Below are 72,089 nucleotides of genomic sequence, written 5' to 3' on the forward strand. Positions count from 1 at the left end.
GAGACCTCAATTTCACGCTTGTAGGCGCATATATATCACCTTCAAACCGTTTTGAACCTGAAAGACTACGTGCACTGTTAACAGCCACACCTGGGCCATGGATCATCACCGGAGATTTCAACGCTCACCACCCACTATGGGGAAGTCAGAAGACAGACAGTCGCGGAAGGCAAGTATTCTCCTTTGCTCTGGAGCAGCAGCTGCTTTGTGTGAACGACGGAAGCCCAACGTTTCTACAGGGAATGACATACAGCACTTGCCTTGACTTAACATTTGTGTCACGAAGCCTAAATAGAAAGGTGAAGTGGTTCGCAGACTATGAAGCTCATGGGAGCGACCACATACCAACTTATTTGAAGATCAAGGGCCTGGAAAAATTGCCAACTACGACACTTCGACTCGCATCGACTGGACAAAGTTCAGGCTACTGACGGAAAAGAGGTGTCAAGAAAATAAAGCGCCTCCTCTTGACACCCTCGAGGATATGATTAGAGGTGCTACTCAAGAAGCGACCTATCATATTCAACATACTTCAGAATATTGTCAACATCAAGCGGAATTGGAACGACTCATAGCGATCCGTCGTCGCACAGAAAGAAGGTATAGGCGCACTAAGTCCATTCACGACTTGAGAGAGGCAAGGCGTCTACAGGGAAAAATTCAGCGGTGAATCATTTCCCTTCAATCCTTTCGCTGGAAACATCTGTGCTAATTTTTGGATCCACACAAGCCTTTGACGCAGACATGGAGGATTGTCCGTGGCCTACGAACATCACCACATAAACATCGCCCCTTCAAGTGTCTTTCTCTCCACCACGGCCGCACTGAAATTGAAGTAGGAGAAGATTTCTGCATGAACGTTGCTGGTCATGTGTCCGCGTGCACCACGCGCCACATAGAAAACGCTCCAGTTTCCAGAAATTAAAAAATGGACACTTTTTTCTCTCTAGAGGAACTACAAGCGGCCTTGACGGCATGCAAACGATCTTCATCGCCTGGTCCGGATGGGATCACGTACATGGCTCTTTGCAACCTCGGAGAAGCAGCTCGACGGTCCCTTCTATCCGTGTACAACGACTCGTGGAGCAGCGGATTTATGCCTCATTCATGGAAATCCAGCCGCCTCGTCCCTGTGCTTAAACCAGGTAAATCTCCTCTGCACTTGACCTCTTATCGCCCCATCGCGCTTACCAGCTGTTTCGGGAAAGTGATGGAGAGGATGATTTTGACTCACCTAGAGGGGTACATGGAGTACCATGAGGTATACCCTCATGCTATGACGGGCTTTCGGCGTGGACGCTCCGCAATTGATAACGTTATAGACCTGGTCTCATCTGTTCAGCATCAAAAAAGACTGAAACGTTTATCTGCGGCGTTGTTCTTGGACGTGAAAGGTGCATATGATAACGTATCACATGAAGCGATTCTGGATGTCATGGAAAATGTTGGATTAGGGGGTCGGGTTTACAAATGAATCCACAGCTATCTGAAAGGCAGAACTTTCTTTGTACAGACGGATAATAGCACAACAATGCGCCATTGCACCGTCGTGGTGTGCCGCAAGGCGGTGTTCTCAGCCCCACACTTTTCAATCTAGCGCTACTCGGCCTGGTTGACGCACTTCCAGAATCTGTCCATCTATTAATATATGCAGATGACTTCTGCGTCTGAGCGTCAGGCGTAACACGCCTTCATTTGCGTGCCCGGCTTCAGAGAGCGGCTACAATAGCGACAAAGTACCTGGAAGAAAGGGGATTAGAGCTGTCGTCAGATAAATGCTCGCTTATAGCATTCACGCATAAGGCTACGAGCCCATATGTTATTAAAATAAACGGACACACAATCAATTACGTGAAGACCCACTGATTCCTCGGAGTCATAGTTGATCGCGACCTCTCCTGGAGCCCTCACATCGCCCACATGAAAACTAAACTCACCATGATCACCCACGTACTGAGGTTTCTTGTTGGAAAAACGTGGGGCGCATCGGTACGAGCAATGCTCCAAATCTACACGGTTCTGTTCCTCGGTTATATGCGATACAGCTTACCCGTGCTTTGCGGGATCCGAAGAACAAATTTGCGCGTCCTCCAGTCGATCCAAGCCCAAGCCCTGAGAATATGCCTTGGTCTCCCGAGATGCGCGTCTACAGCAGCGACAGTCATCATTGCGCGTGATTATCCAGTCAACGCATACATCCGCGTAGACGCTTTCAGAACGCACATAAGACATTTCGCTCGGCTTCCATCTCATCACCTCGCCTCACTTCGAACTTTCAGGCCCCACTCAGCGTTCAGCGCAACTGTAGCTCAGCATTGCGCAGTGCTTCCATTGCACTTCACGCATGCAGCACAGCCGCTGATACTATTATGGTGCCTACACCCACTCAAAGCCCTTCTTACAATTCCTGGCACAATTCCTGGCATCCAAAATAAAAAAAAAAGTCGTCGCATCTAGCCCTGAAACAGGCCACATTACTTTTCCTGCAAGAGAAGCACAACGGACGCCTTCACATTTACACGGATGGGTCGGTGTCTTCAGTAAGCTCTGCAGGGGCGGTGGTTATTCCCGCAAGGCACATCACAATTAAATTCATGACATCACATTTGACGTCGTCAACAGCTGCAGAACTTGCGGCCATACGTGCAGCTCTGGAGTTTAGTGAAAGAACCTTCGGGAATTTGGTCTATCTTCTCGGACTCGAAAGCATCTCTTCAATGTCTTATGTCACCCTTTCGCCATGGACCTAATAAACAGTTAGTAGCTGTAATAAGGCTTCTTCATCACCAAGCAATCGAAAAACCGCACAGCATAGTGTATAAGTGGATACCAGGTCATTGCGGTATATATGTCAATGACCGCGCAGATGACGCCGCTAGATCTGCACACGATGGTACCCAATACACAGCCATACCGTTCTCAAGAACCAACACAGCTACAAGACTTCGTTCGCTTGCACGTGACCTCACACTGGTACAGTGAAACTCAACAGACTTCACAAACGCGCGCCTGCATAACTTGGATCCCAATCTGCAGCTTCGTCTTCCCCCAAGGATATCTCGAGCGGAGGAGACTCTTCTATGCCGCCTGTGGCTTGGAGTGGCGTTCACGAACGCATACTCTTATCTCATTGGGATGGCCAGCTCTCCTACATGCACTTACTGCAGTTGCGAAGAAACCATCGCGCACCTTCTGTGTGAGTGCACCCATTTCAACGCGAAAAGACAAGAACTCACTTCAGCTCTGGATAGACTAGACGATCGGCCTTTGTCGGCACAAAGGATTCTGGATCATTGGCCGAGCCCATCCTCAGCCCACAAGGCTTTGAAAGCTTTGCTGCGCTTTTTGCGGACAACTGGCCTCCGAGACAGACTTTAGTGTCTTATACTCTTTGATGTTGCCTTTCCTCTGTCGCAATTTTTTTATAATTTCTCTCTCTTCGCAACATTTTTTTAACATCTTTCATTCCCCTCACCCCTTTTCCCCGCACAGGGTAGCCAGCCGGTCTAAGAACTGGCTAACCTCCCTGTCTTTCCGCTTAAACCTTCCTCCTCCTCCTTGCCTACGTTTACACCTTACTGGGTAACCGTTAGTCCTCACAGTTGCACCTTGCCGGACGAACGGTTGATCCACTCAAATAGTCCTATCGGATGAACTTTTATCCTCAATTCAAACAATTTTTTTATTATTTTCCGCCAGGCCTAATACTTTTCTCGCCTGTTTTCCTGCACAGTGAGCAACAAATTGCGCAGAAAAGAACACGCGCAAAAGTAGTTAGCCATCTATGTGTAACTGCTTTCGCTGGCGGCAGACACCAAACACGGCACTGCACCCGGAGTGTCTGCCGCCAGCGAACTTCGAACGGAAAAGCGAGCGTACGCTTGGCCGCCGCCGCGAACAACGCCGAGCTAGTTTAGAGCTAGCGCCGAAAAAATCGACGGTAAAGCGGCCCTTTCACACAAACTCGAGCGAGTGCAGCGCGCAAACACGAGTCCACCGCCACGGCCAGCGGACGGTGCCGAGCTTCTGCGGCCGACTGGCGTGAAAACTAACTGTAAAGGTGACCAATCTTCAGTGAGTTCCCACACTAGCGAAAGCTTCACCAGCCCGTGCTGGTGCACTTCAGCGCGCGACATACTACAACCAAGCTCTTTACGGGAATCCGTAAAGTGTTTTCGACGACTCCCAACACAGTGATGAGGTCTATGCCCAATATCGTCTGCCCGAAGGTCATCGCGGCGGCAAAGACAGGCGAGCACTCGATGAGAGAGCGTACGGGAGGCCGACGGCAATGGTGGATAATTTCCAAGTGGTCGAAAAACACACGCGAATGGCAGACGCCGAAGCTGACCTTCGCGATGCATTTCGTGCGTGCCATATACAACACGACCAAGCCCATTGCCAGCAAGCGCGATCCATATCGCACACGCGACAAGTAGAGTAGAATAAATAATGATAACCTACTTGCCTTAGAATCCACTGCTGTTTTCTGCCCTGAGTTGGAATGAAGTATATATCCGATTGGCCTGGTCATCTCGGCCGCCATATTGGCCTTCCCAACTATTGCTATCGTGTGTTGGTCGTGACTATATTAAAATCAGAGATATACAGCGTGGCGTGGTGACGTGTCGAGACCTGCTCCCGACTTTATGGGTGCAGCGAAACGCAAAAGCAGCAGCCCCGCTAATCCAGGCGTACACACAAGCACCACGTCGTAATTCTTAGATCGTGGAATCCAGGCGGCCATGGTCGAGCACTCCGAGCGCGACGCGACGTGGACCATCGCCAGCGAAATTCGGGGAAAGTCTGAGCCAGCAGAGGAGGAGAGGGAGGCCTGGTCACCTTGGCAACGCTTTTCGCACTGCCTGCAATTCCCGGGTGGTTCATACCTTTGGAGCATAATTGGAGACTAAGCGGTTTCGCGCGGCACGCTTCCCTCTGTGTTTGCTCCTCAACGGTCTCTCCGTTCATCGCGCTCGCCTATTGTGCTCCGTTTCTCCTTTTTCGGGTAATTTTGTCTTAGAGTGGAGCAATCTGCCAGTAGCCTGTGCGAAGATATATCGAAGAGGAATATTAGGCACTGTGTAAGCAATCGAGGGCCTCATCTATGTGTGGTAGAGGATATACATATTTCTCGATTATATGGTTGAGATGGCGGTAGTCAACACGTAATCTCCAGCTATTGTCCTTATTTTTAACAAGTATAAGGGGTGAGGGCCAGGTTCTAGATGAGGGTTCGATTATGCTATTATGGAGCATTTTATCCACTTCCCATTGTATAATAGCACGCTTCGGGGCTAACACGCTGTAGAGCCGTCGGCGAATGGGTTGAGCGTCACTGGTATCGATACGATGGGTTGCAACAGATGTCTGGCCTAAAATACGGTCGCCGAAGTCAACGATGTCCTGATAAAAAGCGAGGACGCGATGGAGAGCAGAGACTTAATCAGAGGTAAGCTTGTCGGATATCATTGGCGTGAAGAGGTCGGAACAGGAACGCGGAGGGAGTGACGTTCGTGAAAAATCGGGTGGCGAAGCAGCGGTTAGGGCGGAAACTGTGCAGTTGACCAGTGATGTCAGACGTGCAAGTGACTCGCCACGAGGAATAACTTGCGAGGAGAAGCCAAAATCGAGGACGGGAAATTAAATTCGGTTGTCCTTAACGGTATCAACATGTGTGGGAGCGCGACATTACCCGTCATAGCCACGTCAAAAATTGGGGCAGCAAACATAATCACCATCGGTTAATTGAGGGAATGGCGAGAGCTGGACTTTCATTGTGGCTCGCGGTGGAAGTTGAATGAAGTCGACATAGCACAGACGAATGGGCTAGTAGGGAGGGAGGGATGATATCTGAGAAGGAGGGGAGTTCGAGTGGAAGAAGACCTTCGGAACAGCAAATTAGCGCAGCGTGCGAGGTCAGAAAGTCGAGTGTAAGGATGAGGTCGTGAGTGAAATTTTCCAGTAAAGCAAACAACAGAAGTTTGACGCTCAGAAATCGTTAATCGCGCAGTGCACATTCCAAGCACAGCAGGAGTACTCGCATCCGCTGTACGATTGGTAGGCGCAATTGCGGACGTCAAAACTTTCTGCAGATGGCGGCGGGGGTCTGAGCTCATCGCTGATATTTGTGCGAGAGCAGTTACACGTAAACCATCGACGAGAATTGCAAGAAGATTGCACCGCTGGTCGGGAGTAATCATAGGGTTTGCAGTCCGAGTTGTGTATAGAGCGTCACCTCGGGGACTTCACCGGCTAGTTTTCCGAGCCACGGTCGTAGAGAGAGCGAGAGCGGCGAGGTTGGGGTGAGCGGGACTGACGACGCAGGGGATATGGTGAGCGGCTGGTCCGATGTCCTGGAATATGCTCTGCACTTGTCTCAGCATGGTAGGACAGGGCATAAGGCACACGTTGGGAGCGGGGTCCCCGATGGACCTTTCCAGATAGAGTTACTGTATATTGCTGCGAACGTAATAACAGACAGTGACGAAACGACGTCTTGCTTGCCCTCAGACCAGGACGCAAAAGCTTTCTTCTTTCTTCACTTCCAAGGGATTCGACCTACAGTTGATGGCTCATACCCATTACCTGTGACATTACTCCCTCTCCTCGAAAAGCATCGGCTCGATGCTGGTAATGAGCGTTGAGAAAAAAATGAGAAAGAAAAGATGCTACCATGGAACCCAACAACTCCGTCGTAAGCAAAAAATATTGGGCTGGAGTCATAGAAGTACTCAATAAAGAAAAGAGTAAGTACACAAGACAATAAAAAAAGCCAAAGTGACAAAAAAATAGTCATTGCATGGTAAGTTAGTCCACGTTCGATGGATGACGCGAGAAATATGGCTTGATTCTTGACACGTGCACCACATCACTTTGTGGAAACCGACGGGAACGTCTTGAGGTGCTCTCAGGGAGAACTTGATACGTAACGTCACTGAGTCGGTGCAGAACTTTGTAAGGGCCGAAGTAGTGCCGAAGCAACTTCTCAAAGTGACCACGCTGTCGGATGGGAGTCCACACCCAAACTCCATCGCCTAGTTGGAAGGTAACCTCTCGGTGCATAAGGTTGTAGCGGTGTGCGTCGGCAGTTTGGCGAGCCTGAATACGGCATCAGGCGAGTTGACGGGCCTCCTCGGCGCGTTGAGCGAACAATGCAGCGTCCGTGTTGAACATGCTTAAGTTTTTGGGAAGGAGCATTGCGTCGAGCATTGTAGTGACCTCTCGACCATGAACTAAGCGAAATGGGGTGAAACCTGTACTCTCTTGGACTGCTGTATTGTTAACAAAAGTTACGTAAGGGAGTATATCAACCTAGTTCTTGTGATCAACGGCCACATACATTGACAGCATATCTGCAATGGTCTTGTTCAACCGTTCAGTGAGTCCATTTGTTTGGAGGTGATAACCCGTGGTTTTTCGATGTTCTGTACCACTTAGTCTCAGCACTTCTTGAAGCATCTCTGCGGTGAAAGCTGTACCACGATCAGTAATTATCACAGCTGGCACTCCGTGACGAAGTACGATGCTGGTGACATAAAACTGTGCGATTTCGGCTGCGGTAGCTTTGGGCAATTACGTGTGTTTGCGTCCTGACTTGTGAATGATTGTAACGTCAAATTCTCGCAGCCGAAGGCTCCAGCGTGCTAGACGACCGGAAGGGTTTTTGATGTTGGCGAGCCAGCATAAAGAATGGTGGTCGCTAACTACCCTGAATGGTCGACCGTATTAATAAGGGCGAAACTTTGTTATAGGCCAAACAACGGCTAAGCATTCTTTTTCTGTTGCAGAGTAGTTTTTCTCTACAGATAAAAGTGTTCGACTTGCATAAGCAATCACGCCCTCTACGCCATTTCGCCATCTAACCAGTGCAGCTCCAAGTCCAACGTTGCTGGCATCTGCGTGTAGCTCTGTGGCAGCGTTATCGTCAAAGTGACCGAGTACAGGTGGGGCTTGGAGATGGTTTCGTAGCGTGACAAAGGAATGATGCTGATCATGACCCCAAACAAACGGTACGCCGTCTTTAGTAAGTTCATTTAGCAGTTCAGCGATTTAAGAAAAGCCTTCCACGAAGCGTCTGTAATATGCGCAGTGTCCCAAAAATCGGTGGAGGTCGCGCTTGTTCGTTAGGACAGGAAATGCGGTAACAGCTTTCGTTTTTTCAGGGTCTGGGTGTATACCGGCGTGGCTGACGACGTGACCAAGAAGTTTCAGCTCCTCGAATGCAAAGTGGCATTTCTCAGGTTTGAGAGAAAGTCCAGCTGTTCGAATCGCCTGAAGAACTGCCTGTAAGCGCTGGACGTGCTGCTCAAACGTGTCCTAGAAGACGACCACATCGTCAAGGTAGACAAGACACGATTGCCATTTTAGCCCAGAAAGAACCGTGTCCATAATTCTTTGAAAAGTAGCTGGTGCCGAGCATAAGCCGAATGAAAGGACCTTGAACTCGTATAGTCCGTCAGGAGTAATGAAGGTGGTCTTTTCGCGGTCGCGCTCATCAACAGATATTTGCCAATAGCCGCTGCGTAGATCCATGGAACAAAAGTAACGAGCATTGCGAATGCGGTCCAGCGAGTCGTCTATTCGTGGTAAAGGATACACGTCTTTCTTCGTGATCTTAAACTTTCGGCAGTCGACGCAAAATCGCAGAGTGCCATCTTTTTTTTTTACTAACACAACAGGGGACGCCCAGGGACTGATCGATGGCTCGATGACATTGTCTTTGAGCACCGGCTGGACCTGTTGGCGTATAACGTCTTGTTCTTTTTGCGAGACTCTGTAGGCATGCTGTCGAATGGGTCTCTCGGTAGGCTCGGTGATGATACGATGCTTGGCAAGCGGTGTTTGGTTAACTTTCGAAGTCGTAGCGAAGCAGTCCCGAAATGAGCCGAGTAGCTTCAAAAGACGTTCCCGTTGTGCAGACGGTAGACCCTGGTTTACGTCGAGAGTGCTTGCAAATGTCATGGCGGAATCGTTGCACGACGAAAGCGCAGATAATGTTGAGGGACCAGGGACGTCGGCAACATCCTCAAGGTATGCGATCGCAGTGTGTTTGGTAAGATGGCTATACTCCTCACTGAAATTCGTGACTAATAGGCAAGCCTGCTTTCTACTGGGCAGAACAGTACCTCGGGCAACGCAGATTTGTTGTGCAAAAAGTAGGGACAAATTTCCCTCTGTCATTACAGCATCGGGGACGTCTTGATCACATTCAACGTTGATAAAAAGGCTGCTGCGGGGAGGCAGAGTAACAGATTCGGAGGATACACGTAGGGCAGCCTTAGATGAGTGGGCGTTTACCGGTTCAGGATGAAACGGGTCCTCGAACGACACCTGCAAGTCTCGTAGGTCAATAATTGCGCCGTTTGCGCGAAGAAAGTCCAGCCCCAGAATGAGTGGACGGGAGCACACAGGTAATACGAGGAAAGACCTTGTGAACGTCGAAGCACGGACTCGAACACGAGCTGTGCACAATCCAGTCGGCGTGAAAAGGTGGCCCCCTGCCGTGCGCAACGGCGGTCCTTGCCAAGGGGTAATTACCTTCCTCAGTTGGGATGCTAGGGCGCTGCTCATAACCGAATATTCGGCGGCGGTGTCGACGAGGGCAGTGACGACGTGATTATCGACGTGTACGGTGATGTCGGCGGAAACAGTCTTATGACTTTTGGAAACGACTCGAAAGTCAGAACGGTCTTCGTCGGGTCTCTGCGTCGAAGGAGGCCTTTTGACAGTTCGTTGGGACGCGGCTTCACCCCCAGGAGCCGCGGTTTCTAGTTTCCCCTGTGGGGACTCGGTGACCGGCCTCTGAAAGGAACATAAGATGATGAGTAAATGCTAGGTGACGTGGGGCGGCGAGGTGATGATGATCGTGATTGGGGGCGTTGACCAAGGCGAGGAGCTTGCTGGCCCGTAAGGTACGCTTCGATGTCGCGGGGACGCTCACCGTAACGCGGGCACCGAGCATCAGGGTGAAAGCCACGAAGACCAAGTTGGCGGTACTGGCAGTTACGGTATACGTGACCCGCTTCGCCACAGTGGTAGCAGAGTGGACGGTTATCGGACGTACGCCACACGCTGGCCTTTGTGGCGTTCTGCCGTGATCCAGACGGACGATAAGTTGGTGCACTCGAAAACCTTGAGGCGGGTGGCAGAGTCGAAGAGGTGCCCTGAAATCGATGGCTTGCCTGATCCATTCTCCCCATGGTGGGATCAGGGCCATGTGGTGCAGGAGATTGCAGAGCCGCCTTATAAGTCAGCACAGGGGCCTCAGGCCTTGTTGGTGCGAGTGGGGTGACCACCTGTCGGATCTCATTTCGGATTAAGTCTGCGAGAGCACTTACGGGTGGTTGGGGTCCCGCTGCTTGGAGTTGGCGCAGCTCGTCCCGCACGACGCTTCTGATGAACTCAGCGAGGGCATGCCTCTCGCTGTCAGGCCTGATAAAGCATGCAGCAGGGTTCAAATCGTGGCGTTCATACTGTGACGACCAATACTGGAGAGTACGCTTCATTGTGGTTGCCTCATTTATGAACTCTGCCACAGTCATCCGTGGATTGTGCACGAGTCCTGCGGAGAGCTGCTCTTTTACCCCACGCATTAAATGCCGCACCTTCTTTTCCTCGGACATTGCAGGGTCAGCACGCTTCAAGAGTCGAAGCATGTCCTTGACAAACATCGTAACTCTCTAGTTGGGTCGTTGGTTCTGAGACGAGATAGCCTGCTCCGCTTTCTCTTTTTTTTTCAGTGCTGCGGTACGCATCACGAGACTGTCGGCTGAACTCATGCCAAGTTGCAAAAGAACCCTCGTGGTTCTCGTACCACGTCTCGGCAGAGTCTTCTAACGCAAAGTAAACTCTCCACAGCTTGCGAGCTTCATCCCATTCGTTGATGTTGGCAACTCGATTGAAGTGGTCAAGCCAGTCGTCAACATCTCCATAATTGTCTCCATCAATTGAGCGTGGTGTTTGCGGCGCATGAAAAACATGCGGGAGAAAAGAATAGGCATCGTTGCTTTGACTCGCCTGGTTGTTAGTTGAAGTTGCCATCTCGTCTTGAGAGAGGGGACCGTACTTGGGAGATAGTCCTCGCAGGCGGAGACTGCTTCTTGCCGTGGGAGCTGTGGCTGTCTCCAAGTAGCTCGGTGTGTCGGCTGAAAATCTGCAGCCGAAGTGCATTTACCCAGCACCTCCACCAGTGCCGCGAACGTAATAACAGACAGCGACGAAACGACGTCTTGCTTGCCCTCAGACCAGGACGCAAAAGCCCTCTTCTTTCTTCACTTCCAATAGATTCCACCTACAGTTGATGGCTCATACCCATTACCTGTAACGATATGCTACCTTTACTAAAGGTAGTATATACAGCAACCCTAAAAAAGTTCTATTTGGGCTCTGTGAAGGCACTCGATCAGCAGTGACAGATTTAAAACTTGGTGATAATCATATGCATTGTAGTCTGCCAAAATTTGTATGGTTCAGCTAAAGAAGCAAATTTGCGCTTAAACAAGCCGTCAACTGACTTGACCTCACGAAGGCTGATTAAGTCTAAAAATTGATAGCATCAAGTCGCTAACGCTCGACCAATGCCACCTAGAACAACATTTTCAGGCCTCTCACTGCCTCCGTGACGCCACTCTTTTTGACACAGTGATCACGCGTACGGGAGTCTGTGAATACGTTGCCACCCACTTCACGGATGTGAATTTATTAAAAGAAAAAAGCATTCGGAGCGCGTTCTACAAGCGTAACAGCTTTTTTCCGGCTTTTATGTTCATAAAAGCGCTGATTTAAGTAATGTATTGCGCTTTAAAGGCTTTGGCAATTAATATCTAAGCCATCTATTATTCTAAGAAAAAGTCAGCAAAGATCGTGCGCTAACGAACCTGTGGTCGATTGATAAGAGCAGCATTTCATGGCCCAAGAGAGTGACTAAATAAATAGGGTAAATTTTATTTATTCTTTATTCTTTATTTACACTACATATACACACACGCGCGCGCGCACACACACGCGCACATAGACACACTATTTGAAGATGCACAGAAACAGTTCCTATATACTCATTTTGTAAGTTTCTGCAGTTTTCTTGCTTGAGTTCACCCTATCGTACTTTTCGGAACATCTTTCTTCATAAAGACGCAGTTACTGAGGAGAGTGGTCACTGCTGCCGCAAGTATGTTGTTCAGCGAAATTTCAATGTGATTACCATTGACACAGACATTTAAACTTTGCGCTTCACAAAAACGTTCCTGTAACAGACACAAAAAGAAGCATATCGTCTTTTGATGTGGCCCCTCTCGCGCTGGGTGTGTAGTCACTCATATAACTTGGGGCACTGAGAAAAATTTTTCAGCACTGCGTAAGCCGTGTAGCCACCATGGGAGCTTCAACTGTTTTGCCGGTTCTTGGATGGGCATATTTGCAAGTGGTTAATAAATATTCTGGCTTGAAGTGGATCATCACTCCATCGCGCGGATTCACTGCCATACGCTATGCGAATATCCAGTGCACAATGCGCATCAGATATTGACGCTGCAGTTCGCAAACACTGAGAAAAAAAACACGCTCTTCTGAAAACACCAACAAGCACACCAGCACGCCAAAAAAGCATTCGTGAGGCTTGGTGATTCTCTAGTGGCTAAGGTACTCGGATGCTAACCCGCAGGGCGCGGGTTCGAATCCCGGATGCGGCGGCTGCATTGCCGATGGAGGCGGAAATGTTGTAGGCCCGTCTGCTCAGATTTGTGTGCACGTTAAAGAACCCCAGGTGGTCTAAATTTCCGGAGCCCTCCACTACGGCGTCTCTCATAATCATATAGTGGTTTTGGGACGTTAAACTCCACATATCAATCAGGCTTGGTGATTCACCGCCGTCGAGTGGCATGAGTCTGCGTAAGCACGTCAGTGCACCGAAACACGACGTTCAAATGGAGTGACGTTATAGCTCGCCGCAGGAACAGTGAGCAGGCCTGAAATCATCTAGGTGGCATTGGCTCGGCGCACCATTGCCCCTCTTCTGCATGCAACACCTATGCTTTAATGCAATCTACCATTGGTCGAACACGCAGTGGCAGATACGACCACTCTGCCACTGCGTGTTCCTCTCTATATTTCGTGCTATAGCTTCACTTTTGCTCTCCTTCTTTACACCTAGCTTTGCCTTCTCCCTATTGCTACGGTTTCTCGGGTAGACGAAACTCTCTACACTAGGTGCGCCTGTATACCTCAGAGCTTCACTCTCGCAGCTGGGAGCAGACGATAGATCTCCGAGGATCCACCTCGGTTTTGAACAGCTATTTTGTGAAAAGACCTGCGCGGAACACGAATCACAGCCACGAGTCAAGAAATTGTGACACTGAGCAACGCCAGTGCATGAAACTTTCAAGAGGAACGACAACATACAGGGGCCTCGTCGGGTGAGAAGTCAACCGATGTAACAGTGCGTTAGAGAAGCATACTAAAGAACGGGTGCTTCAAAGCTTCTGACACGTTACAATTAACTCAGCCATACATCTTGATCATATTCCACAGCACCTACATTAGTGTAAAATTTCGCTGATTCCAATTTCACAGGACCGGGAGACGTAATATAACTCACTGAATGCCAAAATACTGAAAGTATTAGGCAAACAATAAGGAATTGCTTGTTGCATGTACACTTTCATTGTTTTACTACGTAAATGCTGTAAATATTCTGCAGAAGAGCAGTGTAAAAGCAACAACTTTTGTCGTTATCGCATTTCATTCACAATGCGACCGCGACGCCACACTGTCCTGTTCTTTTTTCTTTTAAGCCTGAAACGATCTGTGCAAGCCTACCTTATACTGCGTACTGTCACCATTTTAACACCGTTGCACGCATGCAGCACTAGTTCTGTCGCAGATGAAATGCCGGACACTGATTCATCACGCTGTGCGAAATTAGATTTATGCCAGTGTGCCAACCGCACCTTAAAAATCTTAAGCATCAACCACTTCCGCCATGTTTAAGTTTTGCGACATTGCACGTGCATTGCATCAAGTTGAAGCGAAGCTTCTGAATGCCAGTTCCACATGTGAAACAAAGCGAGGTGGCAAACTGCATGATAAAAACAGCAGTCCACATTCCGCGAAATTGTTTCTATAGCCTGCGAACGCCGTTTTATGTTCTTTTGCCTCGCACATTTGCGGCGTTTTGCACTGCGCGCCTTCCTAGGATCGCTTAAATTTGCCCATATTGCGAGTTTCTTGTCTTCAAACAGTGAGTTTGCTGGCCGGAACAAAAGGACACGTCGAATGTATCCCATTTTCCGCATTGACGAGCTTCTATTGCATTTGTAAATACATGGGTGCACACAATACCTTATACAAAGGGCTAGTGGGCAATTTGTTAAAGCGTAAAGTGTTCGCTTATCACGGCTTTGTAGGTACTTGGCAACTACATTTGTCTAGGCACACCGAGAAAGTTTACGCGCGCCTGCTCTCGAGCAAGCCATGGTGGTTGTGGTGATGATGATGAGTGCATACCTTAGCTTCGTAGTCCAGCTGAGGCGAGTTCACGACAAGCCTGCAGGAGTCGCACAGAAGCGGCGCCATAGAGAAGATGTGTCCGGAGTGAAGCGAGCCCATCGATGCAGCTCCTGGATTTTCAGCGACGCCCGACAGAAGCACGGCCATGAAGTACACAAAGGCGATCAGTTTCTGACCGGTATTCTTTTGCGTCTTCGGCTTCACTGGCGCCCAATAAGTGGATCTCTGCAACGGGATGTCGAGTTGCTTGAACCAGTTGCGGCAGGTCCACAACAGTCGATCAACGAACCCACCGTCGAACTCAGCCTGTGGTATTATACAAACAATAAAGACGCGGAGAAGTAAACAAGTGCATATGCAATCAGTGGATGGTAAATAAAAGTCGTTCTTTACGCGAAAGCGTAATAAACTACCATATAACAAATTGGCTCAATTTAGAAGTCAACGACCAAAAACGGTATATCCCGCTGGCCAAGGACGCTACAGGAGCCAAATATTCCAGCCTCTGTATATATCTGAGTGGTCTAGCATGGACCAACCGAATCTCGCAATTAGTTTCTTTCCCATTTCCGTCAGTACAGTAAAACGTTCATGGATTTCAGCAAGACATGTACGACTAACGAATGTTATCGCACCTGCTCCTTGCTGTTATTATTTATTTTTCATATTTGCTCAGTGAAGCGCAGCTGAGAGTTGAGTACCTGCCCTGTGTTCCTTTTGTCTGTGTCGTGTCGCATCGCGCTCATCCGTTTCGAATTATATTGATAGAGGGGCTCAGAATAAAACTTGCAAGGCTTCCGAGAAACACGCGGCACAGCCACAGCGAAAGCTGGACGAGCGCCCTTTCTGGAGTCTGTTGTCGACTCTCTTGTTGCAACTAACACAAGTTCTTCTGGGATGTAGCCACTACACGACAAATAAATTTTGTGATACAGGAAAGCACGCTATAAGAAATTATTCGTCATTGTGCGGCGAAACGTGATGCCACGGCACATCTGTAAGGCATTATGATCACTTCATTCGTGCTTTGGTCGAAGACGATAAAGAATTACAGCTGCGCCCTTGGCAATAGGCTCGAAGAACTCAACGACTGACTCGCGAGCCAATTTACATTGTGTCACATGATGCTGTCACTTTCACGCGATTCCATGCTCGACTTGACGCTTACATAGCACAGGCATTGCTCTGGTTTAAAATACTCCGCTACCACCCAGAGGGTTCTTGTTCAAATAAGATACAATTCTAGATTTGTTTTCTTATTTCGCCCGATAGCGCTGACCAACGCCGGCGGCTACGGCTGACAACTACGACGTCAATGTCAACTCTTATCACGTAGCAGATTTCGCTATAAGTGCGACTAACCGCGTCAATAAGACAGCACAAGCCCTCACCCACCTATTTACATCAAGCCGAATTAACGGTGACCAGACACACAGTTTAATTATTACGATCACTTTCGCTAGTTCCAGACTACATGTGTATGCATTACAGTTATTATGCATGACAAAAATGTAACAAATGCCCACGTGTGAAACAGCAACAGGCTTTACTGCGGTCGTGAATGAAACGATCTATACAAATGTTCCTGCAGAATATGGCGACAAAAAAGAAAAAGAGCAGGGCAGCATATCACTTAGTATACGTCGGGGGTTAGAGTGATGAAGGAACATTATGTGTTTACAGAGTTAATAAGATATTTTCGAAGCTCCAAAAGTGCAATGCAAAAAGTTACATAAAACAAACATTATAAATATCCTGCGTGTGAACAACGCTGACGACACATGTGGTACGCGATGTTCTTGATCAACTTTGGGACACTGCTATGAGCACTGGATGGTATCGACTTTAGAATAGCATTAGCAGGCGTTGCGGATGTAGCGGGATCCACATGTGAGCCTTATATTAGCGTTGTCCCCCCCCCCCCCACCCAACCCAAAGTACACCATAGCCACGACACCCGAGTTTTGCAGGCCGCACGCGCCGCACGCGATTTTGAATTTTCTGCGAGCGGACTGCAAGCGCGAACGGCAGCTCACGTTACCATTTACGCGCAGTAGCAGCGACCGTGGTATTGTGGCGGAGATCTGACGAGGACGAAAGGAGCCAACTCGAAGATGTGATGCAACTCTTCTTTTGGCCTAACTTGTGGCCAGGAAACTGAAGCTCAGATCACAGCAACACCCGGACACTGATAGCGGCGAAAAGAGCTTGATAATGATGATATGTGGGGTTTAACGTCCCAAAACCACCACATGTATATGAGAGACGCCGTAGTAGTGGGCTCCGGAAATTTAGACCACCTGGGGTTCTTTAACGTGCACCCAGATCTGAGCACACGGGCCTACAACATTTTCGCCTCCATCGGAAATGCAGCCGCAGCAGCCGGGATACGAACCCGCGGTGAACAGAGCGTTGGCCATCGATCAAATGACAAGCGGTGAAGCGCATCAGCAGGTATACAGATGCCGTCGAATATTCCAGTCTCATCCCTGGGGAAGCGCAAGGTCCGTAATAATCTCGAGCAGCACCTCCACCGTCCCGGGGTCGCGATGTGAACGAAGGGAGCAGACTCGATGCTGAAATGAAATTGTTTATTCTGCCAAACTTTTAGCCAGTAAACTGGAGGTCAGATCGCAGCAACACACTGGTACTGATAGCGGCGAATAGAGCATAAGCTGTCGATCAACTGACAAGCAGTGAAGCGGGTCGGAATTTATGCAGATGCTGTTGAATATTCAAGCCTTATCACTGGGAGTCATGGAATAATCTCGAGTGTGTGCGTCTTGCCCCGCCGCGGTGGTCTAGTGGCTAAGGTACTCGGCTGCTGACCCGCAGGTCGCGGGTTCGATTCCCGGCTGCGGCGGCTGCATTTCCGATGGAGGCGGAAATGTTTAGGCCCGTGTGCTCAGATTTGGGCGCACGTTAAAGAACCCCAGGTGGTCAAAATTTCCGGAACCCTCCACTACGGCGTCTCTCATAATCATATAGTGGTTTTGGGACGTTAAACCCCACAAATCAATCAATCAATCAATCAATGCGTCTTGCGTACAATCTTAACAGAAAGATCTACAATGATCGCGAACCTTCTCGAACAGCAAGGGGCAGTTTGCGCTGAGCATTCCTGACAGGCTTTGTGGGCGGAAACAGAACGAAACAAAAGTGAAGTTAACAAATGGTTATGGCAATATTGTGTGTCACTCACACAATGACGTTGTAATAACTGCCTTGAGGAGTCTATCGAAACTCCGTTTCGGCCATTTTATACACGTTGTCCGAATTGCAAGAACCACGTAGCTTGTTCTTCAGTCGGGGCATAGCCCATTATTTTCAGTACAGGGCCGGTTATTGACTTCTCGAAGCCAATGACCCATGGACTGGTATTATCTGTCTCGCTGGAGAGTCAAATGGTCATTTCAGCTCCTGGCGATGGAGCGAATGGCGATTTCAGTGCAAGACCATTGTCAATGGCGATCATTTTTAAGTTATATAGCCATGGTGCGGCTTCGTTGTGTGAGAAGCGGTGGAATTAGACGGTACCAAGAGTGTACGAATCCCAAGTGCTCCGGTGGTTCTTGTGAAAGTTGCGTCAAGAGGGAGCATGTCAGAAAACAAGATGCGCTTCATGGTGATTTGGACGAATTTTTCGACGGCCCGAGTAATAAACTCTTAAATCCTTACATGAATGGGCTTTTCTATTTGAGCGATATTTGGTGTTCTAGTCGTCCCTCAATTTCTTTGGGTGTCGTTGGGGCGAGGGGATGTGAATGGGCCTTGATAAGCGGAGATCCTGCTGACTGAGCTCTACCCTTTTATAGGATGCTTCACCACTTACCCGAGGCAGGCTTCGCGGCACAGGACGTCAGCGTTAAGCTTTATAGATGTGCTATACCAATACTAGAACCAGTTAGCGGCATGTTCGCTTGTCGAACTACAAGCACGAAGGTGGTGCCCTCAGCGGCTTCTTACATTGCAGCTGGTATTGCTATGGGCTCAGTGTAAGAACACTGGCGTGTTGGTTTGGGCACAGGGTCTAGGAAAACTTTGTTTCGCGGAAGAGCGGTGCTTATGCTTTTGTGTGTTCCCTTCCTCGCGTTGCCTTTTGGCAGCTTGTTTGCAGTTTTGTTCTGTTTTTTTTGTTTACTTCTCGTTTTTTCTGGGGGGCGGGGGGGGGGCAGTTGACGGCTGTGAACAGGTACGAACTACCACAGCTGCGGTATTCAGTTCTGTGTTCGGACATTGCGTACCGTCTTCCTCCTGCCGCAGACCACATGTTGGGTATATATAGCTGCTGAAATATTGGGGCATTGCTCCTTGTGATGCCCTATCTTCTGGCATATGTCACAAACAGCCACTCATGCACAATACAGAAAAACACAGATCGTAAATGACTGCAAGCCTACCTTATAGGGTAAGCTGTTACCTTTAAATGGAGCCATTTCAGTGCCTTTGTCACCAAGTGGGCGTGCCTGCAGGATTTTGCCCTAGCACAAGTGTAATGATTTCATTACTTGCTCAGAAGTCGTGTCTCAAGAATTGTGAATGATGCCTCTGATTTAATTGCGATTAGCGACTTCGTGTGCTAGAAAGGAGACTTCCTTTCCTCCCAATGGCGGACACGCTACCTCCAGAAGGGCATAGCAGACCTCCGGTCCAGTCGCGTCTACTGCGAGCTGGTTGCTCTGGCCAAAATAGCGAATCTTGAACTGTGGTTGTGGGTCTTCCTCAGAGAGGTAGAGATAAGCCGAAATGCGTTCAGTTATTACTCTATCTAATCGTATGAACTGCTCACCTATGATGTGGCAAGGTTGCTTAGGCCGAAGGATGACGGTGTGCTGATAAATGCGTGGAGCACCTGAGCTTGGCGTCACCACGACCACTGCATGGTTCTCCATAGGCGACTGTATGGTATCCAACCACACTCTTCGTTTCCGTAACAAGTAGAAGCAAGGAGCGTGTGACGTGAACTCCATGTGGGACTGATCCCTGGCCATTCTAGTGTGCTGTCGTTCGGGCGTCTGCAAAAACGAACCTCGCGCAGGTTTCTCTCCATTCTTTGTGGTAGAAATTATGCGAGCTTGATGAAAGGCATTGTCAGACATGCGTTCAGTAGTATTCTGTTCCTCGAACTCCCGGACAGGGGCGAAAGGGTTGGTGTCTGGCAGCAGCAGCACCCTTGAAGGCGTGGTAACGGCAGCGGAACTTTTCGTAGAATTAGGCAGTGTCACTGAGGCAGTCAGGTCATCGAAGCATGTAGGTCCATATGCTCAGGCAGTGGCACATCGGTTGGGAGCACGCAGGGCTCCGAACAGTCTATGAAAGTTTGAAACCTTGACAGTGGTGGTACTAGCAGCAATGGTAGCCGGCGGCTAGCCGGGTCGCATGTTATTGGTGGCGGTGCCGCCGAAGAGCTCAAAAAACGGCCTCCCAGTATCAGCTGCAGGCAGTAGGTAACGAGCGAAAGAGCATCTATAGCGCAGCAACAGCTGCGGCGATGGCTTGGCAGCGAAGCGCCGACCGCATCGTCGGAGCGCATCGACGACATCGTCGAAGCGCGCTCGAAACATGTCCGCTGACGTCGGAAGCTGCCCCGGTAATCCGAGCTCATGATTGTGAAAGCCTCCTCACACTTCTTGTATAAGTACTTTCCTGGACAGCTGCCGGCTCTTCAAATTTACATCTCGTCTCGAATGTTTTACGTCGGAACAGGTGGCTGGTGATGGTCGTAATGCTCTTCTCTTTTTTTTTTCGCTCTTCCGTAGCTTTCTTCATCAACGCATGTGTAATCTTCTGGCAAGTGTCTTAACATGGGTCACAGCATGTGACGCAAAGAAGGGCGTCTATCCTGAGGACTGATTTGAGCTGGGGCGGCTGCCCATATACAATAGTGCATATGGCGGCACGCCATTAGACGTCCGCAGTGCTCGGTTAACGATGATCCCTACTGTACGAAGGTTGACGTCCTTGTCGGACTGTTCTCGACTTTATATTTGAACCGAGTCTTGCTTGAAAACTTCGTTTAGTGCGGTCAGTTAAGTCGTTTGCCTGGAGATGGAACGAGGGCGCATAACGGTGCTGCAGCTTAACGTGGGAAAGATGCTTTTAAAGGTACCATATGCAAAATTTTTGGCACCACCGGGTCGAAACGGCCTTACCTGTCTCCAAAGCTTTCTATAGAACGAACCAAAAGAGCTTTGGGTCTTTATCGCTCAACCAACCACTTTCTGCAGTGAAGCGTGGTGGAAGTTGCGATATCCCAGTCGAACCCGGTCGACCAACGTCAACTCGTCGCTTGAGCGCGGCAAGTGGTCCAGGCCAGAAGACTCCCAAATTAAGGGACCCTCCTACTTGCACTGACAAGCCTTTACACAATAAATGCTTTCGTTTTCTCCACAGGTTCTGCAACATCACATAGGTGACAATAAGAGATGAAAAGATGTCTTTGCTGCTTAACCAGGCATTTACATGTACGGTTTCTGTATGCCCTTTGTACTAAAGTGCCTTCAATATTGGTGAAATAGCCATTTTCGTCACAAGATGAAGCCTACCGTATTGCAGGTTAGAATCGAAAATATTGTGTTCTGCTTTCCAAATAGCAGAGGGTAAATGCTTAAAAACGACATTTTGCTGCTAAGGACATTTGAAGAACCTATTGTACGTTCCATACAGTAAGTATACTCTTTATCTTCATGTCACTGTGACAGTTAAATGCCATTTTATAAAATATTTTGCACTGCTTTCGCACTATTTTTCACAGTCGTGTTGTTCAAGGACAATACGTTGCTATCGTCGATGTACTACTGGGTTGTGCGTAGACACACATGTAAAAAGCATATTTTAATAATGCATGCATATTTTCTTCTTTAGTTGCGGGGCGATTTCAAGGGAATTTTTCTTTGATACATTCTAATGATGTCATTGAAAGAAATATATTTGCATGCGGGTTTGTTTTCTCTGCATCGCCATTCGTGTTTGAATACGAATATATTTATGCCCCATCAACGACATATGCAAAAAAGATTGTGCAATAGTCAGCGTTCATATGTTGTCTCGCATATTTTTGTTCCGTCTCAGTGCTCACTTTCAAAAAACTTATCACGTTGGTACGGCTGCCGTTACTTCCAAAAGAACAGGGTGCTATTTACTTATTTTTTTGTGTTCTTGGTTTTATTTAATGCTATTTTAACTACTACACCTTTTCTTGAAAACATCAAACCATGAATACCCTATGAACTGTATATGTTTTCTTTTTATTTGCGGCTAATTTACTTAGCACTACCCTCATCCGCATCAATATGAACAAATGAATAAAATGCTTCTCCTGCAGACTAAGAGTAGTCGACTTAGTGTACGTATAATAAATTGGCACCATCTACCTCCTGCTAGGTGCTAAGGATGCTTAACAGGCAGTGACCATGAATGGTATTGCCTTCTTTTACGGCTTGTGAATGATAATTCGTGAAAGCTAATGATAACTGACGGGCTACCCTATCGTAAAAACCAGTATCACTGGCCCAGCACTATACCTGATTAGTGGACCAGTGTCCAGTGTGGGGCTGACACTGGGACACTGCCACGTTGCACTAGGCGCGCTGGCACTGCACACTAGGACACCCATTATGGGCCGAAATCTGGCTTTTAAATTGTGTTTAAAATTTGTGGTCATGCGCACATCGTAATTAAGGCTGAAATACGCACGCAGTGAAAAAAGAAAAAAAGCAAAAACAAAAAAACTGAGTGAGCCGAATTTATTACTTTAACACATCTCAAAGTTTGAGCCAGACACGCTGCCCACTACTCCACACCTAAAACACGAGATTTCTTCGTCCTAAAAGTAATTCAGGTATTCTACGTTTTGAATTTGTTGTTTACATACGCATGCTTCGTCTCTTCGTGCTCGTGCCAAGCTTGCGATTGGTAGCTCATACTTTGCGGATTGCCTTGAATCACATTCATCTAGAACGTTTTGCCGCAAAGCTTGTTAGCGTAGCTGCAGATGTGGTACGGCAATCGTAGTGACAAGCTATGTGGTTAGTCATACCTATGTATAAAACAGCGTTCATCTGAACTGCTCACTGAACACTGTGGATTTCACCTCTCGATAGTTTGGAAGTATTTTTTGCCCGACTTGTTTACGTTCCGCGAACGACAGCCACAGCAGTTCACTCAAGCCGAAACGAGGCTTAGAGCCATACTTCTTGCGCCACGATTGCTGTGAAGATCGTTTATATTCAGTTAGAAAGAGTCTAATAATTGTTACAATGTAGTTTTTATCATACCTGATCCTCAAACGGTCATATTTCCACCTTCGATTACACAAATCGGAAGCTAAAAACAGCAAGATTGGTCAACACATTGGATAACTGTGGCCGGGGACGTGCGCCTTTCTACGGTACGAGCCGCAACGACTCACTGCCAGAGTAGGTTGGTCTTGATTATCAAACTGATACTACTGTCATTTTGTGCTGCGAATTCTCAGTTCTATTCATGCCATTTAAGAAATACATTGACAAAACTCAATCAAACTTCAAGGAAAGCGCACCCGCGCCAGGGGGGGGGGGGGCATCGATGCGTGGGCTGGAATCTTTTTTCCCGAAATTCTAGCATGCCCCCCCCCCTTTGCCCCCCACCACCAGGAACAAGCATAGGTAAAACACGATGCATAAGTTCGGTGCTCCCTGCCCCCTGCAGGAACAAAGTTGTCGTTTCTACCCCAAGCAAAATCCTGGCAGCGCCTCTGACCCACTCGATCAACATATGAATGCTTTAGCGTACTCGCATTCATTGCCTAAGGAAACTGAAGCTATGTGTAGCACATAGATGGGAATACCATCATATTCGGTAAATTTTACGCTGGTCATGGCGCGATTGAACATGAAGTCTTACAGAAAGGGCGCCGATCGCGCCTAGTTTCTGCGGTACAGACTGTACAGCGTGACCAGTGCCTCGCAGCGCGCTGTAGTACACTGGGACACACTGTACAGCGTTTTCAGCGTCAGCCAGCATGCTGAAATCCACTGAAGGAGGCTGGAAATGTTCTTTTTGATAATGTAGGAAAAAACAAGGCACAATATCTCTGTTTTACGACTAATATCTAATAATAATAATAATAATAATAATAATAATAATAATAATAATAATAATAATAATAATAATAATACCTTTTATTTCTTCAAATAAAACAGTACATGTGACTAGGCCTGCCAAAGCCAATTGGTGGCTTGAGTGGCAGAGCCTGGCAGACAGCAATACAAACCGGACGCGTTACAAGATTGTATTTCATGGCCTAAGAGGGATGATAGGACAAAAAACAACGTGCATATAAGACTAGAAACAACAGGGCATACAAGCAATAGTTACAAACATTATACAATAGTTACAGCAATTGAAAGTGAAAAGGTGTAAAGGAAAAAAAGATCAAAGTATTCTGTTTTTCTCAAACAAGACATTTCAAGGGTTGCTGCCTGCAAAATCTCTTGCAAATTCTGTGAGTTTGAACCGCAGAGATGTGAGGGCTAACGCTGTCTTTCGCACATGAAAGACTACTTGCCAAACCTAATACGATTACCTTAATTATTCACCTAATCGAAAATATTGTTGACGCTTTCACCGCGCCAAATCGCAAATGCGAGACACTTATGGTTATAGTGGTAAACCTTTTGCCTCGTTGTCTCTCTCGGAGGCATTGGTTTGATATACGTAAAATTTTCAATGACCACTCGAAAAGAAAATATTCGTCTACCTATCTGTCCGTCTCTCCTTTCCGTATGACCATCGTTGTTATGTAAAAAAATAAGCGCGAAGAAATTACATAGTTCATTCCATGCACCAACGATGACTTTAAGACAAACGCGTTCTTTTTCAACACGACAATGTTTTACGCCGGGGTTCACCATGCACGGCTCCACTGACGTATTTCCGTCACGGATATTACGTTGCTAAATATATAGCAACAGATTGTAATTACAAAAACGTTTATTTGATGTCCTGCAGAAGATAATTGGGGAATGGTATTCTGCAGGCGCTGCGTTAGAGTGCTTCGAGCGTGTGGCGGAGGCGAACGAGCGCATTTAGGCACGTTAGACACAAGTGCCATCTGGCAGTTATTTTTGAAAACGAAGGCGGGTAGCGCGCGGAGAAAGATGCGCGCCAGTTTCGGAGGTGATAAGGTGTAGAACACAAAGCGACGGGCAGGTGCCACCACCGTGACGTCGTAGCAAAGCGTCGGAAACACCTTTTTGAGCATCGCGTTGCACTGTCAGCGCAGCGCGATTAAACTCTACATTCCTTAGAGTTACTTATGTGTGCCTCTTCTCGTATAAAGGCAGACATAGAAAACATCGAAGCGTTGTTGTGGCGCCTCAAATATGCGCAATAATTGCTTTTTAGTTGACAATCGCACAGCTGTGAACACTAAACCGTGAGCAATATTGGTGGGCGCTGTGGATGGGGTTGGCCATGTGATGCCGTTGAAGATATCAATCAATCAATCAATCAATCAAATTTTATTTTCGCTTCAGACAATACAGCGCATTGTCACTGCGAAAATAGGGGAACAGAGAAAAAAGCTGCGCTTGCGCAGCTGGACTAAGCTCTGGTCACCCGTACAACAGTAGTGACAGGGCAAAACACCTAACAAGTCTATATGGCCACAGTATACACAATTCGATTACCAAAAGTAGTTATGTAGACTACTGTGTTCTAATGAAAAAAACATCAATGTATGTTTTAAGTTACAATCACTTTAGTAAAACCAGCTACTGTAAGTATACAGACATGAGTAGTTCTAATACATTTACATAAACAGATCTAGTAAGGTTTTGTTAGTAAAGTTAAGAACTTCAACATTTCTTTGTTCTAGTTCATTTAGTGTGGTTGCGAGTACATAATCAAGTTTTTCTTTCCCATAATGGGTACGCGAGAAAGGAGCGTGGTATGGTAGGTGATACCTGAAAGGATAGGAAATTGTATTTGCTCAAAGATTTGCAATTTCTTCGAATAGCTGTGTTCTTCTTAATATGGCATTTTTGTATGTTCTCAGTAGTTTATGCTTGTATATGTTGTGAATCTTCATAATTTTATGTTTGTGGAATAAAGGTTCTGTGTGTTCTAGAAACGAGACGTTTTCTATTGAACGAAGTGCTTTTTTCTGGACCAAGAATATTTGCTGTAAGTTTGACAATGTTGTGTTTCCGCACATTAGCGTGCAATTATATAAGTGAGAGTTGAAGAGCGCGAAATATAACATTCTTTTAATGCTAACAGGAAAAGTATGACGGTTTCGGCTTAATACACCGGCTGCTCTGCTTAATTATGGCAATAAGGTTCTGACATGTTCATTCCAGGACATAATTTCTGAAAAAATTACACCAAGAATCTTAATATGTTTCTCGACTTTGATTTCAAATGGCCCAAGAGTTATGTAATCGTCGATGCTTCTTAAAATGCCCGGGGCACGGAACAACACACATTTATTTTTCGATTCGTTTAAAGTAAGCCTATTGAACTTGCACCAGATCTGTAAGTTATGACAGAATGTATCACCCTTTCGTGTTATGGTCTCCAAGTCTCTTCCCTCAAGAAGTACCGAGCAATCGTCGGCATATATAATATATTTACAATCCTCATAGATTCTCACAATATCATTAATATAGAAAAGGAAGAGGATCGGTCCTAGTATGCTACCCTTGAGGAACCCCATATTCAATAGGCCTAAGATCTGATTTACATTTATTTAGTTCAACGTATTGGTAGCGCATTTTCAAATAAGATTTAATAAGTTATAACACTGTCCCACGTAACCCATATAGTTCTAACTTTTCAAATAAAATTGAGTGGTTTACCCGATCGAAAGCGTTACTAAAATCTAGAAATATACCCAGTGTCATGACCTTATTTTCAAAGTTGGGTAATATTTCCTCTTTTTGAACAAGAAGTGCTGTCTCAGTGCAACGTCCCTTTCTTAAGCCAAATTTGTGATCTGTTATTAGGTTGTATTTTGTTATAAATTTCTCAATACGACAACTTATTACTTTCTCAAGTCGCTTTGAAAAGATAGGCAATATTGGCACAGGACGATAGTTGTTTAAGCCATTTTTGTCTTCATTCTTGTAAATCACTGAACCTCTAGCCACCTGCATGCTGTCTGGAAAAAGCCCAGTAGAAATAGCGACGTTATATATGTGTGTAAGCACTGGCGCAATTAAGTCTATAACGTATTTGATTGGTTTTATTTCTAAATCATCCACATCGCAGCTACGACTGTTCCTAAGCTTCTGATACAGCATTGTCACTTCAGGTACAGATGTTGGCTGCAAGTACATTGTGTGGAATAGTCTCGGGATACGATTAGCAGCTTCGTGACAGTAGGTGCTACTTCCTATTTCAACAAAAAAAAATTGTTGAAAAGGTTGGCGAGTTTGGTCCCGCCAATCGTTTTGTCATTTATGACGAGGTTGTCGATCGTATAATCCTTGGTATTCTGGTTTAGTACCTCGTTCATTTTTTTCCACACTTTGTTACCACTACGCAAGCAATCGTTGTCAAATACACGCGTATAATATTCGTTGTTTCAATATTTTAATGTCTTTATTCAACTTATTTCGAAATTTCTTAACCTCTTTTAATTCTTCCGTTTTACGAGACTCAAGAAAGTTGGCAAAGAGCTTATTCTTATGTTTAATAAGCTTGATTTATTCATGTGTGATCCACGGTTAGTGCACCCTTTTTTGTTTATGGTATGTCCGTGATGAGAACGACTAAAAAATAATGTTTTTTGAAAATTTTTATAAATAAGTCGTAACACTTATTGCTGTCTTGAAGAAGAAATACTTCCCTCCAATCTGTTTTAGAAATCTTATCCCGAAACACCTGTAGCGCTTGAGACGATATATCCCTGTACACGAGCTGAGGCCAATCCCTTTGTTGCAATAAACTGTTACGGTTAAGCATGCAAAATGTAGGTAGTTGATCACTGACGTCACTGTTGATAAGACCAAAGAGAATGCCATCAGTGTTTCGGTTAGTAATGAACAAATCTAGCACAGTTGCTGATGAAAGAGGAACGCTTGTAGGTGTTGATATAAGATTTTGAAAACCGTTGCTTTGTAATACAAGTAAAAATCATTCGCCGCACTGAAGCCTTTTGCAATGTCAATGTTTATATCACCGCCTGTTGTTAGTAACCATCTGTTTTCATTGGCACATGAAAGCAAAAAAAACGAGAAACTTCAAGAACGCCGAGATGTAGCCATTCGTGGTCTGTACAGAACAGCGAACACATTGCTATTTTTCTTAATACAAATGGCTTTGATATCGCAAGTAACAGTGCTAAACTCTGGTAGAATTTCAAAACCTGGTATAGCAACCTGAATAGAAACTTCACCACCCCTCCATTTTTTTGTTTTGAAAGAAATGATCGTAAGACGGTAAAACAAAGTGATCCGAATTTTCATTGTACCAAGTCTCAGTGAACATAAGTGCATCGAAACTAATACTGCAGTATTCTAAAACTGCGTGGATTTCATCAAATTTATATTGCATGGATCTAACATTTAGATGTAAAACCTTAAAAAGCTTCTCTGAGTTGTCAGATATAATACCACGCATGTCCGCAGGTAGCACGAAGTTAGCATCCATGTTTCTACAATCTGGACAATCGAAGTGTTCGCGCAGGGGGCGCGCATCCTTATCCTCTGGCGGTAATCTTGTCCAAATCGCTCTCGCGTTTTATTGCCACGATGGATCAAGTCTCATCGCGACGGGCAAAATGGCACCGTTTTTTATCCAGACAAACTTCCAGCCATGTTCGCGCTTGCGCGCTATTGCCATTATCGTTAGGGCCGACAGACAGACAGACAGACAGACAGATCAAACCTTTTTCGTCGAAGGTCTCCAAGAAAGACTATCATCTTTAAAACGAGCAGGGAAGAATCTGTCGCCCAGCGTCGAACAAGCAACCTCTCGATTTGCAGCGCGTGCCTCCATCTTCTGCGTCACGTTGTGTACGTTGGTGAGGCTGCTAATGAACTTATATTCACCACTCAACGTTGGGCAGTCGTCAGAGTTGTGAAACTTCAGCACGTTTTCGTTATAACTTGCGAGCTGGTAGCGTTGGGTGCGCTCTCAGGGTCGTCGATTTCACGGAGTGCAAGCGTGGTCTCTCCTGCACACGCTTATCAGGCTCGTCATTCGGAGAGAACGAAGGCCGCTTCGCTTGCTCCCACGGCCGCGTTTACGAAAGGAACGCGCCGGCGCACTGCTATCACACGACGACATAGTTTCCTAAACTTAACTAGAGGGTACACTGGCGCTTCGATCGTTCAGCGGCCATGGAAATTACGGGTATGCCATGGATTTGCCCAGTCTTCGTGTTTGTGGGCAGCGAGCACACTGCTGACCAACAGTATTTAGTAACGTTACTTATGACATCATTCATTGCTGCGTTTTGGTTTTGTTTCGAAGGAAAGAACAAACCGTTTTTAACTTCGTGACCCGATTTGAAGTGGTAAGCTTGCAAGGTTAAAGTGTTGAAGCGTAAGTACCGCACATATTTCTATTGCTGTTTCGTGACAAAGCAGTTTCAAACCACGCCAAGCCACAACGAACGTAAAGTATGAAGACTAGGCAAATCAATGTCATATCCGAAATTCCCATGCTCGCTGACGTGCTACGCGTTACAGCTCCCATGGACACTATACAGCCAGAGTTCCCTCTAGTGTATATTTAGGAAACTCTATGCACGACAAAGTAAGAGCTCTGACAAATGTTAGCGCTTGTCCTGGGTACTGGTTAGCACTCGTTTCATGCGTCTTTCTTTCTGCTTGAACAGCGCGCTTTGAGCATCGAACGGTGACAGTTGCTAGACCGCGCTCGTCTTGTGTACGCTGATTTCATGCGTCCTTTCTGCAGCAAGTTTCAAGCTACTTGCCGTTCTTCACATCACTTAGCAATTATTTGCCGTTTCTTAAACAATGTACGATACATTTTCGACTAGCTCTGTGAACACACGTTTCACTTTCGTGTTTTACGGATTTCTCGAAGAGGAATTAGCCATGTTTTTTGTTTTTTTTCTTCTGGGACGATATTATACGTGTGTATGGAAAGTTTGTTACAGCATACGTAACTGCGTTCTACGTACGCGATCGCATGCATTGCTAGCTCTATGCACATCACAGAGTTTCGCAGTGTCTGCGGCATCAGCCAACGTTAACCGAACGATGACATCATGTGATGACTAAGGTCACGTCCCAAGTTTTTGTTTTGCGGATTTGTTACATCATGCTGTTGTGTTGTCTTGAATGTGTCTTGTTTTGTCCATGTCCTTATTCCGTGTTACCATCAATTATCTGAGTCCAGCGCATTCATCTGCAAATTCAAGAATAAAATAAAAATAAAAGGGGGGCGAGTGGAGCGGGAATAGCAGTTTCACCCACCTGCCGATGTTCTACTCTTGATCACATGCTTTATCTCGTCATAGCTTCCCGTTCTGGGCCACGCCACCAGTGTCCAGTATGCCGTGTGCTGTCACTTCGTTTCGGCAGATGCTCTCCATGGAGTGTACTTGTCAAAAAGTGAGACACTTTCTTCATCGCCTCTAATTTATTTAAGACGCATGTACAGGAAGAGGTTTATCCATACAAATTTCTTAGAATGCAATTCCGCTGAAACTTACTAATGGACAATGCGGTCAGTTGTTGGGCTAGTCGGTTCGAACTCGTGTGGAGGGGAGTGCGAATCTATCAAGAGAAAGATAAAGGACGCTGGGCACAACACGTACCACTTCATAATCAACGCAGTTAATCAGGTCTGTATGCTAAGCAGATATCGGACCTTGTAACCCAAGCCGTTTAATATAGGTTTTCTTAATTCATTCCCATTTGCGTGACTGTGTTCATTAGTCAGAAAGTAATGTAGGAGCATTACCTAAATAACATGCATCTCATGCAGAAAAGATAACTTCGTTTTTTTCGTAACTTATATTAGCACAAACACGTACCTTCCTACTTTTTAACAGAGCACATTCTTTGTATTCGCGAGATAAATAGGCATTTTTGAAAGAGATAATTTCTTAGAGCGCAGGGAACGTTTCAGAAAGAAGACAGACAGAAAACGTTTCCTGCGCATCAGAAAAGTATATTTCTTTACAAAATGCAATACCAACCAGCCCAAGTAGCCACTCTTTTGGAACATATTGTCAGCGTCTCTCTGATCTCATATCTTTTCAATACAGATATGGCCCTTGGCATTTGTTCACTAACTACACAATAACAGCATTCGCAACTGCAACTTCAGATATTCTACTTTTCTGTACCCAAAAAAGTAGAACCACCTATGGCTAGCAACTTTTTAAATGGTAGCTGCCTTATCTACCACACATTCATCCTCAAATACTAAACTTGATCGTGGAAGCTTCTTCCATATCATTCTTCAGAAAAAAAGTCAAATATGTACTTCTTTAGAGCACATGCATTTAGTTACTTACGCCTTGAGTGAACTCAGTCATTATCTTCACTCTTATATGAGTGCACATATGCATATGTACCCACTCATGTAACTGTTGATGTATGAAAGCCTGTAATAATGCTCTCGCATGGAACATCGGGGTCTGCACCACTATTGCTCTTTGCGATTTTTTTATTTTCTTTGAAATGATACGTATTCTTTATCTAACACCCTTTCAAAGCTATTCATTTTGTATAGGCTTCCTTTTAGTCCTGCGCAATGGCTTTTTATTCTTGTATTTTTTTGGAAAGTAGTTACGCTATGTAATGAATTTACAGTGTGAGGTCAAAGGCCTAATCAAATGACTCGTAACCATGAAAACATCGTCCTCGTAACGTCCCCTTCCATCTCCTGTACCACCACAAACAAAGGAAAGAGACATAAATAGAGCATCTTGATAATTCTAAATTTATTGGGAAAAAAAAGACGCTGCCCTTGAGCGCCGTGTGAAACGTCTGGATGGTTGGCTTCCCTCTCCGGGTACAAACCTTAATAAAGTCTCATTCGGCGACGTGGCATGGCAGAAGTGACGAGTTCTGGATATTGACATATTAGTCTCCAGCAGCGTCGCTGAGGCTGGCGTAGTAAAGTTGCTGCTCCAGGGATAGTTTCCATCCTGAAGCGCGCAGCTCTATAAGTTCGAGTAGGGTCAAGCGAGCTTCCTCGGGAACATCCGACGACAAGAAAGCGTCCCGCAAGCAGGCCACCAGCGCCGCCATGCGGGCAGGGGCACCTCGTTCAGCAGCTTCGCCGGCTGTAGTTAGTGCTCTGCGGAGGCACTCGACCTGCAGTGAAAGTTTTGAAAATTTAGCATAATCGTATGAGCGATTCTCACAGTTTTTTCACACTTTTTTTGTCACGTATTATCTTGTAATCAGTAAAAATGGGTAGTCCGACTGAATAAACAATTATCCGCAGCTATAGGACGTCAACTTACAACCTCAAGAAGGTTGATTAAACAGCGGGAGTGACGGCATCAGGCCGCCATCACTTGGAGCCCATTTCCTTTTCCTCCCTCAGCGCCACCATGATTGCGGTGGCAAGAGGGTTGGAAGCACAACACGAAGAGGAACTAGAAAACGAAAGCAACGAGGAAGAAGATGATAGTGCCTCGGTCATCTCGGTGGCAACTACAAACAACGGAGACAGGACCAAACCCCTCGGCTACGGGAGCTTCAGTAAGAAGATCGGTCGGAACGCGAGAGCTATAAAGAAATGGGGCAAGAGCTTTGAGGGCATCGAGCAGAGAATCCTCACGAAATGCACCCAAGTCATCCAACAGCAACTTGCGCAAATGATTCAGCTCCAAATCGAGCAAGCGCTAGAGAGGGCCCTGAGCCCCGAGAAGCTGCAGCCGCTAATTGGTGAAGCGGCGCATCAATATTGCCAAACACAAAAGGCTCTCCCTCATAATGGACAGCAACAATAAGATCAAGATCTGGCACTGGAACGCCAACGGGTTCCGGTGCCGAAAAGCAATCCTACAACAGTACTTGAGATCGCTGGCACCGACGGCTCGCCCGGACGTGATAGCGGTCCAAGAAACCCACACTGAAGACACGCCGACGCTGCCAGGGTATCGGACACACGCCTGCCCCCCGTCCGCTCGCACATGCGGGAAGGGTGCGGCGCAGGGCGTGTGCACGTTCATCCGGAAAGGCATCGCCCACGTGAAACACCAACAGTTCCTGGGCAGCAGGGACACCGCCATCGAGCTGTGCGTCACCGAGCTAGCGATTAGCGGCAAAGAACGAGGAACCCGGGGTGCACGAAAGAAGAAGACATCAACCACCGTCTTCATCGCTAACATCTATAGCAATCCAAGACATGGAAAGCAGAAATTCAAAACTCTTTTCCATAAGATCAAGAGCGCCACATCACAAGCACAGAAAGACCTGGCCAAAAGAGGAGACGCTGCCGCGGTAATATGCGGTGATTTCAACGCGCAACATCGAGAGCTCGGCTACACGACCACCACGTCCAAGGGAAGGAACCTTCTTGAAGATGCCGGCGAAGCCGAGTTCACGTTACTGATCAATCCAGCCCAACCATCAAGGATCGGAACATCGGTTGCTCGGGATACAAATCCAGACCTCACCTTTGCGATGCTGCCCGAAGGTGGCACCGCGAAGTGGAGGAATACGGGAATCAACCTGGGCAGCGATCACTTCATCATCGAAATTGAATTACCGCTGGCTCATCTCAACGGAAACCCGAACCGCGACAAAACAATAAAGCACAAACTCGTCGACTGGAGCAAGTTCCGTAACACAGTACTCGGCGAAGTCGACAATATCGACGAGTGGTCAGCGAAGCTGCTGGCGGCAACAGAAGGGGCCACAGAAGAGATCGATGCACCCGAGGAAATCGAAACCATGGACCCGAGACTAGCCCACCTCCTCGAAGCCAGGCGCTCGCTCCAAAAGCGTTGGCGGCGGCAACGTCACAACAGAAAGCTACGAAAGAAGATCGCAGAACTCGGCCGAGAGATCGAGCGACACAGCAGGCAGCTCTGCTCACAGCAGTGGTTTTCACTCTGCAGCCAGGCTGATGGACAGCTTCACCGTGGCGGCACTTGGAAACTCCTCAGGCAACTGATGGATGAGACCAAGAGCTGCGAATACCAACGTACACGCATGGCCCAAATCCTACACACCACCGCTCGTCAACTGGGCGAAGAGGAGATGTTCAAGCGACTCAACGAGCGCTACCTCCCCATCACCAGTCACGAAGATCACCCAGACTACGCCGGCCAGCCGAACCTCCACCTCGACCGAGATCTAGAGGAATGGGAAGTGAGGCAGGCGGCCCAGGACCTGAACTGTCGTTCGGCCGCCGGACCCGACAGAGTTACTAACAAAGCTCTACGCAACCTGAGTGACTCAGCCATCACATCACTGACACGCTACTACAACGAATGCTGGCGTAACGGCAAGCTGCCCAAGGCCTGGAAGACAGCAAAGACAATCCTGCTGCCAAAACCAAACAAGCCACCGGGTATAGAGGGCCTGCGTCCCATCTCGCTCACGTCCTGCGTGGGAAAGGTACTGGAGCACGTTCTTAACACCCGGTGGAACCGTTACATGGAAGCGCACCATGTCTACCCGGACTCAATGCTTGGCTTCCGGGCCAAATTGGGAACGCAAGACGCCATGCTCCTGATCCAACGAGAAGTCCTTGACCCACCGGGCGGGACTCTAAAGAATGACAACCGAGCGATCTTGGGCCTGGACCTGCAAAGCGCCTTCGACAACGTTAGACACTCGTCGGTCCTGGCTCAGGTGTCCCGCCTGGGGCTGGGCGCAAGATCGTACAACTACATCAGAGCCTTCCTTTCTCGCCGCACGGCCAGGCTGGAGGTGGGAGGAACGAAGCTCGAAGAACGAGAGCTGGGCAGCGTCGGGACCCCACAAGGCTCGGTCATCTCCCCGTTCCTGTTTAACATTGTCATGATCGAGGTGGCCAGGCGTCTGGAGGCGCTGGGCCAGGGGATACGACACTGCCTCTACGCCGACGACGTAACCATCTGGGCCACGGGTGGAAGCGACGGAGACATCGAGGCGGGTCTGCAGGCGGTGGTGGACGCCGTGGAGTCCGCACTCTTGGGCACGGGCTTGCGGTGTTCGCCACAAAAATCAGAGCTACTCATCCTGCCACCACCTGGGAGGCACAGAAAGAAGGCAAGTCGAGAGGCGGCCGAGAACATCATCGTGCGCACCAGTGACGGTATGCAGATCCCGCACGTCCCGGGGCTTCGAGTCCTGGGGATGTTCGTGGACGGCACCCAAACCAACGCCATGGCGGTCAAGAACATCACAACCAAGATGGGCATCGCAGCGCGCCTGGTCAAGCGAATGTCGTCCCGCTACCGGGGCATGAAAAAGAGGGGGCTCCTGCATCTGCTGCAGGCTTTCGTTATAAGCCACGCGGCATATGCGGGGGCCTTTCACCGCTGGACCGGCGCGGAACGAGCCAAGATCGACGCTGCCATCCGGAAGGCTTACGCGGGGGCTCTTGGGCTCCTACCAGGCACAAAGACAACGGCCTTGCTGTCTCTGGGAACACACAACACGCTCTCGGAGATCAGCGAGGCCCAGAGAGCTTCGCAGCTGAGCCGCCTGAGCGACACAGCCGCGGGCAGAGGATTACTCGATCGGGTAGAATTATTACCTCCTGGAGAACGCCCGGGCGCAGGACTGGACGGGGAGCTAGAAAAGCAAGTCCCCCTGAGCGATGAGGCAGCGAGGAAAATCATTGTCTACCCGCTGCCAAAGAACATGGACCCAGAAAGGGACGCGGGCAGGCGAGAGGCGAGAGCAGTGGCGCTGGCCCGTCAACATCAGAGAGACGAGGGCGCAGTCTACGTGGACGCCGCAAGATATTCGGGAAGACGCAACGCCTTCGCAGCAGTGGTGGTCAGCGCCACTACCGGTAAACTACTAACAGCAAGCACCGTGCGCGCCCGAACAGCCGGCCAGGCAGAGGAGGCGGCGATAGCCCTGGCCACAGGTAGGCCGGGCACGCGCACGGTGCTAAGCGACTCAAAGCAGGCAATTAGGAATTTTGCCCGAGGCATGGTCTGGCGGGGCACGGAGCGGCTAGTGACGTCCATCGCGGCCTCGCGGGCTGCTCGCGGCGCCGCTGTAGGACCAACCATCGCCCTCAAATGGTTCCCAGCCCACATGGGACGACACCTGGCTCCCGACATCGAGAACCGCAACGAGGAGGCGGACGCTGTGGCCCGTGATCTCATCACGTGCCGGACCGCGGCAGCCCGTCTCCCTGAAACCAGCGGTGAAGAACGAGAAGACTTCGATCCCCTCACCGACTACGGAGGGATCCTGGCGGCCTACAGAGAGGCCAGGAGAGCCTTTCCGCCCCCGCATCGTCAACTGCCACGTGCGGAAGCAGTGAAGCTCCGACAACTGCAAACGGAATGCGTGCTAACGCCAGCATTGGCCCGGCACGTATGCCCCGACATGTTTGTGGACGCTAAGTGTAGCGCGTGCGAACGTGAACTAGCCACCCTCCGCCACATCATGTGGGGCGGGTGTAACAGTGGTGTGAACAATGGGAATGGGCAGTGCCAGGACGCCACGTATCCCGATGAGGTGGGAGCATGGTTACGCTCCCAAGACTTAAACACACAACGAAGGGCCATCCAGCGGCTTGAGGAGGCCCTGGCAAAGCAGACGAGAACGGGAACCGACGCCCCGGACAACGGGAGCGGAGGAGCCCGAGTATTCAATGCCTAGCCAGAGCACAACGTCCCCAAGATCTAGAGCCTGGGACTATAGGACTATTAGCTATAGTTTTTAGATAGGAAATACCCGCGCCCTGCGCGGACTTCCCGCACGCCGGATGCACAAAAAATGTTGTTTCTCTCTCTCTCTCTCAGCGCCACCAGTACTTGAACACACGCTACCATTGGCGGACTTCTTTCGCTGGCAATGCCATCCACTCTGCCACTCCCTCCTCCTCTCTACACCACGTGTTCCACTCCCGCCAGAGCTTCACCTTCGCCCTCCCACCCAACCAGGTTCACCTGCTCCACATCGCTACGCTTTTTTAGCCTTCTCAACCAACTCCCTCCAGTGGCTGAACTCGTTAGTAACATGAATAATAGCTGGAGTCCTAAGCCCCAAAACCATGACATGTTCAGGACAGACGCCACAGTGGAGCGCTCCGGGAATCTCGACAATTCGGTGTTCTTTGGAATGCGCTGATATTGCACAACAAACGGGCCTCGACCGCTTCGCCTCCACCGAAATTCGATCGCCGAGGGCCGGTTCTACTCGTGTGACTCAACTCGTTGCAGTAGACTCCCCAGTTACCCTTATACATTTGCCCGCACTCTCCCTCTTGTGCCGTTTCGCTCTCACACTTGGGCTAAATAGTGTGGATGAGCGATCCCGAGGGTTTTACCGCCAATTTTAAACAGCCTCCCAGTTAAAGAGCCTGCCCGGAACACGAAGCACAAGCACGAGCTCACCATTGTACCACATAGTCCCACCAGTGGATGAAACTTCTAGGAGAAAAGACTACATACAGTCGTCGTGTCAGGTGCGAAGTGATGCTAACCGATGTAACAATGCGTCGAAGAAGCATACAGTTGCACCGCTATTCGCGCTACGTCAATCAAGAAAGAGTGGGCGTTTGAGTGTTTCGGACACGCAACTATGGGCTGACCCATAACTGATGATCGTCAGCCACAACACGAACAATATATGTAAAATTTGGTCAGTTCGGATTTAGTGGGACCAGCCAAAAATATCAAAATTTACCGCATGCCAAAATATTGAAAGTGTTAAGCAATCAATAAGGAGACGTCTCTTATATACTTACATTTTCTGCATAAATACGTGAATGCTGCACTTTTCTTGCATACGCGCAGCGTAAAAGCAGAAAATTTTCTTCATTTTGGCATTTTATTCACAATGCATGCAACCAAGGTGCCAAATTCACTGTTTTTTTTTTTAGCGCTAAAAGTACTCCCCACGCCTCCCTTATTGCGTACTGAATGCCACTATTACCACCATTACGCGCATGTGGCAGTAGTCTCCTTACGGGTAAAAACGGCCGGTAACTGACGGTTGGCCCATCACAATACAAAAATGAGTTTTATGCTAGCATGCCGACCGCACCTGAACGCTCTTCATCACAAACTTCTTCCACGTGCATGAGTTTTGCAACATGGCGCACGTAGTTCATCAAGTTCAAACGAAGCTGCGGACTCCCCAAATCCAGATGTGAATGAGACCATGGTCACTAACTGCATGATTGAAATAGCAATCCACACTGCGCAACCTTGTTTCTGTAGCCTGCGAATGCCGTTTTTGTTCTTGTGACTCGCACATTTGCAGCGTTTTGTGCTCCGCGTCCTCCTAGGATCGTCTAAATGTGCCCGCACTACCGAGTTTCATGTAATCAATCAGTGAGTTTGCTGGCCAGAACAAAAGAACACGTCCAAAGTATCCCATTTTCCGCACTGACGAGCTTTTACTGAGTATGTAAATACATGGGTGCAGGCAATACCTTATACAAAGGACTACACACTAAACCAAACCTGACCCTTAAGAGTGTAAATGAGCTTGTCGCCAGACGAACACCCTTTGCTCCCTATTGGGCGTTCAAAAAAGGGTGCTGAGAAAGGGTGCAGAGCTCAGCGCCCTTAAGAAAAGGGTGCAGAGCAAAAAATTTTGAAGGGTGTAATGAGTGCACCCTTTAAAAAAAAGGTGCTGTGATGTCATAACACCCTTTCAAATGGGTGCTGGAAGGGTGCTCTACATCGACGTACCAGTGGGCCAAATCTAGGATTGATGCTGGAGATGGCTAAAAATACAGACTGCTGTATACTCTATGGACCATGCTGAGTGACAGCCCACATATGGTTTGTTAGTATTTGAACACATGTACTAAGTCGTCCATTCCACCCTGAGCACGTGCACCATGCACGCGGCCGGCCCTCCACAGAGTGCCTTCCGCAGGCGCTTATGAAACTAGCACTGAAACACAGTGACAGCTCTAGGTGGGGCTTTTACATCATCGTCTTTTAAAACAGTGTCTCTGCAGTGAATCTTCTGGTAAGTTGGCTCCAGTGTTTTGCTTTCTCTACGTGTAGGCAAATAGAGAATCCGGCACTGTTATCGAGAAGTGCTGCAATTGTGCCTTACCTGCCCAGGTGCTGTTCCTCGGGTTTTCGTTTTTGGCTGCTCTGGATCGAACAAGCTGCACTTCTGAAGAACAGTGTCGAATTTTAAATAAGCTTGTACTGTTGCAAGAGCAAAGTTAGCTTCACCACAAAGGAAGTGTGATTTGGCGAAGCCGCCGTTCTCCAGCAGTCAACAAAGTGGAGGCCAACTTACAGTTGTCTGTACGTTTGTGTACTAGTCACCAAAGTGCCCTCAAGAAACGCTCGACAGAGTGCCGGATGCATGGTACAATGTTCAAGGTGGAAGTAGACAATATGTAAATATATACTTTAAAGCAAGGTATTTTGAATAAATATGTGTGTTTCAATAATCATGGAATTGATCCCGGAGTGCGTATATAGCCTGTGCTACTTATTTTCGGTCCAGAAAGAATGTAATCTATTCAAGGCCCCTTGCTGCACACATGCATGCACAATTTATGGATGCTTGGTCACCATACAGACATGCATGCCTGCAAATTAAAAATTCACAAGTTCCGAATACTGGTGATTATTTCAAATGCCATATACTCACTTTGAAAGACACACAGATAATATGCACTAAATACAGAACCTTACCACATTGCGCTCTTTTAAATTATGTGTAGCAGACATGAGCTTTTATACATGTGAGAATGCAAGATATTGGGCCCCAACAAAAATTTACGACAAATAAATTAACATGATGCAAATAGTCACTATTTTATTGTACATAGCATACAACCAAAAAAGATTGACAATAGTAAACATGAGCTATGACCTTCTACATCGATTGTAATGGTCAGATCTTTGTGAGTGAGGATCAATCTTCTGTTTTTCAAATCTTTTTTTCTTACGAGTAGACAGCTTTTTTGTGAGGAGACTTCTTTTTAACTTTAACCATTCTGACTTCCCTCTTTGCATAGTAGGTAACGAATAAATTATTTAGAACAACAAAATATAAGTTAGAGGCACCAGCAGTCCAAAGGCGCTTATTGAGGGTGTTGCCAGTGCCCACAAAATTGAAAAAGAAAATAGATAGCAAAGTAGGTGTGTGGTAAAACATGTGGGCTTATATAACATGCTTTGATCATCATGCTAAAAGCCTTGACTACAAACATGCTCAAGGCTTATTTACAGCTCTCCCTTTATATATGTGTGTGTGTTTCTAAACTTGTGCGTTACAAAATCACAAATATTGGCAAAGTAATGCAAGTGGTGTTGGATTAATATAATGTGATCATTCAAACACTTGCACAATCCATCTTCAGCTGCCCAGGCGACTTTGGTTCCTTTTACAAAAGTGTGGTCAGGGCGCTCCTTCTCTACAGCACATCCGCACCCGGAAGCCTAAAATAAAGACAGAAGTAATCACTAAGAGTTTCACAAGACAGACTCTCCAAGATAAATATGCCTTGTCATGCTTGAGTGTTCTTAGTTCTATGTGAGTAGAAGTCAGCATCAAAATTCGCTTTGTTTTCAACGGAAAACATGCTTGTTGGAAGTCCCCCAGGCAAAAAACTGTGTAAACAACTTGACAGTACCTGGGGGCCTACAGAGTGTAGCATGTACAACAGATTTCACATACAAAAACAAACAGCATAGTAGAAATGAAATATATACACAAGAAACATCTGAGCAATGATTCAGCATGATGCACACTTGAAACATGAATTAGGTTTGAGTAAAAAAGCTATTCATCAAGTAATTGCGCACATTCGATTTGAACAAACCGAATAAGGCACTGAAGGTAATCAGGGTTTTTAAAGAATTGTTAAGTGCCAATAAGCAATATTCTAGTCTAGCTCTACAATAGTGTGTCATGTATGTAGTACTAGTATTTGCCTGTTAGGTATGCTATAGTCATGAACATATTCAGTTTTCCTAATACCTAAAACTTAGTATGTTGCAGTTCAGCTGTTCATGTTCAATAAATAATTCTTTATGGTAGCATTTAGGTTACAAAATTGATGCTAAAAATTTGGCAGACCCCACATACTTTGGGAATCGATGTTATGCGAAACACGCATAACATGTATTTCAATTTTTTTATTGAGCGATTTTATGAAGTGGAGCTCGATATAAGTACAAATTCTCGCACACACATACGTTAAACACCCGCATATGTTTCATTTGTTATGGGGAGATGTCACACCTTTGACAACATTAGCAGTTATTTGCTGTTTCATAACAATGCCAACAGAAACATGGATATTAGCCACACTAGAAGTGGTAGGCTGGTATGAAGCACTGGTGTTTGCGCTGGCACTCGCGACGATGGTAGCCTTCAACACTGCTACACAAATACTTCACAGGATGGTGCCTGACTACAATTGACTTTGATTCGACCCCACGGCTGCATCATAGGAGTGCACATGTAATAGTTATAAAATTTGATAGCCAGTACTGCAATGACAGTTGATGTTACACAAACATTTGAGACTATTTAGAAAGTATAACCGAGGCTGGACATGGCTCAGTGGTAGAATACTTAATTACCAAGCAGAATACTAGGTTTCAATTCCTGCCAGGACACTTGACTTTATTCTTTGCATTCATTTGGTCAATGCTGCCTAAGTGAGCTTTTTAACATGATAGCGTTGAAGAGCTCGTGTCGCTGAAAACCCACCGCCGGCGTCTGCCTCGTTGGTTGTGAGGGAAAAATCGTCTGTGCATCTGTGACCGAAAAATCAAGTTACCTAGTTTCCAGAAACTCAAAATTCCTACTTATGACCTAATGGAGGCGTGCTAATTGCTGCAAAACAAAACCCCCTAGTCGTACTACTAGACACTCAACACAGGGCTTAACACACGGAAGTCTATTGACATCGGCCAAAAATTAACGTTAGATGTACAGCGCTATTCCTTTTTCTCATTTCATGAACTACACAATGCCATGATAATTGTACCCTGGTATTTTTGGTGGGCTGTATCGCACAAAAAATACAAGGATTATGTCGAAATAATGGCATCAAATTTTACCGACATGTCATCGAAATAGAGACACAGGCTACTAGTCCTATTTATAATGCTGAGAGCATTTAAGGTAAAGGCATTGAAGATAGCTGGTGGCCTTTTTCACTATCTAGGTATCAATTTTTCACTATCTAGGTATCGAAATTCTGCCATGTCAGTCATAGTTTACTGACATTGCAAGCTCAAGAAAAGTGTGGCTCTGAAGGCATCAACACAGCGTTTCGCCAGATCTTCTAAGAAGGCAGTCTTTAAAATTGCTAATGTTTCCAATTTTTTTCGCTATAAATTTTGTGCTTTGCATCCAATTGAACCTCTATCCTACTTGTTTTTTTTTGCATTCGTGCTCTCACTAACTGCTTACCTTGTCTTGTCAAGTGTTCGTTGACATAAATAGGACTACTTGATCTAAAACGAAAGGCCACTGTAGACAGACGTAAGTTTTTTGTCTTATCCAGAACATTTCATTTGTAACATCGTTCATAATGCACTCTTTCTTTTTCGAACTAGGCTTGTTTGTTCCTACTCTGTCTGCAGTGTCAATATCATCACGAGTAATGGTTTTTCCATGATCGCCCAAAAACTTCAGACAGCATCAAAAGAAAACCCTCATCTGAGACGCCTTTGATGTCGGATAGTTCAACCTTGAATACAGTGTAAATTCTTCAATTTTCATCTGAAGTTGCTTATTTTCACCTCGAAGTTTTTTGTGCCTGTTTTAAGGTGCGACAGGCTCTTCATGCAAAGGCTTTATTTCTAAAGAGAGCGCGTTGACATTGTCACCACCTTCGTTCCACACTTCTTGAAGGACCAAAGTTCAGTATGAATTTTGTGCTTGAAATCCTCTGTTTACCATGACAAACAATTCACAAGAAACATTAGTACTCTTGCTTGGCAGGAGTGCATGCAGTAATACTAACACAATTAAAGCAAGAAATAAGTGTCTCACCTGTGCAAAAATGATTTTGGCAAGCACTGTGAAGACCACACACATTGCTGCCAAACTGAGGAGAATATGAAGAGTACTTCATATAAGTAGGCAGCGTCCAGTAGCTTTCTGAGGCACAGCGCATAAGCAGGGTGAACAGAGCTGATGCTTTTGAAACAATGGTTCAGAGTTCGCTGGTGGTTGGGCTCCTTGACCTTGTCAGGAAATTTCCTTGAGCAGCCTCACTCAAATGAAATGACATACCGTGCCGAAGAGTTTCTGCACCAGTGCAAAAAAAATTATTTTAGTGAGGTTTGTCTAGACTGCATGCGCTGCTTGCCAAATTGCAGTGAATGGCTAGAAACGCATGGCCTACATATATTTAGTGGCACGCAACTGAGAAATACAAAAAGGGCATGCTGCAGTATAAATACAACGAAAAACATGCTGCTGCAGAGCTTTTCATGTCGATGTCAGACATGTGAATTTTCATTCACCTTTATAGCTCATTCATGCACGAAGATGAAGTTAGAACTCTTAGATGAAGACACCCCCTTTTAGCTGTATCGACTGCGCGTAATTAAGAGATAAGCATGCGTGAGTAATGCTGTTGCTTGCAATCAATAAATTCTGTTCTTGAAGCTGACCAAATATATGCACGAGTGCATCTATAGAGGCACATTTGCATTTCTGTAGTTATGATACCCATGTGATGTGTTTCTTAAGTAAATGCCATGCAATATGCACCATATGAATATTTTGTTCCGTAAAATTGCAATACCACTGCATATACATGTCAGTATGCGCATATGCATCCACTGCAGATAAAGCATAAAATTAAAGCAGTACTGACACATGAATATTTTACCAAGGTAGTGGATGGCTCCAGAAATTTCGACCACCTGGGGTTCTTTAACGTGCACACAAATCTGAGAACACAGGCCTACAGCATTTTCACCTTTAACGAAAAAGCAGCCAGCAAGGCCGGAATATCATCCTGCGACCTTCGTGTTAGAAACCGAGTACCTTAGCGACTAGACCACTGCGACAGGACTTCAGTCTCCCTGTTCCCCCGTGTAGGGTGATAGACCGTCTTTGCTGGTCTGGCTAACCTCCCTGCCTTTCCTTCTCTACCATTTATTCTCATGAGTTCAACGAATGAAGCTTCCTTCAAACGGCTAACACTCGGACGTTTATAATTTGCCTGAAATTGAGTTCACTAAATGAATATTGTGTGCTGCTTCATATTGATCATTGATCTAAATTGTTCTGGTTGGCTAAAGAGGCACTACTCCTCACTTCTAATCAAACAGCACAAGCTGTCTAATGTCCATAGGGGAGGAAAAGTGGAAACGCTAAGACAAAACATCAATCTTGAACCCCATGCCATCACAATGAAGCAGGCAAGCTTCAGCAATATTGACCGGCAACCAGGATCTCAGACACTGCAGATAGCTACATAACGTAATGGTTTCCCAACCTGACGTAAAGGCAGCAGAATCACATATTGCCTAACCTGCTTAAATATGATAACGATGAGGCCATAACGTTATTGGCCTCTGTACGCTAATAACAATTTACCTTGCATATCATGTGACATTAACATTCAATATGACGTCATGAATCTTGCATCCCACCATGTGGTCTAAGTACCAACAAGGCGGTTTTAGTGACGTCGGTGCAAGGCAATAAACAACAATCACTTGAACATTATTTTTGATATTATTCAATTGGTCTGATGCATACATCTTCAAAAAATGGCAGTTAAGATTTGTTCATTTTTAGATAAATACAATGTCTAAGTTTGCATGTCAGCAGCAACATATGCACGCCTTTGGCACGATTACTGTGATGTATAACCTTATTGTGTTTTGAGCAATAAATTAGGCATTCATACACTGCACATATCACAGGTCACTTGTAAATCTGCAGCGAGGTCATAAAGAATTTATGATATCAGATAAAGCTTTACACTTGTATTCGAAAGTGTCATTGGAAGTTTGGGTAGAACTTAGTTTTAGAATGTTTGTAGACGTATAGGTATTCGGCAAAGTTTTAACTCCAAAGCGGGCTGCAGCGCCCACAATTCTTTTACAAACCAGAAGAATGCAATGATATGTGAACAGGGGGGAACAAGCAGTACCACCAAAATTGCACTCGAACGAGTGAACTACTGCTCAAACTAGCGCTTGCACAGCTAAGGTACGACTATTCGGCCACTCATAGAGAAAATGTATTGACCCAGGCGTAATTGCACGCTTTGAGAACCGCACCTACAGCACGCTGTGTCAAGTTTACGCACACTTAATTGAGCTGAATATCATGGTAATTTAATATTATACGTGCCCGGTGGATGCAAACACATTTGGTCACACAGGAAAACACATCTACCTTATAGTAGTCACACACATTTAATGATCATGTAGCTGTTGAAAAGAGGACGCGTAACATATAAAACTTTCTTCATATACTTCTTTGGCACAGAAAACGAACAAAGCCGCGTAAATACCAACGCGGACACCACGTTATTCTTCTCCATTCTTCTAAATTAAATACGTAAAGATCTAATTCAACGCGAATCACCGGAATACTTAAACGCACGCGGCACACAGACGACGCTTACGGCTTCCATGCGCAGTCCCCGAACGGCGTCCGACGGCATTGCAAAAATATAGTGATTCATAGCGTGAAGAGCATCGCCCGCCGACTCACACCATCACAGCGCACATTGCTTTAACCTCCTTCCCCACAGAAAAAATTCATCCGCGCGTAACGTCCCTTAGCTTAGACTTGAGCCTAATGAAATCAGATACGCCAGCAGGCTCGCTACGTTAATAAAAACTCACTTATCGTCTACCAGCTAGAAAAACCTTAGTTCATAACGTTATTATACTATAGCGCTTTCGGTGATAACCGCGGGAGGAGCCGAGGACGCGAGCGGTAGCACAACAGTCTGGATCGGGCACGCCGCGGCCTGGCCGGAGAAGCAAAAAACAAAGCGTCGACAGCAGAAACATCCACCTACCTTTTTAGTTTAACGAGCGCTCGACGGTACAAAGCAGCCGGTCCTCTCTTGAGTATAGTGCATCTTCGTAACAAGCAGCACCGACAGAACACGAAAGACAGTGCAAGCACACTTTGAACTACATAAAAAATCGACTTTAAACGCTCGGCACACGGCCGTTGCGGCCTCCAGGAAGATACCGCCATTTCTGTCCTGCTGACGCCACCGATCCGCATTTGCGCACATGATACATGAGTGACATGAGTTTTTATATGATAAGTAAATACATTATTTCTGCTTAAATTTTAAGTAAAAATTAGTGAAAATAGAAGATGCGCTAGTGTGTATCGCATAGAATATTTTTTTCTTTCAAAATGACAAAATCACATAACGCGTATTTGCGCGAAAATTGAAATGTGAAAGAGCGCGCGACATTTGAAACGTTTGGTTGCTTGTGTATTTCTTGTACCGATACCTTGTTCACATCTGTACATTGGTTGTGTGGTTGAGCTGGCTGTTAAAACCAGTGTTAAAGCGGTTGTATATTAGTACAAAGTACAGGCAGCAAGCAAAATTTGTCACAACAAAATAAGCGTATTAGTTGGCAAGCAATATTTTAGCTATCTTTAGTGAATTTTTTTTAGGAAAATGTTTTAGTCAAGGCTCATTTTAACTTGCTTTGAATAATATTTCTATGAACAAAATCAAGAAAACGTTTCTTTGATGTTATAATATCAAAACGTCAAAGCCCATAGCCCGCCATAAAAATTGGTAACACGTGTCAACTGATACATTGTAAGGTTAACAAATAATTGTACAACACAAAAACGATTTTATCTACCACGGTCTTGTTGGTTTGTAATTCTTTGCATTAACAAATGTATGATTTATATATACTGTCATGGACGAAGCTTTGTTTTCAATGTTAGGCGCAAACGAGGCCGAGAGCTTTATATGTGTAAGTCACAATCCTGTTGTAGCTCTACAAGCTGCGTACTCCGCCATTGGCTAGTGAGCTTGTAGCGCATGGCTTGGTCAGCGCCGGCCGTGAGACGACGAGAAAAAGGCAGCAAGAATGCAAGAACCAGTGCAGAACTTACGTTCAGCCGGGCACTATCGCTATTCAGATATCCGTTACTGTGGTGGGGCTATTAATGAGACCATGGTGTCTAACCAGTAGACATCTAAAAGCTGTTGGTTATGCTCTATGACCACGTTACTCACAAAGCTTTGTCGGCGACTGTGCACCCTAATGGGTGCTCATTAGCACCCATTAGTTGTTGCACCCTTTTTGCACCCTAGTTTCCACCCTTTTGATGTGTTCACCCTTAAGGTTCAGCTTGTAGGGTGCTGAGACGCGAATAGGGTGCTCAAAGGGTGTGCTTAGGGTGTCGGCACCCTTTTGACACCCTTAAGGGTCAGAATCGATTTACTGTGTAGTGCATAGGCAATTCGCTAAAGCGTAGGATGTTGGTTAATTGCGGCTTCATAGGCGCTTTGCAACCACACTTGTCTAGGCTCACCCAAAAAGTTTACGGCGCGCGTGCCCTCGAGCAAGCCATGGTTGTTGTGGTGGTGATGATGAGTGCATACCTTAGCTTCGTAGTCCAGCTGAGGCGAGTTCATGACAAGCCTGCAGGAGTCACACAGAAGCGCCGCCATAGAGAAGATGTGTCCGCAGTGAAGCGAGCCCATCGATGCAGCTCCTGGATTTTCAGGGACGTCCGACAGAAGCACGGCCATGAAGTTCACGATGGCGATCAGTTTCTGACCGGTATTCTTCTGAGTCTTCGGCTCCACTGGCGCCCAATAAGTGGATCTCGGCAGCGAGATGACGAAATGCTTGAACCAGTTGCGGCAGGTCCACAACAGTCGATCGATGAACCCCCCGTCAAACTCATCCTGTGGTATCATACAAAAAATAGCAGCGCGGAGAAGTAAACAAGTTTATATGCAATCAGTGGAGGTAAATAAGAGTTGTTCTTGACGCGAAAGCGTAATAAACTAGCATATAAGAATTCAGCTGAGCTCAGAAGTCGACGATCGAAAACGGTATATCCCGCAGGCCAGGGATGCTACACGGAGGCGAAATATCCCAGCCTCTATATATAGGTGGGTGATCTAGCACGGACCAGCCGAATGTCGCAATTAAGTTTCTTCTCCCATTTGCATCAGTAAAGTAAAATGTTCATGAATTTCACCAAGAGGTGTATGACTAACGAACGTTGTCGCGCCTTCTGCTTGCTGTTATGATTTTTTTTCTGATATTTGCTCAGTGAAGCACAGCCGAGAGTGGAATACCTGCCCTCTTTGCCTCTTAATTGCGTGGCGTTGCAAAGTGCTCATCCATTTTGCATCATAGTGACAGAGGGGCTCAGAATAAAATTTGCAAGGCATCCGTGAAACACGCAGCACAGTCACAGCGAAAGCTGGACGAGCGCCCTTTCTGGAGTCTGTTGTCCGCTCTCTTGTTGCAACTAACACAAGTTCTTCTGGAATGTAGCCACTACACGACAAATAATATTTGTGATACAGGAAAGCACGCTATATAGAATTATTCGTCATTGTGCGGCGAAATGTTGAGGCGCGACACCTCTGTAAAGCGTTATGAGCGCTTGATTCGTGCTGTGGCTGATCACAATGAAGAATTATAGCTGAACCCTTCGCAATATGTTCAAAGAACTCAACGACTGACTCGCCATCCAATTTACATTGTGCCACATCTTGCTGTCACTTTAACGCGATTCCATGCTCAACTTGACGCTTACATAGGGTCTTTGTGTGAACGAGAATCAAGCATATACACGCCTCTGGTTTAGAGTACTCCGCTGCCACCCAGAGAGTTCTTGTTCAAATCAGATCGAATCCTGGATTTGTTTTTTTTTTTATTTTTCCCGATAGCGCTGACCAACGCCGGCGGCTGACAACTACGGCGTCAAAGCCAAATCTTATCGCATAGCAGATTTCGCTACAAGTGCGTCTAACTGCGTCCATAAGCCAGCACAAGCACTCACCCACCTATTTAGACCGAGCAGAATAAATGGTGACCAGACACATAGTATAATTCATACGATAACTTTGGGAAGTTCTAGATTACACTTGTCTGCATTACAGTTAGTGTGCATGAAGAAAATGATGGAAACGCACACGTGTGAAACAGCAACAGGCTTTAGAGCAATCGTGAATGAAACGATCTATACAAATGTTCCTATAGAATATGGCGACAAAAAAGAAAAAGAGCAGGGCAGCATATCACTTGGTGCACGTCGGGGGTTAGAGTAATTAGATAACACTATGTGTTTACAGAGTTAATAAGAAATTTTGGAAGCTCCGCAAGTGAAATGCAAATAGTTACATAAAACGAACATTATAGGTGTACGTGTGAACAACGCAGACGACTCATGAGGTACGCGATGTTCTACATCAACTTTGGGACACTGCTAATGAGCACCTGAGTTTAGAATAGCATTAGCAGGCTTTACGGGTGTAGTGGGTGCCACAGGAGCTTTAAAACTGACAAGCGGTGAAGCGCATCACAATTTATGCAGATGACCTCGAATATTCCAACCTTATCAGTGGGCGTCGTGCAAGCTCTGGAATAATCTCGAGTGCTTGAGTCTGGCGCACAATCTTCACAGAACGATTTACAATGATCGCGAACTTTGTCGAACAGCAAGGCGCCTCTTGAGCGTAGCATTTCTGAGAGGCTTTGTAGCCGAAATCCACCTGAAGAAAAGGTGAAGACTGATTGATTGATATGTGGGGTTTAACGTTCCAAAACGACCATAAGATTATGAGAGATACCATAAAAAAGTGAAGATAACAAACTACCGTGGCAATATTGCGTGTCACTCACACAATGACGTTGTAATAACGGCCTTGAGGAGTCTTCGTAGGCTCCACTTTTGAACTTCCTGAAGCGTTGTTCTTTATTATTATCACGTGGTTGCATCGAGACTTCCCTGTTTTACTTTTGCTTTTCTCGTCCTCTCTGGAACTCAACAGTCCACGTGACGGTACACTAACAAGCAGGTCACAATGTGTTTCTTTATGTATAACTGCATTTCTTGTATTATTTATTTGTCATGTAGGTTCATGTGTCACCCTAGAGCTGCAATATTCAAAGTTTTCAGGTGGTGTCCTCCATAATACAATTGAAAGTACTTTCAAGAGCAGATTAGACAAAAGCAGCAGTGCCAGTAATAAAGAAGGACGTGCTTTATGATAAAAAGCATTACTTCCAATTCGACAGACTCCATAGCCATATGCAAGAAAACTTGTCGCCCACAGGTGTCACTGTCGATACATCCACCTTTGTTTAGAGGTTTGGGCGAAAGCATTGTATGCCTCATCCAACTCGAAGGGTGACAATCGCTGACGTCCAGTGGTAATTGCGGTGCTGGTGGTGGCGCTACACACCGGGCGACTGATTACGGACACGCCCATGCATAGAAAATAGACTGTGTTTTGTTTTTAAAATAACCCTCTTTGGGTCCCTTGGCGCATTTTTCTCAGTCGACTCGAATGCATACGGCAACCTACTTTCCTTGTATGTCGATGTAACAACCACCAGCCACCGAATGCTTTTTACAGCTTACATTGTTTCGCTCCAGGATCAGAGTCATTGTAAGTTTCCGGCATTTTACGTTGTTCTGCGCTGCCTCCGGGATTGGCCTACCTTTCCCCAGGCATTTATGTAATTGCGCCATCATGCGACGACACGCGACATGACGTCGAATCGACGTCGTGAGGACGTCACATGTTTTTGATGATCTGTGACGCCGTGATAATATATCGCGACTTCATCGTAAGATGATTTCTTGCGTAACTTGACCATGTTGACGCCACGAATGTGATCACCGACGATGGACACCGTTGCAGGATGCCGGTCACTTTCTGAATCTGGCAAGCCATTTGAGGCATTCCCCTCAAAAAGTAAGAGTAGTTTTCGAACGCTAATGGCTCACCTTGATGACGCGGGTGCAGAACTTCGCCGCCGGCTCAGCAATGTCGTCATCGTGGATGGCTTTCCATAAGACTGCGCGCACAAGTCCATCCACTTCTTTTGGCGCCAACAAGTCAGGCTCTGAAGAAAACAAAGTGAATGGCTTTCGTTGCGATAGAGACGTCAAAATTTTGTGTTTAAAGTGCACTGGTTTGGTGAATTAATATTAAACTGACGAATGGTTAATTACGGAATGCATTTTATAATAGTCTAGTAACCGCCCTGTTACACAATTCCGAATATGTTGCAAGGTGTTGTAATACGGGTGTCACACGTACAGCTTTGATCGCGACCAGGGCAAATGAGACAATCGCAATCTGGTTTCTTGTAGCGATTCGAGATACACCTACGTCAAGCTCGACCAAAATGATTTTGAACGGTCCAGTAGGAAAGGTTGTTTATCGCAACCAAGAAATAAGATCCAGAGTCACCCTCGAGGCATAATGTTGGTGAAACGTCGATTATGGCTGCAGAGCTGGCTAACTAGTTTTATAGAGATTACGCATTCACTCCTTTGATACCAGCGTCACGTCGAGTTAACATCAGATGTATGCTTCAGCGCCTTTCACTGAAAATGGTGCACAGTGGCGGACGAATTATTACGGACCAGGCGCGTAGCCAGAATTTGTGTTCATGAGGGACACCCCTTTAATGTGGCCATTTCCTACTCTCTATGCCATGGCGAGAAATAATTCTGCAGGGCGAACGTGACCGTTGTACCACACCCTGGCTACGCCTTTGTTGTGGACCACGGCAACAGGTGTCATATTAGGGTCCTTGGATAACACAAGTTTCCAAAGTAACGACACCTTTTTCTTTGCTCTTCGTCTATGTTCCTTAAGCGGCCTCTAGAAGAGGCACTTCAGGAATTTGACTTTAATCAGGAACCTGACCTCAGGATCTTGAATTTAATCAAAAAGTGAATGTTTGGGTAAAGTTGCTAAAGTGAATACAATAAATGAAACAAAGAAAACAAATTGAGTCACAGAACATATGGTTATATTTATGAATATAAACGATACATAAAAAAATTGGCATATCCCACGTACACTGGGAATCGATGATATGTGAACACGAATAATAAAGGTTCATATGTCACTTTTTAATCAGCACAAAGTTACGAAGTGGAGGTAAATGATTTCGTACATGACTTCTGTCATTATTATCAAGTTGGGATGTGTCGTTTAGCTTCGTCCCCTCTTGACGTCACGTAACACCGAATTCGGTATATGTGGAGCTAGCGAAACGGCCGCGAGCGCGTCATGAAGGGCCCAATACACTCCAATGTAGCAGTGACTTGCGCACACGCTAGGCACAGCAATGCTACGTTGGGAAAACACGAGCACTCTATAGCCTGACGCCAGGTGCGACCGGCGCGAGCAGCGTCCGTCGGCGCGGCCCCACGGCAACCGGTACGAAATTCGCGCCGATGCGTTACCGAGACAACACTGCATCTCCCTCTTTTCGTGACGGAGAGACGCTGGACGCGCTAAAACACGCATGCATCAAACCAACGCAGCGCGGCAGCACCTGCGATTTTATGGCAGGACCGGCGCCTGGCGTGGCAACGCAGGCATGACGCGGCGAAATGAACGCCAGCGAGCACGTGCAGCGCGTAATGTCAAATGTAATGGCGCCTTGACTGTGACATAGAGTTATGTTCTCACATAACACGCATCTTATGGTTATCATGTTTCCACCAGTCATATACCTTTGTCATCCAATGACGTCACGTAATACAAAAATTAGCTCATATAAAGCTATCGTAACGGCCATGACCGCATTAGTGTGGCATGTAGTGATCTTATTACATGACACGCATGTCCCTATTATCATGTTTAAATGAGTCACTAACCTATGTCGTCCGTTCGCATCGAGTAATATCGAGTTTGGTACATGTGAAGCTAGCGAAAGTGCCACGAGCGCATCATGAGTGTAGCATGTAGTCATTTGTCACATGACACACATGTCATGTTTATCGTGTTTGCAGCAGTATCATACCTTCGTAATTCATTTACGAACCATAATACCAAATTTGGTAGAAGTGAAGTTAGCAAAACAGCAGCGACAAATGATGAGCGTGGCATGTAGTCATGCTGTTATATGCCAAGCACCTTATGATTATCATGTTTGCACCAGTGACAAACATATGTCGTGCGTTCGTGTACCGTACTACCAAATTTGGTATAATGGATGCTATTGAAATGACCGCAAGCGCATCATGAGCGTGGCTTATAGTGATGTTGTTACATGACATGCATGTTAAGATATTCATGATAGGGTCTGTCACCTGTGTTCGCCTTGCAATCATGTTATACCATACCAGTTTTGCAACATGCCATGTGAACGAAATTACCGCAAGAGCTGAAGGACTATTGAAGGTAAATCATGACGTTCATGATATACATTTCATGATTTTCATGTGATGACTAATCAAATATGTTCTTCACACAGTCACGTTACGCACTACGAAGTTTTGTATGGCATAACCATTATCAAAACGGGCAGGAGAGCCAAAAGTCCTAGGCGGCTATAGATAGATAGATAGATCGATAGATAGATAGATAGATAGATAGATAGATAGATAGATAGATAGATAGATAGATAGATAGATAGATAGATAGATAGATAGATAGATAGATAGATAGATAGATAGATAGATAGATAGATAGATAGATAGATAGATAGATAGATAGATAGATAGATAGATAGATAGATAGATAGATAGATAGATAGATAGATAGATAGATAGATAGATAGATAGATAGATAGATAGATAGATAGATAGATAGATAGATAGATAGATAGATAGATAGATAGATAGATAGATAGATAGATAGATAGATAGATAGATAGATAGATATAGAGTAGGTAGTTATCTTTATTTATTTATCGTGAATACATTGAAAGGCTGACGACAAAAGCTGCATACAAGCAGCTTGACAGGCCCGTCAGCCCAATAGATGCGCCTATAGTCGCCCAAGATCACTAAGTAATGCTTTGCATTTAGAAAGCAAGCGAAATGTGCGTTACTCAACTGGCGACGTGTTGCAGTTCAATATTTTACACCACTGGCCGTGGCATCTCGCGTAGTACATCGTAGTTCGACCAGTTATAACTGGTACAATTCTTCGAATGTGTTTTGTTCGTGCTGTGACACAGTGAACGTGCTTCTTGCTGGATCCTGTCAGCGACCACAGGGCGTGACGTTGGGACGTGTGATTACAGCCGGTTTGTGCACACGCGAGGAAAAACCTAGGCCAAACTATTGTACGAACGCTTGACTAGCAACACAGCGATGACAGATTTTTTTTATGTGTCCATTTTGACAATCGTGATGCCAGGTGATTCTTGTGCAGTTCGGTGATCTGTCTGTAAAGTGGGAGTTCTACTATTGAGGTGTATTGAAGCAGCGCGTTTTGGCTCCTTTATGCCATGACACGTTCTAGTCAACTGGGCAAGCGTGAAATGTTCCTGAAGGTGCCCTGATCACACGCTCCAGCTGCTCTTTACACGTGCAAACGCACAAGTGTTTGTAACAACTGGCATTCACTACAGGCGCATTAGACGCGCTCCTGGCGTTTCAATAAAAAGCGTCAAATAAACTCGCTTCGCAGATCCGCGTCGACGTACATAGACGGAGTTGCACGAAAGCGTTCGCGTGAAATGTTTCATACCCACACTTCACGGCTTGCTTCATCTCGAATAGCACGAGGTAAGTTGAAGAGAGCAAAATTGTTCTTTTGTTTGTTTTGCGGCAACCCAGCACTGTTGAAAACTCGGATCTTGCATTGAACAAGCACCGCGAAACAATCTTGGTCAACTTGGCGCAAACTGAAACGCCTCTCCTCTTCAGTTTACGTCATAGCTACGATTTCTTCTTTGGCCACGGCGAAAATCTGCTGCAGCCATATATGCACTTGCGTACTCGTTTTGAACTTCTTGCGCAATAATAAACAACAGCATCAGCCATTTGCAAGATCACGTGCAAGGAATGGACCGATAACGGACGCGTATGGCAGAGAAAAGGAGGGGTACGCTAAAGAATGAGGAGGACGGCATCGACAACAGTGAACCCCGCATTCAGAAACGCTCCTCGACTCGAATTACATCCTTCACTTGACTGAGTTGAGCACGGCGCCGATGCTCGACTGAGATTGACACTGCGCTTCTGGAGAATTGCTGAAGAATATTGCCGATATGCAGTGACTTCGTCCGCCAAAAGATAGCTCTCCCATCGACTCCTTGGGGCGAAGCTCCTTAAAGCGGCACCCGTTCGTCTCTCGTTGTCGTAGTCGTAGTCATAGTGTGTAACCAGTGTTACAATTTGACCTGCAAGGTGGTGTTGGTGGGAGATTTCTCCTGTGCTTTGTTGAACAAAAAAAGTTCGTGGTGTACGTTTACTAAAATCGGAATGCTCCTGTCTCTCATTCCCTATTAGCAGCAGCCATTGGGATGTACATTGAGTACTATCTGACAGGAAAATGTTGCTACGTCACACTAGCTGTTGCTAGTATGACGTAGCAACACTAGTATGTTTAGTGTTGCTACGCTAAACATACTAGTGTTATTTATTGTTTAGCAACACTAGTATGTGTAGTGTTACGCTAGTATGCCGTAGCTGTTGCTACGTCATACTAGCGTAACCTCCTTGGTGTTAGAAAGATTTAGCGAGCGTTGGGCCGCCGTGCCATGAATACAGTGAACAAGTATATACTATGAACTCGATGTGGTTAAAGGTGGGAAGTAGATACGAAGCACAAGTTCTAAGAAAGTAAAAGCCGAATTCTCCTGTCTCTCATTCCCATTAGCAGCCATTGGCATGTACATAGAGCACAATCTGACAGAAAAGGGTTGCTACGTTGTACTCGCTGGGCATAACCTCCTTGGTTTTAGAAAGGTTTAGCGAGCGTTGGGTCGCAATGCCATGAATACATTGAACTAGTACATATCATGAACTCGAGGTGGTTAAAGTTTGGAAGTAGACCCGAAGCGCAACCCGTAAGAAAGTGTGCGTGTGTCACCTTTCGTTTAGTCCTTGGAATGTCCGCTAGATGGCGGTGCTTCTATATGGCGAATATATGATGAAAACATGAGAGATGGTGGTACTTAGAGTGTTGAATAGATGGACAAACCGACACACAGATAGATGCACGGATGGTCATGAGCGGACGCAGGGGCGGATGTATGGAAGAACGCGGAGATGGATGGAAGCAAGAACGAATGAACGGACGAATGCTTAGCCCCACTCTGTATCATTCACTCCATGAATATGCTGCATTTTTTAGATGCGGAGCATCTAATACTCGAGGCTTGTAGTGCGGCGCCGTCCGCAAGCTTCCTCCTCCTTCATCCACCATCTGTGCAGTCCTTCCTCCTCTACACACCGCGCGCGCTTCACTCCTCCACCATCTGTGCACCCTTCCTCCTCTACACACCGCGTGCGCTTCTCCTCTTCACGAACATTCGCTAGCTGTATAATGTAGCGCGCATGCGCCGTCACGCTTCGAGAACATCGGCAGCTGACGCGCACGCATGCGCCGTCGCGCTTCGAGAACATCGGCAGCCGACGCGCGCGCATGCGCCGTTGCGCTTATCCCCCTTCTCGAACATTCAACAGCTGACAGTGCATGCGCCGTCGCGCTGTATATATACTCAAGGTCGGTGCTCGCTCGCTCAGTTGCCGCTCGTCGGTTGGTTTGTACGGCGCGTCGACGTCCGAGGTCGCAATGATCGACGTCCCTTCGACCAGCGCCGGCCAAAATGTTGGCGGAACCGCAACCAAGTCGTCGTCCGAAGATAAGGCAGCGCGGAGAAGAGCTCGGGACGCCGAACGTAAACGTCGGCATCGAGCGGAAGATGCTCAACTTTGAGAACGTGAAGCCGCTGAGAGACGTCAGCGTCGAGCAGCAGCACCGGATTTGGCCGCTTTGAAACGTAAGCGTCGACAAGAGGACCCGGACTTTCGAAAACGGGATACGTGTCGTACGTGTTCACTCATTTACCACCCCTCCTACAACCACGTTAACCAATTTAGCCAGCGACCCAAGTAAGTCGCAATTTAACACCCCATTTCACAACCACGTTAACCAATTTAGCCATCGACCCAAGTAAGTCGCACTTTAACCCCCCGTTAACAAATTATATGCTCCACATCCTCCTCAGTGTTCCCCCGAGGGAAGCTGGGGGCAATTTTTTTTTTGTTTCAAGTCGAGGAGAGCCCTTGACTGAAGAAGCGTTTGTGGATACGGTGGTTAGTGGCGCTACCTTGCGAACGTGTTTCATAGCACCGTTGCGTCTTCTGATGGCGGCGACCCAAATGCGAGAGCGTTCACTGCGCGCACGCACCCTTTTAGGGGCGAAGCTCCTTAAAGCGGCACCCGTTCGTCCCTCGTAGTAGTCATAGTCGTAGTCGTAGTGTGTAACCAGTCTTACGTTTTGACCTGCAAGATGGTGCTGGTGGGAAATTTCTCCTGTGCGTTGTTGAACAATAAAAAATTCGCAGCATGCACGTTAACTAAAAACCGAACACTCCTGTCTCTCATTCCCCATTAGCAGCCGTTGGCATGCACGTTGAGCAGTATTTGACAAGAAAGGGTTGCTACGTTATACTCGCTGGGCGTAACCTCCTTAATTTTAGAAAGGTTTAGCGAGCGTTGGGCCACAGTGCCATGAATACTTTGAACTAGTATATACCATGAACTCGATGTGGTTAAAGGTGGGAACTAGACACGAAGCGCAAACCGTAAGAAAGTGCGCGTGTGCCACCTCTCGTTTAGTCATTCGAATGTCCGCTGGACGGCGGTGCTTCTATATGGGGAGTATATTATGAAAAGATATCAGATGGCGGCACTTGGAGTGTTGAATAGATGGGCGAATGGACACACAGGCAGGTGCATGGACGGACGCACGGATGGCTGCACAGACGGATGGACGCATGGATGGAAGCAGGGGTGAATGCACGCATGAACGCAGGGACGGACGCACAGATGGACGTGCGGACGCACGAACAGACGCATGCACGGACGGGCAGATGGACGCGCGGACGGTTACACAGACGGACGTATGGACGGACGGAAGCAAGCACTAATGGGGGGACGGATGCTTCGCCCCATTCTCCATCGTTCACTCTGTGGATATGCTGCCGTTTGTTTACCTGTGAGCCCACTCGTTCGCTCTTTTCGACAGCGCGCGCACTGGAACGCCTAAAGAAGCGCAAGGTGTCACTCCTTCTCTCGCTGCGGAAACACCACGCGATGATATCGTGACGAACACGTAATTTCAATTGGCAGTGCTCGGTGCGCGTCACTTTATGCTCCTTAGTGCCTCAGTCCAAATCTCTCGAATATGCGCATACTGTGTCAGTTTTTCCCAAATCGGCCTTTGTGATAAGGTTCGTGCGCTCACTGCTGGAGTGTTACCTTGCACTTCATCTAGCATTCCTGTGCGCATGCTGTTGAAGAGAGCGAACTAGCGGGCTGGCTGGTAAAAAAGGGCGCTCGTGCGCAGCGCACGATTTCGAGCTTCGCAAGCAGCCGTCGTAAAGTGCAGAGGTGCTGTTTGGCACGTTCTTCCGTGGTCCACAAGGTTTTGACCGCCATTGTACGTATACGATAGCGAGGGTTACCCATGTTGCTGTTGTCATCGTTACGCAACTGTAAAACAACTGGTAATACGAAACATGCGACTGTTCAGCGTATGTCTGCGCGTACAACAATTGTACTGATTGCAACGGGGCCGTCATTCTTTCTTTTTAGCGTCATTTCGTATAGTCTCGCTGAATAAAAATACAACATCATAGCCACCTTAACCCTGCATGTTTCGCATAGCATCAGTTACCGTGTTACGAGGGATCTGCCTATTTTTGTAGACAGACAGACAGACAGACAGACAGACAGACAGACAGACAGACAGACAGACAGACAGACAGACAGACAGACAGACAGACAGACAGACAGACAGACAGACAGACAGACAGACAGACAGACAGACAGACAGACAGACAGACAGACAGACAGACAGACAGACAGACAGACAGACAGACAGACAGACAGACAGACAGACAGACAGACAGACAGACAGACAGACAGACAGACAGACAGACAGACAGACAGACAGATAGATAGATAGATAGATAGATAGATAGATAGATAGATAGATAGATAGATAGATAGATAGATAGATAGATAGATAGATAGATAGATAGATAGATAGATAGATAGATAGATAGATAGATAGATAGATAGATAGATAGATAGATAGATAGATAGATAGATAGATAGATAGATAGATAGATAGATAGATAGATAGATAGATAGATAGATAGATAGATAGATAGATAGATAGATAGATAGATAGATAGATAGATAGATAGATAGATAGATAGATAGATAGATAGATAGATAGATAGATAGATAGATAGATAGATAGATAGATAGATAGATAGATAGATAGATAGATAGATAGATAGATAGATAGATAGATAGATAGATAGATAGATAGATAGATAGATAGATAGATAGATAGATAGATAGATAGATAGATAGATAGATAGATAGATAGATAGATAGATAGATAGATAGATAGATAGATAGATAGATAGATAGATAGATAGATAGATAAAGACGTTCGCGTTAATGTAGAGGTCTTGGCAGTTTTCTTTAAATTCAGCGTCAATTTGGAAGACAGAGAAGGTCGTACCTGATAGAGCTCTGAGCACGATGCTGACGCGCCCCTTTGTGGGTGCATCGTCACGTTGGTCTGGCATCTTCGAGTCTTCTTGACCCCAGAGAGTGGCGTCCAGCGCTCGAAGCAGCTGCTGGTCACTCGCTCCTTTCACTGCGGCGTCGTCGGACGTGTCTCCCTGCATCAGGTCCTCGTCAATCCATGCTGCATGAAGGAGTGTGCAAGAGCGACGTGCTTTTTGAGGAGCGAAGCTCCTTTTCTTGCAGCCCTCCGTCGCCATTGAAGTTTCACTCCGCATCACCACTCCCCACCGCAGCGTTTCAAGAACCAGGTGTGAATTGGACGCGATGGCCCTTGCAAGGACTAGCGACGCTGCAGTTCCGTCTTGCATCATGCGTCGCGCATTCGCAAGTCACGCGCGGAGTACTAAGAAACCGAGCGCCGAGAAACGCGCAACGCGTAGTAATCGTCTATACTCCTCGCGTGTCTCAGCTTGGTGTGGCATATGCGGCGCCTCTGCTTTTACGCCTCTGCTGCGTGTGCCAGCCCGCGAGCGGAGCTCTGATACTGTACTGGTTCACACTGTGTGCGCTTCATTTTCGAAGAGCTTCAAACGTCGGTTGCATTTCTACACAACATAACTGATAGTTTTAAATACTGAGCGTTGCATAGTCCCCTGTACTCGCACATCCAGCGTCGGCGGTGTCATCTACACGCCCACTGTGCCCATGCTATCGTATCGTGCCATCTGTCGCCTCCCACTGCTCCCCTCTCTCGCCTAGCAATGCCGATGCAGGAAGCGTTTGCTATAGTAAATGCCGACTGCTCACGCTGCACAACCATTCACTTGCCACCACACACTGACCAGAGGGAGCTGCATTGTTCACAGTGCCCCGTCGCAAACTCTTTGATATGCACCATTAGGGGCACGCAGAAAATAGACGCATGCACGCGTCCCCCTTGTATCCCGGCCAATATCCGCTGATGGATGCAGGGTGCGAGACTCGCGCGTCACGTTCCATTTTTTATTTTTTCTTTATTACATACTGCAAACCCTTAGGTCCAAGCAGGTTGGCAGTTTCAAGAGGGCATAGTTGATACAACAAGTGGCATAAAAATTGTTGGGGGTGAGTGTTTCACACACACATCGTGAACACAGGAAGCAACATAGAAAAGAATTTCGTAATAACGCATGTACCGGAAAAAAGAAAAAAAGACATCGCAAATCCACACTTCACATATTGTGCAATTAGAGTGAAAATAAATTATTTAAAAAAGTTCCATGTGCTCAGAATTTGGTGCATGTTAAAGAACTCCATGTGGTCGAAATTTCCGGAGCCCTTCATTATGGCGTCTCTCGTGATCATATGGTGGTTTTGGGATGTTAAAATACTCATATCAATTAATCAACAAGGGTGATTCTAGCTGTGCGTACTTGAGAATGGTATAATAACGCGATAGCGTTGAGGAGCTCGTGTCGCAGAACTTTCGTTGTTGGCGTCACTGTTAGCGTCGTTGGTTGTGAGAGAAAAATCATCATCTTATGCGTGACCGAAAAATCGAGAACGATGCAGATAAAATAAATAAAATGCAACAATTTCTCGGCCAGAGTGGGTACCAAATCAGGGTTGTTTGTGTCCAAGTGATGATTGAACCCGGGTTGTTTGCATGGCAAGAGGGTGTTCCGCCGCATGGCCACGCCTGTTTTTTTTTCTTTGTGGGCATTTATTACAATGTGTGTTAGAACGAACGTAAAATGAAACTTTTTGTAAGGAACGTAAATACAATCACACAGTGACAATAAGCGCTCTAGCGTTTTTATGGAAACACTCGACAAGTAACGAAGTTCAGTAGAACAGCGACAGTTCTTCAAATTATCTTATACACAACAGGTGAAAAAGCCAAGCACCTTACCAAGATGGAGTACCAGTCCGGTTTGAAGTCCCTTTCATCATAAATGTCTTTTAGGTGAACAGCCATTCTTATAAAAAGTGAGCTCGAAGAAACTATGAATTCTGCGTTGCCGTCTTGCATTCGCGTCTTCCGTAGGCTGTGCATACCTATGACGAAAAACATATCGAAAGGCACTTTGTCAAGTAATGTTGACAAAAAGTAACGGATAGTGTGAAAATTATTATAAAAAGATTCCTCAGTCTTTTCAACGACATCCCAGAACAAGATAGCATCTTTGAAACTAACAAGCACATCACATAGGCGGCAGTTAACACAGGAAAGAAAAATACCTTATTTTAACCATGTTTTAACGGGAAGCATTTCAGTGTTTTGTTTATAAAAGATTGTTTTTGAACTTGTAGAGACATACATTTTACGCACTCATTTCGACACATCATAAACTGGCATATCGGCGTACAAAGAACGGTAGAACGGAGGCGAAAAAAGCATAGACAGTAAATCCTATATAATACTTTGCGAGAGACCGTGCACAAGTACTCTGTACAAAAGCGAGCTTTAAGGAACCCAACTGAAGAATAAACTTAACGCATGAATCTGCACAAACTGGGGTGCTCGGAAAAGTTTGAAAAAATGACTAGGTCAGTGGATCAATCCACAAAATTAACCTGTAAGAATGAACTAATTACCGGATGGAAATTGTCACGTATAAAAAAGCAAGACCCTGTTTGCCATTGATATAGATGTTTTATTTCTAACCCACTAGCACTAACTGGCCTGAAAATGTTGTCACGATGCATGGGCTCAAAAGTAGAAGACAACATGAAAGTGGGAAAACGCGAAGAAGTCTTTGTACATAAAATCTTGCCCAATGAATAAGTTTTCTCTGTTTTCAAGAGCAGAGGCGTGGCCGTGGATTCCAACTTATCCACGGCCACGTCTCTGCTTGGGAAAACTGTGAAAATAACTTTTCTGATTGGAAATGCAGTGAAAGTAGCTTTCATGCTTCACAAACACGCACCGTGTATACATGGTTCAAAATGCAACATCAATTATTGTAGTAATATTGCGTGGTCAGGAATCCATTACTAACGGGCGTCAGAATATGCGATTATCATAATGGCTCCATGGTTTAAAGCCGGTACACCGCTACAAAAAACGCAGACGCTACGGTGCCTATTTTTTTAAGGCCACGATGTGAGTGCATAGCAAATTCGAACAGGTTTCATGCACTAAGTGTTTTATGCACTGCGAGAAAGATATCTTTATCGCGTTCAACCACTAAAGGCGAAGCTTTAGCGTCCTGTATTTTTTTCGCTACTTTGATGCAGCCATTCGGTGGTTACCTCAAAAAGTGTCAGGACCCCTTTATTACATGAAAGTTTCGAATGAACGCTTCGGCCAACAGATGCTATATGGCGGACCGTTGCGTTTTCATCGTAGCATCACAATTTTTGTCTCACTTTAAATAGATGGAAGCGCAAAACCAGAAGTTCACAAGAGTGAGAGAGACAGTACGGGCACTGTCATCCGCCTTTATCTGAGGCTTTACCATCAAAGATATACAAGGAAATGCCAAAACAGCAGGCACTACAGGAAAATCAAAAAGCAAGATTGCGCATCTACATAAGGTACATTGCTAACTCACAGGCACAACAATTCTGCGAAGATAGGTAGTGAATTTCATGCAAATTCCATTATTTATTGTATTGAATACTGTTGGGACAAAAAAATCTATCAAAGGTTTAAGCGCTGTCCACGGTGAGTGTTTGCCAATAGATATAAGCATCTACATATGTGAATATTATTCATACAATTTGACCACTATAATGTGCCACTGCATTTGCACTCTTTGAAACAGCAGAGCTTACCATGAGGCCGGCAATTAAGTCTTAGAAGCCCATTGTAGCTTCCTGGTCGTCTGTATTGAGACATATTTCAATTCTTGAGCGACCAATGCTGAATCGCACAAAGTTAATGTTCTGCAGATTCACTGTTGCTTGTAACATCGCCTTCTTTGGTGGCATGCAGGTCAGAATTCTCCATCTTCTTCCTTTTTGTTATGTCTTTGCATTAGCTCAATAAAATTACTCACTATCCGTGTTCCTCCCCCAAGTAATACAGGTGAAGCCCACATTGAACGAACAGACGCGAAAAATGCATGAACACAAAAATTTTCTGAACCTATTTTTAATTACTGTAGATATATATTATAACGACGAGAAGGTATTAACGTAATTTTGATAAGTGCATACGACAAAGATAACGACGGCACTTCTGCGCGAGAAGCTTGTGCGGTCTTAAACTGGCCCCTCTCAAGTAACGGACGACGGAATACTGGGATTTCTTTTTACCGTCCTCTTGGCATGTTCGAATGCAAGATGACCACCACTACCGTCTCGAATACCTCGTAGCCCTCCTTTGTCTTGGCAGAGCACTCTACGTGCAGCCTTGAGCATTGCGGGCTTCATCCACCCGCTGCGCATGCCACCGGAAGCAGTGGGTACCTGCAAAGCCTTGGTGCACTCCGTGAATGTGGGGGGTTGTTCCAAAGGGCATTTTTGATATCCGATAGCAAATGATGTGGTTTCGCCGAAGTGGTGAGGCTGCAGCATATCCGACGCTATGTATTTCTCCCTAGACTCGAGAGTTGATGCTGAAGGGCGTGAGGACTACGGCTTCGGCTGAGTACGACAGTGGCCGCAACAGGTCGTACTCCTCGCGCGGCTTTCTTGCTTTGCCGACTCCGACGGCTACTTCATCCACAAGAAAGGGCGTCCCTCGGTATAAACAGCGCAGCTCCAGCCTCCCCGAGTACATATAGCTTTCCCGAGAGTCGTGAGAGTCGATGCTGAAGGATAACAGGGCTATGTTTGTTGCCGGGTACGACAGTGGCCGCAACCGGCCATAGCTCTTGCACTGCTTACTTGCATCGCCAATTCCGACAGGTACTTCGTCCACAAGAAATATCGTACCTCGGCGAAAACAGTGCAGCTCCAGTCTCTCCTAGTTCATGTAGTTGACCCGGAAGTCGGGAGAGTTGATGCTGAGGGACACGAAGGCCAAGCTTGCTGCTGGATACGACAGTGGCCGCAACCAGCCGAAGCCCTTGCGCTGTTTCCTTGCCTTACCCATTCCGACAGCTACTTCGTCTACAAGAAAGGGCGTGCCTCGGCAGGAACAGTGCCGCTCCAGCCTCTCCAAGTTCATGTAGTTGCCCCGGGAGACGGGAGAGTCGATGCTGAAGGACAAGATATCAACGCTTATTGCTGGGTACGAGATAGGCCGCAACCGGTCGCAGTCCCCACACAGCGTCCTTGCCTCGCCGATTCCGGTAAGTGACTTGTTCCCCAAATACAATAGGCAGAGGGACCTCTGAAGACGTGACTTTGGTAGAGCCGATCAATATACGCGTTTTTCATGGGCGTTGCTGTTCTTCTTCTACTTCTTCGTTTACTTTGCTTCATCGTTGTTGATCGCTCTTCCACAAAATTGGTCACTCTACTGTTGTCTCAATGAATAATAGCCTTAACGTGCGAAACAAATTTATCGGCTGATAATAAAGTACAGGCAGTGCTAGACATTCCTTTTGGCCTACCTTGATGTTCCATTATTTTAAAGAGAAAACAAAAATGCGATAAAAAGCAGACGATCAAAGGTAATCACAAAACAATGGGCATCGATGATGAATCTCAGAATAACGCCACGTGTTTTATTGCTGTTTAAGCGCCAATGTTTCGTGTTTCTTTGAATGAAGATGTTTTTGTTTAGCTTTACGCTTATACAGACAAACTCAACTAGATAATTTTTTGCTCTCATATTATATATTGGCAAGAGACGACGATTTCTACGGGTATTTAATGATCAAAGGGACAATGGGATAACAAAGAAGTCGCGCAATGACTTATGCACACAGGGCCACAATCCGTACAAACCATCATCAGCGAGAACGCATATATGTTTATATATATATATATATATATATATATATATATATATATATATATATATATATATATATTTATATGTATATATATATATATATATATATATATATATATATTGTTATGGCGTTTATTAGCAGGCACACAGCGAGTATACACAATGGCGACCGTAACGGCCAAGCACGGACTCTCAGCGCGAGCGGCGTCCTTTTTTGGGTAGACCCACTAGAGAACACTTGAGAGTTTGACTCACTTCAATGTTGGGCGGCTTCTTTACAATTACACCGGGGTCAAAGAGGGAGCCGCCTGGCGTCCTAACAGCTTGTAACTACGAGCGGGTCATAGTAAGCCTTCAGGCGCTCCACGTTGACTATGTCGCGCCCACGACGGCGCATGTCCGAAGATTGTTCAATTGGCTCGACAAGATAGTTGACTGGAGATGTGCGCTCGATCACACGGTAGGGGCCTTCATATTTCGGGAGTAGTTTGGAAGAAAGGCCAGCTACAGAGGTCGGGATTGAGAGCCATACAAGAGAACCAGGAAGGAACGTGGGTTCAGAAGTGGCGGAGCCATCACGAATACTCTTCTGCTGCTCTTGCTCATGCGTCGTAAATGTCTTGGCCAGCTCGCGACACTCTTCAGCAAGCCTGGCTGTCTCGGAAATAGGTGCTCACTCAGATGGATCCGGCATGTACGGGAGTATCGTGTCGATGGTGTGTGACGGGTGCCTTCCGTACAGCAAGAAGAAAGGTGAAAAACCGGTCGTGCTCTGAGGGGCGGTGTTGTAGGCGTAGGTGACGAAGGGCAGTATAGTATCCCAATTCGTGTGGTTGGCGGCGACGTACATCGAAAGCAGGTCGCCGAGGGTGCGGTTAAAGCGTTCGGTCAGACCATTCGTCTGCGGGTGGTAAGCAGTTGTTTTGCGGTGGACAGAATGGCACTCCGTAAGATTGGCTTCGACTACTTCTGACAAGAAGACACGGCCTCTATCGCTGAGAAGCTCCTGAGGTGGACCGTGGCGCAGTATAAATCGATGCAGTAGGAAGGACGCAACATCACGCGCAGTAGCCGCAGGGATAGCGGCGGTTTCGGCGTATCGCGTTAAATAATCTACGGCGACGATGGCCCAGCGGTTACCAGCCGACGTCAGAGGAAGTGGTCCATACAAATCGATACCTATGCACCGAAACGGACGCTCAGGGCAAGGTAATGGTTGCAGACTGGCTGGCGACATGTATGCTGACGGTTTGCGGCGTTGGCAAGCGAGGCAGGAGCGAATGAACTGCTGCACGTAGCGGTACATCCCGCGCCAGAAGTAGCGTTGTCGAATGCCACGGTAGGTTTCGAATACCCCAGTGTGCGCGTATTGCGGATCAGAATGGAAAGATTCACATATCTCTGTCCGCAGACTGCGGTGTATCACGAGTAAACACTGCCGGCCATCGGCGTCGTAATTGCGTCGGTGTAGAAGGCCGTAACGGATGGCGAAATGGCGCGCTTGACGACGCAAGGCACGCGTGGATGGCGTTGCGGATGTATCAGAGAGCAAGTCGATGAGCGGGCCGATCGAATTATCCTTTCACTGTTCGGTAGCGATGATGTCAACATCAATGGCAGAAACAGCAGCCGAGGATACTAAGCAGAGCACATCGCTTTCAGGCAGAGGGGAGCGCGAGAGGGCGTCGGCGTCAGCATGCTGGCGTCCGTTGCGGTACAGCACGCGGGTGTCGTAGTCTTGTAAGCGAAGAGCGCAAAGGGCGAGACGGCCTGAGGGATCCTTCAATGATGAAAGCCAGCATAGTGCATGATGGTCGGTGACGACATCGAATGAGCAACCATAAAAATAACGTCGAAACTTAGTAAGGGCCCAGACGATCGCCAGGCACTCTTTCTCCGTGACGGTGTAAGCTGTCTCGGCTCTCGTGAGCGTACGGCTTGCATATGCTACGACATATTCAGGGAATCCGGGTTTGCGCTGCGCCAGGACAGCACCGAGGCCTACACCACTGGCGTCTGTGTGCACCTCCGTCGGGGCCGTAGGGTCGTAGTGGGTAGAATGGGAGGAGACGTCAGCAAATGGCGGAGCTTCGCGAACGCGTCGTCACACTCAGACGACCACGAGTTGAGGGGCCCGTTACTTCCAAAATTAAAAAGCTTCGTCAGCAGTGATATATTCCTAGCAAAGTTTCGTATGAAGCGTCGGAAGTATGAGCACAGGCCCACGAAACTACGCAGTTCTTTGACGAACGCAGGTTTGGGGTATTCAGCCACGGCCCGAAGCTTGGCTGGGTCAGGAAGAATGCCATCTTTAGACACGACGTACCATAGGATGGCGAGTTGCCGTGCTGCAAAGCGGCACTCCTTCAGATTTAGTTGCAAGCCGGCATTGGTCACACGTGCGAAAAGTTCTTTCAGACGTTGGAGATGCGTGGAGAAATCTGGGGCGAACAAAACAACGTCATCGAGGTAACACAAGCACGTGTGACATTTCAAGCTGCGCAGAACGGCGTCCATCATGCGCTCAAAGGTCGCAGGTGCATTACATAGACCAAACGGCATGACAATCAATTCGTACAAGCCGTCGGGTGTGATGAACGCAGTCTTCGCTCGAGCGTCATCAGCCATGCGTACTTGCCAGTACACCGAGCGCAGATCGAGAGAAGATAAAAATTCGGCTCCGTGAAGGCTGTCAATTGCGTCATCGATGCGCGGCAGTGGGTAAACATCCTTGCGAGTGATCTTATTGAGCCGTTTGTAATCCACACAGAACCACCCAGAACCATCTTTCTTCGCGACAAGAACAACAGGAGACGCCCATGGACTGTCCGAGGGCCGAATAACGTCGCTTCTGAGCATATCGTCAACCAGCTCGCTAATTTCCCGACGTTCAGCAGGCGAAACGCGGTAGGGACGTTGCCGTAATGGTGTATGAGCACCAGTGTCGATACGATGTGTAACAGCGGACGCGCGACCGAGAGAACTTCGTCCGACATTGAAAGAAGAATGACATTCTCACAGCAGGTCCAGAAGCTGGAAACGCTATACCAACGTAAGATTGTCATCAATGTAAGGGCCAAATACATCAGGAGATGATGAATCATAAGTGGAAACAGCGCTGACGGTACACGAACTGGGACAACGCGAGTCATCAGGTACGTCCAGGACTTGTGCGTTATCCACTGGTTCCACTCTGCCGAGACATTCCCCTCGAACCAAGGTAAAAGTGTACGGGGATGGGTTGGTCACAAAAATAGCGGGATTGCTCTGGGTGGTTTGCATGGTCGCGAAAGGTACTAGCAACTCTTTCCTTCGGCAAGCACGGTCGGATGGCGAAACGAGTGCAATTGTGTCGGAGAGTCCAGCGCAGTAGACAGATTCACCCATTGCCGAGCTTGGAGGCACTATGGTATCGTCTTTCACGAGATTCTTACTCAGTTTCGAGGGACTGTTTTCCGGCGTCAAATACGAGAACGGTGAGAGTTCAATTTCGGCAGCGGCACAATGGATGACGGCGTCGTTGCGGGAGAGAAAATCCAACCCCAGGATGAGGTCATGAGAGCTTGCAAGAATGATGATGAATTGGCCGACATACAGAACGTCCTGAACGACAACGCGAGCTGTGCACTCTGCTGAAGGATGGATACGATGTGAACCGGCAGTACGTAGGGACAACCCAGAAATTGGCGTCGCCACTTTTCGAAGCAAGCGGCAAAAGTTTTCGTTCATAACGGATACTGCAGCTCCAGTGTCAATAAGAGCAGGTGCATGAACACCGTCCACAAGCAAGTCTATGACATTAGATGGGCGGCTCTGAGGGCTTTCACATCGCAATAGCATCGCAGTCCTTGCCTCGGGGACTGCGATGACTAGTTTTCCCGCTCATGAGTAGCCGAACTTGGCCTCATGGGGGACAGGGAACGACGTCGTGGAGACGGCGACCTTCGAGGAGATGGACCTGGGCGAGACGGCGGTGGCATAGACGTGGGTTCGTCGTGATAGGGACGGCTGAAATGGCCAGCAAAAGGCGAAGAAATTGGAGCCGGCTGTACACGATGGCAATAACGGGCTACGTGACTGGCGTAACCGCAGGAAAAGCAGATGGGCCGGTTGTCGGGTGTGCGCCATCGGTTCGCTGGGGTAGGTCTTGTCCATGACGCAAGAGCCGATGGACGGAACGGTGGCTGGAAAGGCTGCAGGGGGTGCTGGAGTTGAGTCTGAGAGGTCACGTCAACATACGTAGCCGGCATACCAGCTGCAAAGGATGGAGGTCGTGTGGCAGCTTCGGCGTAAGTCAGTAGGGTGGGTGGTTGGACGACTGGAGGCGGCCGGGCGACCACTTGGGCGTAACTTGGGGGCGCAGAGGCCGGAAGCTGTTGTGGTTGGTACACAGACATGACCTCCGCTAATTCCTGCTCAATTGCTCGGCGGATGGGTGGAAGAATGGTAGTGGCCGATTTCTGAGCAGCCGGTGGGTGGGCAAAGGGCAGGAGAGAGAACTGCCGCGCGATGTCCTCACGTATGAAGGACTTGAGGTCTGCCAGCAGTGCCACCTGATCACAGCTCGCCTCCAAGCCTGCAAGCCCTGCATCTCGTGATGTGCAGCGACGGGTCATCGAACGCTGCCGGCGGAGCTCCTCGTAGCTCTGGCACAGCGTGATGACCTCAGCTACTGTGCCTGGGTTTTTGGCAAGGAGCATCGTGAAGGCATCATCGTCAATGCCCTTCATGACGTTCCGGATCTTGTCTGATTCGGACATGCTGTCGTTGGATTTCTTGCACAGGTCCAGGACATCTTCTATGTAACTGGTGAATAATTCACCGGCCTGCTGAGCGCGTTCGCGTAAGCGCTGCTTGGCTTGCAGCTTACGAACGGCAGGGCGGCAAAAACGTTGGTAATAGCGGTCTTGAAATTGGACCAAGTTGCGAAATCAGAAGCGTGGTTGTTATACCACAAGCTTGCAACGCCCGCAAGTTAGAAAACCAAGTTTGTCAACTTGCCGTCCTCGTCAAATTTGTTGGGGACGCTCACGCGCTCGTAAAGAGCGAGCCAGTCCTCCACGTCAGTGCCATCGGTGCCCGTGAAGATGGGTGGATCGCGGATTCTGGGGACACCGGGACAAGGGGGTGGCAGGGGAGGAGGCGTTTGCTGAGAGGTGTCGTGGGACATGGTAGATTGCAGGGTACGTGAACGCAGTTCCCAGGGCATCAAAGGGGATCGTAGCACTCTCCACCAATTTGTTATGGCGTTTATTAGCAGGCACACAGCAAGTATACACAATGGCGACAGTAACGGCCAAGCACGGACTCTCAGCGCGAGCGGCGTCCTTTTTTTGGGTAAACCCACTAGAGAACACTTGAGAGTTTGACCCACTTCAGTGTTCGGCGGCTTCTCCACAATATATATATATATATATATATATATATATATATATATATATATATATATATATATATATATATATATATATATATATATATATATATATATATATATATATATATATATATATATATGTATATATATATATATATATATATATATATATATACGGTAAAGAAGTTTATATTCGGGGGCTCGTTTTTCCGTGTTTTCACACAATAATAATAATAAGATATGACAGACAGTAATGCCAAGGAATGTAAAGGGGAAGTTACTAGACCCTGTTGTAATATAAATGTGAAGAAATAAAAGTGCGTGAAAAGATAACTTGCCGTGAGCAGGAAAAGAACCTGCGACCTTCTAATAACGCGTTCGATGCTCTACCACTGAGCTACCACGGTGGCTATCCCCCCCCACCACTTTATTGGGTTTATGTGTGAATTTAAACGTGGAAGTGTCCGTCAGCGCTACCTGTAGCCATGGCGGCGAGTGTGGCGCACTCTTTATGAGCATGTTTGGCGTCACGTAGCACGTGAACTTAATACGCGCTGGCAGCTGAGCAATAGTCCCTCGCATACAACCTAACAGCACCAAGTCTGCCAATACAAGAGCTTCGTTCATTAATAAGGGAAAGATGTATATACTTAAGTGCTTGTTTTTTCGTGTGTTTACACAAGCGCGCAAATAAGAAGATCTAACAGACAGTGTGTATATATATATATATATATATATATATATATATATATATATATATATATATATATATATGTATGTGTGTGTGTGTGTGTGTGTGTGTGTGTGTTTGTGGTGTGTGTGTGTGTGTACACCAGGTTCTTTAACATGTTTGTTCGAAATAATCGAAAAAAATACCTTTGCTTTTTTTTACGGCAAGCAAATTGAGAATAACTTTCTAAATATTGAATCTAGGTGGTTGTGCCAAATGTGCGAATTGAAGAGATCTCCATGCTATCAACCCATTTTGCTCTGAAATAAAGAAAATGCGGCCTTAGGTAATTATGGATGTATGAAGGTATTCAACGATTATCAATGGCGAAAACGATTTCGAAGCACCGATGAGCGCAGCAAGGTGACCAGAGGTGTAGTTCTTTGGCATTCATGAACATGTGCGCGATGCATGCTGTAATTTCAAGGGCAGCCAACACATTCACTCAACATAATCAGTTGATTGTTGAAATAACGAAGCTGACTCGTTCTGGACGTCTAAAAAAAATTGGCCGTTCCGCATTCCCGTGTTTTGGTTTTGCCGTGGAACTTTGAATAATTTCATTACTTCTCAATTTTTGTTAGAAACCATTGTTACCAAATCTAAAAAACGTGCATTGGCTTTATTCGCTTGAGGCCATTCAACTCCATACCGTTTGATATAACCACTTACCTGCAGTAACTAGAAAGATGTTCGGGCTGATGTCCGGGAGTATTTTCACATTGCCCCCTGCCGCGAAAGCATCGGATTGTACCGCCACTAGTCAAGGCGTGTCAAGTTATTGCCGGTTCGTGACGTGATATGGATGTCAATCAACGATAAGATGGGCAAGTCATTGGGAAAAACTAAATGCTGCTTCG

The 72,089-nt window shown here is 46.6% G+C and overlaps 1 protein-coding gene and 1 long non-coding RNA gene across 2 annotated transcripts; both read right to left on the bottom strand.

Annotated features, from left to right (window-relative positions):
- Positions 1 to 31,473: 31,473 nt before the first annotated feature.
- LOC142774487 (MIF4G domain-containing protein-like) lies at positions 31,474 to 47,339 on the bottom strand. Its single transcript, XM_075874825.1, has 2 exons — positions 47,173 to 47,339; positions 31,474 to 31,790 (listed from the first exon to the last, which is right to left on the bottom strand). Exons 1-2 carry the CDS (start codon positions 47,320 to 47,322, stop codon positions 31,557 to 31,559), a joined length of 384 nt encoding a protein of 127 aa, XP_075730940.1. The 5' UTR covers positions 47,323 to 47,339; the 3' UTR covers positions 31,474 to 31,556.
- Positions 39,887 to 42,668, bottom strand: LOC142774486 (uncharacterized). The gene is made up of 2 exons (XR_012886415.1): positions 42,597 to 42,668; positions 39,887 to 40,024 (listed from the first exon to the last, which is right to left on the bottom strand). It is a non-coding gene; the product is annotated as an uncharacterized LOC142774486 (long non-coding RNA).
- Positions 47,340 to 72,089: the final 24,750 nt, after the last annotated feature.

Source organism: Rhipicephalus microplus, chromosome 10 (assembly GCF_043290135.1).
Source record: "Rhipicephalus microplus isolate Deutch F79 chromosome 10, USDA_Rmic, whole genome shotgun sequence".
NCBI lineage: Eukaryota > Metazoa > Arthropoda > Arachnida > Ixodida > Ixodidae > Rhipicephalus > Rhipicephalus microplus.

Excerpts from the sequence above, each read along its gene's own strand:
- LOC142774487 (XM_075874825.1), bottom strand. The coding sequence starts at position 47,322 with ATGGCCGTGCTTCTGTCGGACGTCCCTGAAAATCCAGGAGCTGCATCG. Across the intron at positions 31,791-47,172 it reads AGCTGGACTACGAAGCTAAG|GTCGAGTGCCTCCGCAGAGC; the intron begins GTATGCACTCAT and ends CTTTCACTGCAG.